Here is a 70,436-nt window from a genome sequence, read left to right as displayed (position 1 = left end):
ACACAGAAAAACAGTGAGATGGGAGTGGAGTGGAGAGACTGCAAGGACAGACAGAGAGAAAGGCTGAGGGCACCCTGAGCACCATGCTGGATCTGGAACTTACCAAGTGAGTGGCTCAGACAGCAACCACATAGTAATAGACATTTATATCCCAATTTTCACAAAGGAGGAGGAGATGGACACCTCACATTTTGCTCAGAGCCACTAGCCAGGGCCTGTTGTAGCCCAGTTGTGACACCAAGCCCACATTCTCTCTGCTGCACTGGCCTCTGTCCTGAAAGCTTCTTCAGGGTCAAGGCCATAGCCACAGTAGCAGGAAGAATCAGAGCTACAGCATGAACTAGAGGAACCAGATAAAGTTTATGCTCTCCTGAGCAGGTGCTGTGTTCCTTGGTCTCTGTCTCTCCTGTCCTACTTGTATGGGGTCCTTAGCTCAGCCAGGCACCCATATGGTACTGTTCACAGGAGTAGGAGAACACTCCCTCTCCCCTTCAGTTAACAAACACAGTCACTAAGTATTGTGGCTGGTACCTCTTCCAGAATTCTGCCAAAATTGAGAGAAAGAAATTCCTGAGTCAATTCTTGCTGTAGCCTTCAGTTCTCTAAGCCCAACTTAGGAGTAGTCATGTGAGCTGGGCTTATAAGATTGGAGTGGAAGTTCACATCCCTCTGAAACCCTTTTCCCCCATATGCTAGTGTTTTGTTCTAGGTCCAGCTCATCTCACCATCTCCCTCTGTCCTGGATAGCAGTTTCTTTCCAGAGTATCCCTTAGAATTCTGCTATGCCTGCCTTTGCATTTGGGCCCATCTCAGAGGCTCTAGACAGCTCCTCTACCATCACTTCAGGTGGTCTGTAGAGCAGGAGGTGGAGGAAGCAGAGGCCCAGTGTGGTAGACATGCTAGCACAGGCATGTACTGGGGAGTCCAGGGTAAGCCCACATCTGTGGGGCTCCCTCTGTCTGGACAGCTCCAGCAGACCCAGGACTTTGGCTTTGATGGCACTAAGTAACATGTGGAGAGCCAGCAGGGCTGGCTAGCCTCTTATGTGCTCTGAGGGCTCCGGAATGCACACAGCTATAGTTATGTGACCTAGATTACTGCTCAGGACTACTTGGTTTCATGTTCTACTATTGTCATCCTAAAATTTATAACAGTTTTCAATTAGCAATAATCGCGCCTCTGATAAACTTCATTGGCTACGATACTGCCACTGTTCAAAGCTTAAATTTATAACAGTTTTGAATAAGGGTCTTATATTTTTATTCTATACTTGTTCTCCCTCTCTGCTCCTAGAAGGGAGTGCCCATTGGGCCTTCCACAGAGTCTCCATAGCACTCTGCAGTATCTCCATAATCATCCTTGCAATAATTTCTTGATATTATTTGTCCTCCCATTTGTGGGTTTGATTTGCCTCTGGGTCTCCAGTACTGAGCCCAGGGAGGAAAACCATCATATAGCTAGATAAATGTCCATTATATTTGCCCTTTGCCTGTCTACACTGTGCATGTACCTACCCATGACTCTTCCTCACTTGTCAACACTATGAGACTGATTAGCCAGACAGGTGGGGAAGACAGACTTCAAAGTTGGGTTAAGCTTCCAATCTCTAGGTGTCTAGGCTCCCCTGCACACACTTTCTACTCTTCTCAGTGCCTAGGACAATTGGAGGCATCAGCACTTGGAAAACAAAGGCTACTGTAGCCCAGGCAAAACTGGACTTTGCATCCCTGACTCAGCAGTGAGCACAAAAGAGAAGTTGAGACCCAGCTCTAACAAGTATGAAACTTCAAACATAACTCATATCACTGACAACATCCAAGGTGCAACCTCCCTGTGGGAGCTGGATTGCATTCCTGGGTCTTCAGATCTAGACAATGAGTGTGTGACCTCTGCTTTCTCAGGACCCCAGTGTTACACTCACATTGTGGAGGCCACATTGGGCCCTACCCTCCAGAGCCATCAGGGTCATCCATGTTAGTGCCTGAACTATACTTCTTTTTCCTGGACAATGTTTCTGCGGGGCTGTGCTTAACAAGCCTCTTCCTCTGACTTAGTGACCATCATCTTGATTTTCCAGGGATGGTCCTGTTTTATGCCTGGTGTCCCTGTGTAATTAATATTAAGGTTCTTGTTTGGTCATGTTATGTTGTGTCCAGTGTCAGAGATATCTCAGGAACAAATAGCAGAGGTCAGTTGGGAATAGCAGACTGGTGGAAAGGGCATGGGGTGTGGGGTCATGTTCCTGGTTCATGTTCCTGTCAAGGAAACAGGCTCATTGAGTCTTGATGTCTCTGCTTATCACCTCCAAAATGACATGCAAATGCTTTCCAGCTACTTAGGAAAAGTTCATTTGGGCCCTCACTTTTTCTGAGTAGTGCTTAGGAAAATGTCAGAGCCACTTTACTGCCTTCTATTACACTCTTTTATACTGAAACCTTCATTTCTATATCCTCATTATCCTTTTTACCTCCCCTTCTTCATTTTTTCTCCCTGTACCTGGTGTGGGAGTAAGGGTGCAGCTTTCCAACATGTGCCCTCCCCATGAGGAGTACACCAGAGGTCATCCTCCATGTGTTTAGCACCCAAACTGGAAACTTGGCCAAACTCTTGGGGCCCACAGAGACACTCTCCACTAACCTGATTTGCCTGGGCCCAGGGACCTCACAGAGAAGATCCTGGTGCCTGTTAATTATTGGGGCTCAGACATATACAGATATGTCTGACGGATCTGGGGAAAATGGAAGAAAATGCAATAATAATGGTTAAGTCTTAGGGATAAATCATCATAAATGAAGGGCAGGCAGGCAGGCCCTTCTAAGCAGCAAAGTGTTGGTGACCCAACACACAGGGTGAGGTCACACCAGACAAGACAGTCTGGGAAAAAGATGACTATGGGTAAGCCAAGCTGAAGAGAACCATTGAGAACATTGAGAGGAGACATTGGTAGAGTTATAGGAGAAGGGGCACTAGTTCCTAATATTGCAGAATAGGGCCTAGAATATCTTTGCTTAGTGGGGTAGAGACAGAGATGGGGGGAGGAGAGAGAGAAGGGGAGAGAAAGGGAGAGGGGGAGAGAGAGAGGAAGAAGAAGAAGGAGGAGGAGGAGGAGGAGGAGAAGGGGGAGGAGGAGGAGGAGAAGAGAAAGAGGAATAAGAAGAAGGAGTAGGAGATGGAGAGGAGAGAGAGAGAGAGAGAGAGAGAGCAAAGCAGATGCTCAAGGGACATCAGGGTAAGTCCTAAGGACCTTAGATTTGGCAAAGGGTTCTTAGGTATAAAATCAAAGCAAGAACAACAAAATAGAAACTAGGTTAAGTTAACCTTGTGCTTCAAAGAACACCATTAAGAAAGTGAAAAGACAACCCACAGAATGGGAGGGAGACATTTGCAAATCATATATCTGATAAGGGACTTACATCTAGAATATATAAAGAACTATTACAGCTCAATAATAAAATAATAAATGACCCAAATTAAAAATGAGTAAAAGATTTGAATAGATGTGTGTCCAGGGAAGATATATAATGGTTAATAAGTACATGAAAGATGCTTGATATGTTTAGTCATTAGGAAACTGCAAATCAAAATCATTTTATATTCATTAGAATGACTAGAATCAAGCAGAGAAATGATAATGAGTGTTGGCAAGGATGTAGAAAAATTGAGACCCTCATACACGATGGTGAGAATGTAAAATGGTACAGCTGCTTTGGAAAACCATTTGGCAGTTCCTTAAAAAGTTAAACACAGGTTACCACATGATGCAACAATTCCACTCCTAGGCATATACCCAAGAGAAATGAAAATGTATGTCCACACAAAAACTGTATACCAATGTTTATAGCAGCATAATTTGTAATGGCCAAAAGATGGAAACAACTCAAATGTTCATCACCTGATAAAATGGTTAAACAGAATGTGGTATATACATACAATGGAATATTATTCAGACATAAAAAAGAATGATGTACTAGCACATGCTAAAACATGGATCAATCTTGAAAACATTATGCTAAGTGAAAGAAGTCAGTCGCAAAGACAACATATTATATGATTCCACACATATGAAAGTACAGAACAGGGAAATCTGTAGTGACAGAAAGTAGAGTGACTTCTTAGGGCTAGGAGGAAGAGGTGGGGGATGGCAGATAGGGGATAACAGCTAAAAGGTACAGGGTTTCTTTCTGAGGTGATGAAAATATTGTGGTAATGGTTGTACATTTATATGAATATATTAAAAACATTTAATTGTGCACCTTAAATGGGTGAATTGTATGCATGCAAATTATGTTTTAATGAAGCTGTTTTTAAAATAAGGGTTACATAAGACCATGTTCATAAAAGTGATATAACATGGTATAAATGAATGATTATTTTTCAAGTTCATTCTGCCTTCAAAAGCCATCTGCCTCTACTCCCTGCACCTTTTTCTTCTTGGGATGCTAAGCATTTCCTCCACCGCTCCTGATTAGGTTACCCTCAGAATCTCAACCCAGATTGTCCTTCTCAGAGCCAGGCCCAGTTTCCCCCAACAGGGACCAGATTTCCTCACAGAACAGTGAGGTGGTACCTCATTGTGGTTTTAATTTACATCTCTCTGATGGCTAGTGATGCTGAGCATCTTTTCATATGTCTCTGGGCCCTCTGTATGTCTTCCTTGGAGAAGTATCTGTTCAAGTCCTTTGCCCATTTTTTAATTGGGTTGTTTGTCTTCCTGGAGTGGAGTAGTGTGAGTTATTTATATATTTTGGAGATCAGGCCCTTGTCAGAGGTATCATTGGAAAATCTGTTTTCCCATACTGTTGGTTCTCTTTTCATTTTAATGCTGTTTTCTTTAGCCATGCAGAAACTTTTTATTTTGACGAGATCCCATTTGTTTATTCTTTCCTTTATGTCCCTTGCTGTAGGGGATGTGTCTGTCAGGATGTTGCTGTGTGGAATGTCTGAGATTTTCCTGCTAATGATTTCCTCTAGGACTTTTATGGTGTCACTACTTATATTTAAGTCTTTTATCCACCTTGAATTTATTTTTGTGTATCGTGTAAGATGGTGATAGACTTTCATATTTTTGCACATAGCTGTCCAGATCTCCCAACAGCATTTGTTGAAGAGGCTGTTTTTGCTCCATTTTATGCTTCTTCCCCTTTGTCAAATATTAACTGACCGCAAAGACTTGGGTTTATTTCTGGGCTCTCTGTTCTGTTCCATTGGTCTATGTGCCTGTGTTTATGCCAATACCAGGCTGTTTTGATTACAGTGGCCTTGTAATAGTTTGATATCAAGTCTTGTGATCCCTCCTGCTTTGTTCTTCTTTCTCAAAATTGCTGCTGATATTCGGGGTCTTTTTTGGTTCCATATAAATTTCTGAAATGTTTGTTCTATAGCTGTGAAATATGTCATTGGTACTTTAATAGGGATTGCATTGAATCTATAAATCGCTTTGGGTAGTATGGCCATTTTGATAATGTTAATTCTTCCAGTCCATAAGCATGGTACATGCTTCCATTTGTTTGTGTCTTCCTTAGTTTCTTTCTTCAGTGTTGTGTAGTTTTCTGAGTACAGGTCTTTTACCTCCTTGGTTAGGTTGATTCCTAGGTACTTTATTTTTCTTGTTGCTATATCAAATGGGATTTTTTTCCTGATTTCTGTTTCTGCAGTTTCGTTGTTGGTATACAGGAAGGCCTTTGATTTCTGAGTATTGACTTTGTATCCAGCTGTTTTGCCAAATTCATTTATTAGGTTGAGTAGTTTTTGGTGAAGTCTATAGGATTTTCCATGTACACTATCATGTCATCTGCAAACAGTGACAGTTTCATTTCCTCCTTTCCCATTTGGATGCCTTTTATTTCTTTTTCTTGTCTTACTGCTGTGGCTAGGACTTCCAATACTATCAATTTTGATTATTTTAAAAAGTGCATACTGATATGACAGCTGTCACAATACAATCTAACAAAATTGTTTCAAAATAAGTTAAAAATAACTGAGTACTATTAGAGCCATAGTATGGAAAAAACCATAATGTACTTTTGGGCCAACCCAATACTATAAACTATAGTAACGAAGGCTGTGTGGTATTATTGAAGAGACAACAGAGAGTATGGAAATAGACCCACACATTTGTGGTTGATTACTTTTTGACCAAATGCCAAAGCAATTCAACAGAGATCTTTTCAACAATTATGCTGAATCAACTGGATATTCACATGGGAAAAAATGGACCTTGATCCCCTACTTCACACTATACACAAAAATTAACTCAAAATGAATTATAGATGTGAAATCTAAAACTATAGAACTTCTAGAAAAAAACATTAAAGACAAATTTTGTGACCTTGAGATAGGCAAAGATTTCTTAGATATAGCACAAAAAAATAAATCATAAAAGAAAAATTGATAAATTGGAATTTATCAAAAATAAGAACATTTAAATTTATTGTTAAGAGCATGAAAAAACAAACCACAAATTGATATACATGCAACATATATATTAGGCAAAAGGCTCATATCCAGAATATAAAAGTAACTTACTTTATCAATAATAAAACAGAAACTTCCACTCTCCTCTCACTTTTTTTTAATTTTAATTTTTTATTGTTATTCAATTACAGTTGTGTGCCTTTTCTCCCCATCCCTTCACCCCACCACAGCTGAAACCCCCTCCCTCCCCCACCTCCACCCTCCCCCTTGATTTTTTCCATGTTTCCTTTATAGTAGTTCCTGTAATCTCCTCTCCTCACTGTCCCCTCCCCACTCCCCCCTGACCATTGTTAGATTGTTCTTAACTTCAATGTCTCTGGTTATATTTTGTTTCCTTCTTTCTTCTATTTATTATGTTCCAGTTAAAGGTGAGATCATATGGTATTTGTCCCTCACCAAATGAGCAAAAGATTTAAACATTTTACCACAAGCTATATACAAGTGGCTAATAAATATATGAAAAGATACTCAACATCATAAGTCATCAAGGAAATACAAATTAAAATCACAAGGTGAAGCCACTATATGACCATTTGAATGGCTAAAATTTAAAAATATGACTATACCAATTGTTAGTATTCATGTTAGAGAATTGAAAGCCTCACATATGGCTGGTAGAAATTTAAATTTTTAAAAAACAGTTAGGTAGTCTCTTTAGACATTAAACATGTATACCTTTTTTACCAAAAATATACTCTGGTTTCTCTTCAGATCGCATAAATCTTTTGCCTTTTACAAAAAAAAAAACATATGCCCACAAAAAGACTTATACTCAAATTTTCACAGCAGTTCATTTGTAAGTCATACATTGGAAGTAACCTGTAAGTCTATCTAAATGTGAGTGGATAACAAATTGTGGTATAACTACAGAATGGCTACTACTCAGCAATAAAATGAATGGATTGATGCTATACTCAACACTATGGGTGAATCTCAAAATCATTGAAGTAAAATAAGTGAGTAAAAGAAGACAGACAGAAATAGTACATATGGTATAATTCCACTTATTAAATTCTAGAAAATACAAACTATCTATAGTGTTTGGAGATGAAGAGGCATGAGGAAAATTTGAGGTTGAGGACAACATACATTTTCTTGATTGTGGCAATAGTTTCACAGGTGTATACTCATGTCAAAACTCACCACATTCTACACTTCAAATATGCACAGCTTATTGTACATCAATTATGTATCGAGTTGTAAAGAACAGAAAGAGTATACATTTGTTATATAATTTAGAAGTCACTGAAAAATATAATACAGAAAACAATCAAATAAATAAGTGCACGTTTCCTTCGACTCAGCAAGCCCAGGTTTGAAAATTTATTCTATAGAAACAGAAGCACCAAAGAATTAGAGGACAATTATCACAAGATTTTTTATGGAATCAAAAACAGAAACAACTTAAAATACTCCTCATTAGGGGAAAAGATCAGTAAGCTATCAAGGACTATTACACAGCCATTAAAAGAATAAACTTTATTCATATGCTTCAACTTGGAAGGATGTTTCCATTGTATGTTTAAGTGAAAAACAGAACACATATACATTACTGTTCATATTATTATGAGATGGTGTGGGATATATGGACAGGTGGATAGATATCCATAGATGGATAGACAGGTAGATTTTCTACATATGTGCTTCCATGTACAAACATATTACATTTTTTATGATTGTCTGGGCTAGACAGTCTTTGGAGAAAGATTTTTCACCTATTCATGAATTATTTAATTTGTAAAAATAAACATGTTTTACTTTTATTCTTTAAAAGTAAAAATATATATTTATATATATATATATATTTTTATATATATATATAAAGATTCAACCTGCTTTGAAATGCATCCAAAAATATATTGGTTTGAGGCTTTGAGAGGGGGCCAAGAGACAGAAGTAAGATAAAGAAAGGGTAGTAAAATGTCTGGCAGAACTGTGTACACAAATATTTGCTGTACCACTTGAAAATGTATTCAGCGACCTTTGAGGAAAAAAACTTGAAATGATGATGATAATGATAACGATAATGATAGATAGATAGATGATAGATAGATAGATAGATAGATAGATAGATAGATAGATGATAGAGATAGATGTGGATGAGTGGGTGGGTGGGTGGGTGGATAAAGAACCAGATAGACAAGGCCTCTGACCACAGCAAAAAGTGAATTCATAATGTGACAGGTGACTTGATTCTTCCTGTATTGCCCGAGCTCCAGGCATGCTTTTTGTGACCATCCCAACAGCACACCTTCTGAGTCATTTAATCTTATGCTGGGGCCACTGCAGGGTGTGCTCTAGAGTGAATTCTGAGTCTGGGCAATACATAGATCTATGGAAGGTTTGGGGTCTCAGAAGCACCTAGTACCCCAGGGTTGTAAGGGCAACCCCTGCCTCTTGGGGTATCTCTCCCCAATCCACAGAGGAGCTCTGATCACAGGCTGCCACTCACCAATTCCTACAAAGTTCTCAGATTTTTCATTACCTGCTACCACTGTCACAACAATACAGTGAGGGTTTTCTCCTTTTAAGACAGCCAAGGCACAGAGTGGTCATGTCACCTAATCTGAGTCTCCACCCTAGAAAGCAGTAGGGTTTCAGTTTCGGGTGTGCTCCTAAGCTCACAATCTTGACACTTCTGCCCACGTGGCTGTTTGTACAGGTGAGGGGGAGCCAGGGCTTCTTTCTCCATCCCAACTCCAAACTCAGCTTCACAGATCATGCTGGAACTCTCTGTAGCCCCTGGGCCAATGGTCAGCAGGGCCAATGGGAAGATGAACAGAGCCACTTGGATCCCACCCTGGGACTTGCACAGAACACGCTCTCCTCAGCTGCTGCCACCTAGGGGCCAGGACACCCTGACTCCTAGAAAGTATAGAGCATGGGACAGAATTTCCTCCCACTGAGCTCAGACCACACCCAAGGAGGACCAGTTGCTTCTCCTTGCAGGCACTATCTAACTTAGGCAACCCAGTGACTCACAACAAACTCTAGTTCAGGGTCTCCTCCATGAGGCTCTGGGCCATTCACACCAATCAAGGCACAGCAACAGCTCCAGGCATCTCATCCTGAGACTGCATTTTAATAAGAGTCTAGGGAAAACACTTTCCTCTGAAAGAGACTTATTCCAGTTCACCTTCACACCTACCTTTCCTGATCCATAAGCTCTGTCTGGTGTCAAGCAGTGATGGGAAAGTATCCTCAGAAGACCAGAATGCTCAGAGCTGTGATTCCTCACTTGAAGTGGAGTGGAAGGACCAGTCAGTTTTTTGCAGTGGGGACTAAGGAGGCTTATTATTATTATTATTATAAATCAGGCTAATTTCATTGGCTGCAAAAGGTGGAGTGATGTGACCATATGTTACTTGGGTATTAAACAAATCCTAATGAGCTAAAAATATGTTTCTTTTAGCTAATTGACCTCTTTGGCCTTCATAAACCACTTGGTAAACATCCTCAGATAATGATTTCCAGAGAGCAGATTGTGGCTCTAAAGTATGCTGGGAAAGCCTCCCACCTTCATCCCCTAGGCCCCCTCTTCTGGCTGCCTGCTGAGGCACACATGTTGCCTGCCTGCTGTCTGCACACCATATGAAGTGTGTGCTGGAGATGACAGGGAGAAGTGAGAGGAACAGAGCCAGGCCACCATCCCAGGGCACTTTCCTAAATGTGTGATCATGATTTGAGTGGTAGTTGTCTCTAAGCCATAGTTGTCTCATCTGCTAGTGAGGGAAATGCCCACCCCTGGAAGAATACAGAGAAAATGCAGAGGTTCTAAGCTGTAGGCAGGACCCATGTCACTTCTATGTGAAGGAGCAGGAACTGGGAACCTGAGAGTCCAGCAGTTGATTCAGCGGTTGATACATGTGTTTCATGCAGGTGGGGAGAGTGATCTAGATACGGCAAGGCCTGGGACCACAGGGACTCAAGTTCTACTACTCAGTTCTCCTTGTGAGTAGTGGGCAGTGGACCGAGCTCTCAACCAACATGAGTATGGATGCACCTCAGATCTAAGCTGACTTCATCTGACCTGGGATCACTGGTTCCATGATGTCCTCACTCACCAACCCCCCCCTCACTGAGGTCCACATGTCATTCCTATCATTTGAAAGCTGTTTGGAGGACCACTTTGGTCCGTGGAGGTATTACCAGAACATAGGAATAAACTTCAAGCCCTGAAGTTGGTGGGGCCCTAGGACTCATCCTCTGCACTGTCTGAGGAGATGACCTCACAGGCTTCTCTCTACCCCTATATCCCCCCACTTACTAAACTGTTTCTTCAGCTGTAAAACAGAGTTAATATCTAATAGGGAGAACATATCAGTAATTGAGTGCTTCTTTCTTGCTTGATACTGTGAAGAACTTTACACATGGTTTCTCACTTAATTACACGATAAGAGATTCCTAAGTCCACAGAGCAGAGAGTAGCAGAACCAGACCTTCAACAAATTCTACCTAATTCCAGAGGCATGGATCACACAGTGCAGTGGGGAAATGCTATTTACTTGCAAGTTAATAACTCCACTTTGCAAAGAATACTGTCAGCCTGTAAAGTGTGGAGCACAGTGCCTACCTGTGGCAGAAACCTAAAATAAATGGTAGTTTTCAAATTGTTATGCATAGAGGTGACACAATGAGATTCAACATAGCTTCTGGGTCAAACCTCCCCTTCTGCCCAGCCCTCAAGGCTGATGAGCTTGAATTAGACAGGATTAAAGGCTTACTGGAGATGGAAGCTGCACCTCAACTCCCACATTTAGCCTCAGACCTTCTATCTGCCAGCTGAGAAGGTCAAGGAAGGAAGCAGCCACACAGGGCAGCACTGTAGCCTTGCCCATGGTCAAGGGAGCTTTGTGCGGGAGCCAGCCCACCTGGTTTCCCATGAAGAGAGAATGGGTTCTGCTCTTGTCCACATTACTGTTTGGCCTGACTGGCCCTACACGTCTCTTCCAGCCAAGCCTGGTACTGGATATGGCCAAGGTCCTCTTAGATAACTACTGCTTCCCGGAGAACCTGATGGGGATGCAGGGAGCCATCGAGCAGGCCATCAAAAGTGGTGAGATCCTGGGCATCTCAGACCCTCAGACGCTGGCTCATGTCCTGACAGTTGGGGTGCAGAGCTCCTTGAACGACCCTCATCTAGTCATCTCCTATGAGCCCAGTGCCCTCACGGCTCCTCAGAAAATCACAGCACTCACCAACCTCACACAAGAGGAACTGCTTGCCCAGCTACAAAAAGACATCCACCACGATGTTCTGGAGAGCAACGTGGGCTACTTGCGGGTGGACAACATACCAAGCCAGGAGGTGGTGAGCAAACTTGGGGGCTTCCTGGTGGCCAATATCTGGAGGAAGCTTCTGAGCACTTCTGCCTTGGTGCTAGACCTCCGACACTGCACTGCAGGCCATGTTTCTGGCATCCCCTATGTCATCTCCTACCTGCACCCAGGAAACACTGTCCTGCATGTGGATACCATCTATGACCGCCCCTCCAATACGACCACTGAGATCTGGACACTGCCCCAGGTCCTGGGAGAAAGGTACAGTGCTGATAAGGATGTTGTGGTCCTCACCAGTGGCCACACCGGAGGAGTGGCCGAGGACATTGCTTACATCCTCAAACAGATACGCAGGGCCACTGTGGTGGGTGAGCAGACTATGGGAGGTGCCCTGGACCTCCAGAAGCTGAGGATAGGCCAATCTGATTTTTTTCTCACTGTACCTGTGTCCAGGTCCTTGGGTCCCCTGGGTGGGGGCCAGATGTGGGAGGGCAGTGGGGTGCTTCCCTGTGTGGGGACACCAGCTGAGCAGGCCCTAGAGAAGGCCCTAGCCATTCTCACACTGCGCAGGGCCCTGCCAGAAGTCTTGCAGCACCTGCAGGAGGCCCTGCAGGACTACTACACCCTGGTGGACCACGTGCCTGCCCTCCTGCACCACCTGGCCAGCATGGACTTCTCCATGGTGGTCTCCGAGGAGGATCTGATCACGAAGCTCAACGCTGGCCTGCAGGCTGTGTCTGAGGACCCTAGGCTCCTGGTACGGCACATCAGGCCCAAAGAAACCTCTTCTGGGCTTGAGGCTGGAGTCGATGACCTATCAGAGGTAGCCCCAGCAGTGCCGGAGGATGAGATTGCTCGGCAGGCCCTGGTGGACTCTGTGTTCCAGGTGTCGGTGCTGCCGGGTAATGTGGGCTACCTACGCTTCGACAGATTTGCTGATGCCTCTGTGCTGCGGGCACTGAGCCCATACATCCTACACCAGGTGTGGGAGCCACTGCAGAACACAGAACACCTCATCCTGGACCTGCGCCAGAACACTGGGGGGCCATCCTCTGCTGTGCCCCTGCTGTTGTCCTACTTCCAGGACCCTGATGCCAGCCCTGTACACCTCTTCACCACCTATGATCGCCGCACCAATGTCACCCAGGAGCACTTCAGCTGCACGGAGCTGCTGGGCCAGCACTATGGCTCCCAACGCGGGGTATACCTACTCACCAGCCACCGCACCGCCACAGCTGCTGAGGAGCTGGCCTTCCTCATGCAGTCACTGGGCTGGGCCACGTTAGTGGGTGAGATCACTGCAGGCAGCCTGCTTCACACCCACACGGTGCCCCTGCTGGAGACCCCAGAGGGTAGCCTGGCACTCACAGTGCCTGTGCTCACCTTCATCGACAACCATGGTGAGTGCTGGCTTGGGGGCGGCGTGGTGCCCGATGCCATTGTGCTGGCTGAGGAGGCCCTGGACAAAGCACAGGAGGTTCTGGAGTTCCACTGCAGCCTTGGAGCCTTGGTAGAGGGCACCGGGCATCTGCTGGAGGTCCATTACGCACGGCCAGAGGTTGTTGGGTGGACAGGAGACCTGCTACAAACCAAGCTCGCCCAGGGAGCCTACCGTACAGCTGTGGACCTGGAGTCACTGGCCTCCCAACTCACGGCTGACCTGCAGGAGATGTCTGGAGACCACCGTTTATTGATGTTCCACAGCCTAGGTGAGCTGGCCACAGAGGAGGTGCCCCCACCACCCCCTGATGTTTTCTCTCCAGAGGAGCTCTCCTACCTCACTGAGGCCCTGTTCAAGACAGAAGTGCTGCCTGGCCAGCTGGGCTACTTGCGTTTTGATGCCATGGCTGAGATGGAGACAGTAAAAGCCATTGGGCCACAGCTGGTACAGCTGGTGTGGCAGGCGCTGGTGGACACGGCTGCACTGGTTGTTGATCTGCGCTTCAACCCTGGCAGCTACTCCACAGCTGTGCCCCTGCTGTGCTCCTACTTTTTTGAGGCAGAGCCCCTCCAGCACCTCTACTCTGTCTTTGACAGGGCCACCTCGACAGTCACAGAGGTATGGACCCTGCCCCAGTTGGCTGGTCAGCGCTATAGCCCCCACAAGGACCTCTACATCCTGATGAGCCACACCAGTGGGTCAGCAGCTGAGGCTTTTGCTCACACCATGCAGGACCTGAAGCGGGCCACAGTCATTGGGGAGCCCACTGCTGGAGGGGCGCTCTCTGTGGGCATCTACCAGGTGGGCAGCAGCCACTTATATGCCTCCATGCCCATACAGATGGCCCTGAGTGCTAGCACAGGCAAGGCCTGGGACCTCGCAGGGGTAGAGCCTGACATCACAGTGCCCATGAGTGAAGCCCTCTCCACAGCCCAGGACATAGTGGCCTTGCGTTCGAAGGTGCCCACTGTGCTACAGACAGCTGGGAAGCTGGTTGCTGATAACTACGCCTCCCCTGATCTGGGGGCCAGGATGGCTGCCAAATTGAGCCATCTGCAGAGCCACTACTTGAGGGTGACCTCTGAAGGGGCCTTGGCTGAGATGCTGGGGGATGACCTACAGGTGCTTTCTGGGGACCCACACTTGAAAGCAGCCCATATCCCTGAGGGTGCCAAGGACCACATTCCTGGGATTGTGCCCATGCAGGTGAGATACAAGGGAGACTAGGCTCAACACAGTCCCAGGAGGGAGTTGACAAGTTGTCTGTACATTCAGGGTTCTGTGTGTAGTACAAGATGTTCATGTTTAAGTTTTTATCAGTCACAACTTTTTCTCTCTCTTTCTCTGTCATCCCAACCACACCCATGCTCATGGGGTACCATAGGAACTCAGTTTGAAAATCCCTGTTACAGAAGGAGGTACACTCTTATTGGGGTATTTGCAGGGCTTCTCATTGCCAGTGTTGGAGAAAGATGTCAGTAAGGTACATGAGAGCACAGTTTCCACCTCTGGAAATGTGGCCTTTGTGTTAATACCATCTGCTTGCCCCAGGGGTCTGCAGTTTGTGTGGATGAATCAAGGGGATGGAGACAGGGAAGCAGGGGGAGGCCCTGGCCTCACAGTGCTTTGGAACTAATGCATGGAGCCTGGACAGGCCCTGGCATGATCAGGGGTGGCAGGGCACAGCCCAGAGAACCATAGCGAGGAGTTTTGCTTGGTTAGGTACTAACTGCCTACTCCTCCCCTCCCACAATGCAAAGCACTTGAAGGAACTGTACACAGTGGCCATGCAACCAGATCCAAGGGCCAACTGGATGGGAAATTTTGAGTGAGGCTGTGTGGTCAGAATATTTCAAGTTTTGGGAAACACTGAAAAGGTGAATCAGTGCTGAAGAGTTTTGTGGCTGCTGCTGGGTGGATGAGGGCAAGTTCTCCAGACCAGTGGCTAAGGGAAGTCATTAAGTCTCACCAAGTAATCCTATCAGGTGAAAGCTCCATCCAAAGCAGCATTTACAACATCTCCCACATCTTTTATCACCTGTGATTTCACTGCATAGTCAGTGAAGCTGTTGTCTTGAGTTCCCTTGAGAGCAGGGCCTAAGACCAGGGTTTGGGTATAGGCAATTTACATGGGAGGTAGTCACTGCAGCAGGAGTGAGGGAGCAGGTGGAGTGGGAGCAAAAGAGGGTAGCTGACAAGCAGGTATTTATTGATTCCATAGGACTTAGACAAGTGTGAAGAATACCTCCCAGAACCACCCTCTGCAGCACTTGTCCTCCATTGGCTGAGGGTTCCCCCAGGGTACATGATTGCTCTGAAACTCTGAGGAAGCTTGGAGAAAGTTCTGAAGAGGAGAATAGAAAAATATAGAGGTGTGCTGGAGGCAGGGCTTTGTCAGCTGGCATCCAATTGCAGCTGAAATCAGAGGAGGGCTGAGGTCACCAAAAGCATCTACTATAGAATCATTCTTCTATTTTACAAAAATAGAAACTGGGGTCTAGAAAGGTGCAGAGGACAGTGGTCTGTGATCAAATAGCTTGTTACTGAGGCCGTGTGTCCCAGCCAACAATGGTATCCTGACAACTCCTTGCCCTCAGTCCAGCTCACAGAGGCTGCAGCCTCCTAGCAACCTTGGAGAGAAAGGAGGAGGCCCAGGCATGTTGGGGAAGCCAAGTAAGTGCCAGGACTGCACTAGGCTCACAGTGCCTCCAGATTCAAATTGGGGGCTAACTCCTTTCCAGTGTAGTCAGAGTTCACAGTTTGGTGTCACATGTGGATTCAGATTCTGTCTCTACCACTTTCTTAGTTGTGAGACCTTGGAAAAATTTATTGAATTGATGTGTGTTTCAGTTCCTCATTAAAAATATGTGCATTAATTGACTTCTCTACCTACAGGGTGGCCATGAGGCTGATGGTAAGTGCTGCAAAGTGCTCAGCACAGGGCCAGGCCCAATAGCTAATGTCGTCCCTCCCTGCCCTGAGGTGGGGGGTGTGGGGCCTCAGGGACATCAAGAAGTATCTGGGGAAGTCAGGGGAGACAGATTGGAGACACTGCCTGGACCTTTCAGCTCTAGACACCAGGGTATGGGGTTGGTACACATGAGCATTCTTGTAAGGAGCCTGCTGACCATGTGTGGGACTATCAGAAAAGGTTCTTTTACCTACCACCTCCCTCAGAATTCCCTTTGCATACCCTTATTATTTCTCTTGATATTAAGGAAATCTTTGGTGTCTGATGCAGATCCTGGTCAGCAGGATCCTGTGTTGTGGCAGCAATGGACAAATTCACACGGACTACAGAAATCCTGTGGAGAAAAAGGGATGGCATGGCCACTCTCTAAGTGAGAGAGGGCTAGAGAGAGCCCAAGAGAGGGCCAACCCCTGCCTGGACAGGCTTTTATTGCTTTTCTGGGCACATTACATCTAGGATGGTCCTCATTTACTATGTACAGGTTCACTGTAGGTGATTGCCTTTTTCAGGCAACCAAGGACAGAATACTGCTAATTACTTCAAAGAGAAGGATGTTATAGCTCAAAGGGGAAAGTGGTTGAACTGGTTACATACACTCCATACTTGGGAGGTTTGGCTCAGATTTTAGGAAGTTAAAGATAGTAAACATTTGCTGCCTCAATCCAGGGTGAGGGATTTTTAGCAAGAGCAAGTCTCATAGCAGCCTAGGTACAATGCAGGCCTGATTCCACACAGGAGAACCTATCCATGGACGTGGGTCCTGCCCGCCAACCTCGCTCCCCACTGGCTTTTCCGAGTGGGGGCTGGGGCACATTTCCCAAGCATGGGACAGTTCCCCATAGGTGTCCACTTTCCCAAGCTTTAAATTCTTCTCTTCTCCTGACTCTGAGCTGGATCTCTCAATCTTTCAGATCCCTTCCCCTGAAGTCTTTGAAGACCTGATCAAGTTTTCCTTCCACACTAACGTGCTTGAGGACAACATTGGCTACTTGAGGTTTGACATGTTTGGAGACTATGAACTACTCACCCAGGTGTCAGAGCTGCTGGTAGAGCATGTGTGGAAGAAGATTGTGTACACAGATGCCATGATTATTGACATGAGGTCAGTGGGCCAGGCATCAGTGGTTCTTGGCCTGGTGAGGGCTGCTGCTGGAAGACAGTCAAAGTTATGGTCCTGGTACAGAAGAAAAAGGACCCTAGGACACAGGATAGGAATTGAAAGGACTAGGTCATCTGGCTATCAGGGCTCTGACCAGGTAGCTCAGGGGTTCTGGTTTAATTGGCTGAGTGAGACCCCAGCACTGATAGATTTTTAAAGTTCCTCCAATGATCCCAATGTGCATTCCAGGATGAGAACTACTGAACTAGTTCAGTGGTCCCCAAATGTGTCTGGTTGTAGGACTCTTTGAAGAGGGAGAGGGAAGGCAGACATGAAGAACACTGACTCCAGTGCCCCACTCTAGCCCTACTCCAGTACAAAACTCCAAGGGTGAGGCCCAGTGGTCTATATATTTGAAACGAATCATCCAGGTCTTTCTGATGATCAGTCATGTTTGGGACAATTGTTTCCATCTGTGGTTGTGGCTCATGTTATACAAATCAATCCATGGCCACCCTGATCATAAGAATCATAAAGCCAGAGTCCCAGAGAGAACTTACAAATTAGCCTCTACTGTCGTGAAAAGAATTCTTTGCCTCACAAAATGATTTTTGGAGGGATGCTTCAGATAGCCACCTCCGTCCTGCTTCTGTAAAAGTGTGCCTGATAGAGGTGTGTTTCCCTCTCAGAACAGGATCATGTTTCCCATGCTTCCCAGGTCTACCAGCAGGCTTGCCCAGGCACCCTCCATGGCAAGGGGAAGGTCAGGCTACCAGACAGGTACTGTTGGGATTGGCTGAGATGGAGTGTCCAGCTCTGGTGGTTGGCCTGTAACATTCCCAATGTTCTTGGTCATCGCTAGGTGGCTCTGGATCCCAGCAGCTGGTTCTTCTCCCTGGGAAAGAAACTGTTTCCAAGGCTCCGGTGTATGTTCCCAGAATTTTAGCTTGGGGGCTCCTGTGTGACCTCTGATCTCTTCATTCTTCAAATGCTCTATTAAACATCTGAACAAACTTCTTGCTAAGTCCCTATCTGCTTAATTGTGCCGTGCACATTTTTTTTTTTAAATAAAAGGAGGCCCAGCCTATGGGTGTACTTTGTTTAAGGACCCTTCCAATCTGAGGTTTGGAGGTTCAGATGCTGAGATCATGGGCCCCGAACCCAGGCAAGTCATCCCAGACCATCAACCAGAAGAGGCTTCTAATACACTGCCAGCCCTGCACTCTTTGTTTCCCAATTGAAAAGACAGGGGCCCAAGAAGATCATGACATGGGGCAAGTCTAAACGGCCTAGGATAGGCACAGTCTTTCTCACTTCTAATGCAGTTTCACAACTCTGAGCACTCGGCCACATTAATTTCCTCATTAGGGCACCTCATCTAAGACACCTAGTGAGTTTTGTGAAAATATTGAGGATGCAACTGGAAGGATAGTGTCTCCAAGATGTGTTCCATTCACAGGAAGCATGGGTACAGGGGAGCAGTCCATGGTCAGTAAGTGAGGGAAATTTATCAAGAAGTTCCTGACTGTAAGACTTGTCAGAGCCTTTAAGGTAATGTATACAGTTTGTATCATACATTGTATTAGTATGTGATTAGAAGAGGCAGGTATGGTATGCAGTATAATCTAAATGAATTTGACGACAAAGTCTCTTGCTTTCAAGAGATTTGTACTCTGGAGAACTCCATCCAATGAATCCTGTAGGATGAGAATAGGGCATTAGACTGAGGCTGTCTGGAATTAGAAGCTTCCACAGGACAAAGATCTAGGCCTCCCAGGGGACACCAAAGGCCTCAGTGTGATCTTTACTCTCAGGGGCCTCCATTCTCTTCCTTCAGGTTCAACATTGGTGGCCCTACATCCTCCATCTCCACCCTGTGCTCTTACTTCTTTGACAAAGGCCCTCCCATTCTGTTGGACAAAATCTACAGCCGCCCCAATGACTCTGTCAGCGAGCTCTGGACACAGAGCCAGCTTGCAGGTGGGTGCAGAAGTCTTTTCCTTCCTGTTCTGATTCTAGAAGTTTCTGGAGAATTAAAGAAAGACAGCCTGGGTTCAGGTAAAATAGTAACTGGAATATGACGTCCCTATCCCATGCCATATACTTGACACATATGATCTTTTTTAAACTTGTGTTCTTTTCTTCTTTCTTTTCTTAAAGATTTTATGTATTTATTTTTAGAGAGAGGGGAAGGGAAAGAGAAAGAGAGGGAGAAAAACATCAGTGTGTGTTTGTTTCTCACGTACCCTGTACTGAGGACCTGGCCTGCAACCCAGGCATGTGCCCTGACTGGGAATCAAAACACTGACCCTTTGGTTTGCAGGCCAGAGCTCAATCCACTGAGCCACACCAGCCAAGGCTGCACATATGATCTTTAATCCCTGTAAAACTTGTACCATTATGCTCGTTATCTAGAAGAGAAAAATGAATGTCTACTGAGTAGAATATCCTGCCTAATATCACTCAACTAATAAGTGAAAGTGCCAAAACTTAAACACCGGTTTGTCTAAAACCAAATGCCTCCGTTCTGCCCACTACAACCATCTACCTGCAAGACAGATGCAGAACCAGAAGGATCCCCCTGCCCATCACCAGAACCCACAGAGTTTCTAGTATTCATCTAACCTGAACTCTCATCAGCAGCTCAGAACACCTACCTAAATGAAGTTCTGATGCCGACAGGGCTTCTGTTACCTGCCCTAGGCCAAGAACAGTGACCAGAGGAGCAGGGAAGGCCCCTGTGCTTTACAGAGCCATGACCCTTCCAGTCCTGTTGCTAGTGGGTAGCCTCATTCCATCCCATTGCCCAGCAGCCAAAACCAAGGAATCTGCTCTCCCATCAACAACAGGAAGCTCAGCAGGGGTGTGCATATAACCAGAAAAGCACCCTGAAATTTTCACTTGTACAGTTCCTTATCACATAAGCATATAGAACTTCCAGCACACATGTTCAACAATATTGCAAAATGTAAATAAAAATCAGAACCAGGTAAATTCTAAATTCAAATAGACATTGAAGACCAGGAGTTAAAATAGACTCAGATCTGCAGATCATAGGGTCCTTTGATGTCCCATATGGGAGCCTCTGAGCATGGAGATGTGGCTCATTTGATTTGTGATATGTAAAGTGTAAAGTGAATGCCAGATTTTGAAGACATTTTATGACAGGAAAGGATTTAAATTATGTCATCAATAATTTTACTAACTACATTTTTGAGATAAACATATATTGGATATATTTAGTAAAATAAAAATTTATTAAAATTCATTTCATCTGTTTCTTTTTACTTGTTTAATGTGGCCACTAGGAGACTTAAAATAAAAAGTGTGGCTTGCATTCTGGCTCATGTTTGATTTCTTTGGATATCATTGTCCTGCAGGATTGTTGTCAAGTCACAGGTTTGGCTCTTCTGAGGGTCCAAGGTGAAAAGATATTCTGGTCGGGTTAACTTTTCGTTATTAATTTCTTTTTATTTTTATAATTAATAAAAAATTGTTATTAATAAATGAAGGAAATGTACCTTTTTCTTTCCCAGAAAAAAATCAAGTCTTTTCCCATTACTTGGTGAAAAAAGAATCTGCATGGAGGTGGGCCGGCTGGGAAGTAACTTCGTGCTCAGGATTGGGCACATGCTCTTAGCCCCATTTTACAGATGCAGAAACTGAGGCTCAGGAAGGTGGAGTGACTCGCATGTGGGTGCAAGGATGCAGAACTAAATGCCAGGCCCTCTTCTCTGTGGGTCCAGGCAATATAGAGAAGACAGGTCTCCCAGGGAGTAACTTGACAACCTATCTTGAAGTGCCTTCTCGTTTGCAGGTGAACGCTATGGCTCCAAGAAGAGAGTGGTCATTCTGACCAGCGGTGTAACAGCCGGTGCGGCAGAGGAATTCACCTATATCATGAAGAGTCTGGGCCGCGCTTTGGTCATCGGGGAAGTGACCAGTGGGGGCTGCCAGCCTCCACAGACCTACCACGTGGATGACACACACCTCTATATCACCATCCCCACCGCCCGTTCAGTGGGGGCTACGGATGGCAGCTCCTGGGAAGGGGTGGGCGTGGTGCCGCATGTGGCTGTCCCTGCGGAGGCAGCCCTCACCAGAGCCAAGGAGATGCTCCAGCAAACTCTGATGAGAGCGAGTTGGGTACCTGGTCAGCAGGGCTCCCTGGAGCGCTTCCATGGGCAGATCACTGTGGTAGGCGGGACCTCAGGGCCACACAACAAGGGAGCTCCCGTAGTTGGTTTTGCCTGAGGAGCCAGGGTGCAGGAAAGGGGTCTGTTGGGCTACAGTTAGGCTTAGAATTGCAAGTACCCTTGGAGCTCATCCACCCAGTCTTATCACCACTGCCATCATCCTCTCTGTTTGGACACCTGGGGAGCTGACATTCTCAGTAATACTTGTTTTGCAGAGGTGCAATCCAGATCTACCCCATCCATGCTTCTTAATTGCCAGTCCCTGATCCTCATGCTGTCAGGAAGATAGCACAGCTCTCTCCAACCGAGTTATACGGTGAGTCACAGATACCAGGAACATGTGTCAATTTACATTTTTCTTAGCCACATTTAGAAAAGTAAAAAGATGCAACTGAATTAATTTCAATGATACATCTTATTTAACCCATTGTATTCACAGCAGTATCATTTCAACACATACTCAATATAAAAATTATTACAGATGAGATGTTTTTGTACAAACACTTTGAAATCTTACAGCACATTCCCATTTCACGTGACACATGTCTAGTGCTCAATGGCCATGCATAGCTGGTGGCTCCAGTGTGAGACAGCACAGGTCCAGAGATAAGGGCCCCCCACTCCCCTAGAACACTGTCCTCACTCTGCCCTCCCTGCACCTGCACCTCCCTTGTTAGAACAACTCTCCCACTCTGTCCTGGACCATGTCTGTCTCTACCATGCAGCACAGCCCTCAGGAAAGGAGCTGTCCTACTCAGCTTCTTCTCCTGCCTGCCACCTATTTCGGTGTCTGGTGTCAGCGGTGGATGCCTGTGAACGCAAGTGAATATCAGGCTGCAAGTCTTCATTTTGCTCAGGTGGCAGCCCTCAAACACTTGAAGAAAAGTCCAGGCTCACTTAGAATCCTCTCCTCCCTGCCCCAACCCCTTCCAATTCAATTCTACACAGCAAGTCTACCTTTCCTTCACATGTACCTCCCATGCCCTTATTCTCCAGCTCTGCCAAGGTCCCAAAAGCTCAGGTGCCATGCAGCATCCTGATGTGCTAGGTTGCTGCTGAGGGGAAAGCAGCCCTGGGCAATGGTCTGGGTACCTGCCCTCATCCAAGTGCAACCTGTTACTCTGCTGTCTCTGGTGGCCAGGCCCACTCCTAACAGGATAAGAAGCTTATGGCATGTAGTCCCCAATATCTCCTCCAAAGGGGCAGCCTGGGGGAATTAGGTCCTTGGCTGGTGTCCTGGGAACCATGTAATCCTGCTCTACTGGAGTCACTAGAGACCCAAAAGTGAGAGACCTTTAGGACCCTTCCCAAAGTCATTGTGGGAATGAGGCCAGAAGATCAGGGGAGACCCCAGCTCTAAGATGTCTGATTGAGGATGAGTACTGGTGCCTTCTGGCCTTGCTGCCTGTTGAATCCAGGCAGCATCTGACACAGACCACTTACCCCAGGGTACTGGGCTGACTTTACTACACAATCTTGACTTCCCTACAACCTAGAGAGCTGTGGAATCTGGGCATACTGCTGGGCCACCACCAATACCAAGGAATTTTGCCACTGGAAAACTTTGAAACATCTCTGTCCAAACAGGACAGTCCAAATGGAAGGCAAGGTTTTACCCCTTTTCCTTCTGCTAAATTGAAATAAGATTAAGTGCATGATTGAATTTTAGTACTAATGTATACTGTGATCTCACTTTTCTCTTCATTAACCCTATTAATCTTCAGGCAAATATGTGGCTCCTGATATGCTTACATTCTGGGGTTCTATCTTTTTCCTCCTCTCTTCTTCCTTCTCTGTCTCTCTCTCTCTTCACCGCCTTCCTCACACACACACACACAATACAGACACACAGGATAGAGATCTGGGAACCACTTCTGACTTTCTCCTCTCAGCCCCCTGCCTCTCTACCCTGTGTCCACACAATCATCAGGACCCAAGAAGAGTTATTTGAATTAATAGCACTCTGTTCTAGGCCCACCTGCAATCTGTCTCCCTTGTCTTGGGGTCCTGGATCTATGTGTAAATCCCCACTACAACCTCTTGCCTCATCTCTGTGCTTCAGCCTCCAGCCAGGGCTTCTGCCCTACCATGCAACCTTCTCATGTCTTCCCCTGCTTGAGGACTCCTCATGGGTCCCACTGCCCAGCAGTGAGAGGGGCTGGGTCAGGCTGTTGTCTGCCTCCTGTACCCCCAACCTGTTTTCTTTGGTCTGTGGATACCTGGACCCCAACCTAGCAAAGGGCTTGTGGTGTGTTAAGTTTTCCATCCTCTCTAGCACCCCCTTGTTCCCCAGAACCTGCTCTGATGTCACCTGGTCAGATGATGTCCTTGACTTCTCTGTGCACTTCCACAGTCCCTGGAACACCTCTTCCACAGTGTTTGTCTCTCTTGTATCATTAGTCTCCCCACCTGTTCTGTGGGGCACTCAGGGATAGAAACTTAGCCTGCTTGTCTCTGCTCCTCCAAGCCCAAACAAGCTTGGCACCTGGGAGGAAAGCTCAGCACACCATGAATGAATGAATGAATGAATGAATGAACGAACAGGGCCCCTCTCCACTGAAAAGGCATTATTATGTGATGCAGATATTCAAGGGGTCTTATTTCGCTGGCCCTCCTGGAAACATAGTAAGGAGGGAGGTCAACCAAGAGCAAGTAATGAGGGCTGAGGGTGGCCCTTTGTCCCTCCACCCATTGGTGCTGGAGTGGCTACAGGACTCCAGATGGACTGTGTTGCAACAACAGCAAACTCAGACCACATTCTGGGCAGCCAAACTATGGGGTCATTATATAGATAAAGAAGTCCACGGCATGCTGAGTCCATCTCTCCCTTCTGCACCATCCCACTCATATCCTGAGTGAGTCAGGCCAGCCATGGCAAGTGGTGGAGGCACAGAAGATATGGGACCAGACGTGAGCAGCAGAGGATGGGGATGGGGCACAGGGCTAGGGTGAGTGGGATGAAGGGAAGTAGCTCTGAGTTCCAGGGGCCCACATCCAAATGTTGCCCACAGGAACAAACCATGCCTGTGCCAGGATCTGCTTAATTAGAAGAGGAAAAGAAGGGTGGCTTTCACCATCAGGATCCTTGCTAGATATCTGACTAACCCTCACCCTAGGAAGCAGGGGCCAGGGACCTACCCAGGAAGGAGTGTGAAGGGGTAACCTGCCAGATCCTATATGTCCTCTCTTTTCAGGGAGGGCTGGAGCACCATAGGAGAAGACCAGCTTTTCTCCCATCTCACCCTCCTGCTTCCCATGTCCTTGCATCTACCGACATATTTGTGTGCCTTGGTTATCTACACAGCTTTAATGCAAGGAGAGGACACAGCTTCAAAAGAAAAATGATGCAGTCCAAATTACACTGGTGGACAAGGAAACCTTCCTCTAAAGTCCCCACTGTATGGTACCCATCTTGCATTTCCTGGCCCCTGGGGATTAATGCCACTTGGTCTAAGAACTTATTTATTGCCTTACTGACCAGGACAGCTGGTGCTAAAAATAGCCTCATAATCTAAGCAGCTTAGAATAGCAAGGGTATCAGATGCCACTGCTTCCTGTCTCCTGCCCTGGGAAAACACAGTATGGCCATGGAAGAAAAAGTTGAATTCAGTGAACCCCAACCCTCCTCCCAGTATGCACTGTCTCCTCATTCCACACTCAATATTGGTTTCCAAAAATTCTTTTCTCCTAAGAAGTGGTACAAATCAAAACACATAGGAAAAGTGGGTTTATTTTCTATAGGATTTATATCCTGCTATGTGATCTTAAACTTCCTACATGATTTCAACTACAAAAAATCAAAAACATCATGCAAATAGCCAGGATGTGTTAACCATTTTTCTGAAAAGAAGTGGCCTGCAGGGGCGGCCTGCTACCTCTAAGGGATGTAAGAACCTTCCAAAATAAGGAAGCATTCATGGTTCACCTTGAGACAACTGCTGCCTTTCACCCTAAGGAGAATTCTCTTCCTGTGCCCAGAGGAATAGGGCTGTATGGATGAGGTTAGCAGTGCCAGGCCCAGCACCTGGCCTGTTTGAAGACTGGGACCATAATAGAGTTAAGGATGTCCAGCTGGTGATTCCTGCCTCTCCTCATCACCACCATCACTAATATGCTTCCTTAAGTCTATGCATTTCATTTTGGCCACCAGTCCCTGGGTGACTAAAGACTCAAGACCGTAGGAGAGGTGAATGAGAGGACATAGCCTGTTGGAAAATAGTGGTAAAGACAGCAAGGTAGCATGGGGAAGTGGCATGACATTAAGAGGCTGCCTTCTTAGGTGTGAAGTGCTGGAGAGCTTTCTCTGAACTTGGAAGGCAGGAGGGAAATTTCCAAAAGACAAGTTGCATATCAAAGCCAAAGAATTTGGGTGAAGGGAAAATTAAATATGATGTAGAGAATTTAAGGAATGTGGCAATTTTTAGCCAAGAATTGTAGAGGAAAATTCATACCTGCTGATGTGATGTTTTGTGGCAACACCACAGCCAACCCTTAAATGGAATGGAACGTGACAGAGAGAGGGCAAAGTCATGATTAAAAGTGACTACTTTCCAGTAAAGAAAGGAGGACAGGAGATAAGAGTGAATTAAGAAAGGATTCAGCTGCCAAGAACACTTTGGGGACCCAGCCTGGTGACAAGTAGTAACTGTCACATTAATAAGCTGCAAATCATCACCTCTATAAGTCACCTTTCAGTTTGTCAATTTAAATGTCTGCAAAGCAACTTTCATTTACATCAATTTTTACAAAAATAAACTCCATTGTCAAAGTCAATTTTTATCAAACTAAATTCCATCTTAAAAATCAAGTTGTGTAAAGATGTTTTGTTATGCTTCCTCATACCTTGAATTAATTTAATTAGCTTAAATTTATTTATTTTTCATAACATCTCCCTTGTTTTTGAATGCTTTGGTTCCTTGAGGAGTGCAGCAGGCCAGGAAGATTCACAAACTGAGCTGTCATAGGTATTTCAGTAATCCTGGCCTTGACCTTACCACCACTTGCCCTGCAACACTCTTTAGGTCAACTTATCAGTGGACATAAATGCTTACTGCTGTAAAATGAGGGAATGGACTAGAATTCTACAGTCTCAATTCTAAATTTCTTTTTTGTCTTAGCATAATGCATTTATGCCTCTCAAGAAATTATGGACTAATCCAAAAAGCCAGAGGAGGATGGTTATGCATTCAGTTTGACAGATGTCAAAACTCTTGTGAGAAGTTGATTCAAGGTTTGTCAGCAGCAAGGCTGGAACCAGGCATTTCATTCATTCCTTCAACAAATGAGAAAAAAAAAAGATCAAAACTATGAGCAATAAAATGACAACAAACTCACAACTATCAACAACTGAACCTAAAAACAAAAACATAACAAACTAAGCAAACAACTAGAAGAGGAACAGAATCACAGACATGGAGACCACATGGAGGGTTATCAGTGGGGAGGTGGAGGGAGGAGAATGGAGGAAAGGTACAGGAAATAAGAAGCTTAATTGGTAGACACAAAATAGACAGGGGGGGTGGTTAAAAACAGTATAGGAAATGGAGAAGCCAAAGAACTTATATGTATGACCCATGGACATGAACTAAATTGGGGCTGTGAATGCTGGAGGAGGGGTGTAAGGCAGAGGGGTGTAATGGAGAGAAAAAATGGGACAAATGTAATAGTATAATCAATAAAATATACTAAAACAAATGAACAAACAAAGAAAAAATGCCTTTTAAACAACTGCTATGTGCCTACATTGTTCTAGCTGCTGGGGATACAGCAGTGCGCAAAGCAGCAAAAATCCCTTATGGAACTTATGTTCCATTCACGGAAGACACAGTAAACAAATCAGTAAAACACATAGACCTCAAGATAGTGAAAAACGCTAAAGAGAAAGGCAAAAGAAATTTTTATGTGTGGTGGGGGGCAGGGTGCAAGTTGAAATCAATGCCTGGGCCTAGTTTTCAAACCATTCATGATGACACATGAACACACTAAGGAGATGTGTAGTACACTAGGAAGGATGTGATCTCAAAATGAGGAGATCCTGGGGTCTTCTTCTTGCACTCATGGTCTTAGGAAAGTCAGTTAACCTCTGGGAGTTTAGTTTCCTCTGTAGTAAAATGGGAATTAAACATCTACCTCCTGGGTGTGACATGCAGATTAAATGGTATATGTCAATGCATACTGTGGAGCCTAAGGTTCAAACCTTTTCTGCCCCACATGGGACAGCAGAAGAGGGAGGCTCCTTGCAGCTTCAGACTGATTTGGGCACAGCATCTCTGTGGGCAAATTCTGTCCCCACATAGCTCCCAAAGGGGCTGGTCTGCAGATCATTCCTACTGTCTCTCAGGGAGAGCAGATCCTCCAAGCTTTCCTATAGGAATGGAGGTGCTCTGTCGGTACCTGCAGGGGGAACACTTCTGGCTCCTTCCAAATGCAAAAGAAAATGCCTCAGGGGGTCATCTCCTCTCTCCAGCCCATCCTTCCCTCCCTACTGAAACCAGAGTTCCCCTCCAAGTGCTTCTAGGAGAGAGCCCTTCCAAGCCCTGATCCAAACTATTCTCTTTGGAGGCCTTTGTGTGTCCCCATCTCCTCTTGAGGGCTGCCTCCCCAGCTCATCCTCCTCGTACTGGCCTTGCAGCACCCTAGAACTTCTGCAGCTCTAGACCACTCTCCTCCTCAGCTACTGCCTTCCCTGTCTGAATCACCAAAGCCTGCTGGACTTTGAAGCTCAGCTCATGTTCCCACTCCTCAGGAGGCCTCCCTCCCAACAGGTCTGACTTAGGCATGCCTCCCATGTTACCAACCACAAGCTTGAGCTCTGTGAGGGAGGCCCCACCAGAGGGCTGCAAACTGCAGGTCAGATGAACAAATCCTGAAAGTGAAGTAGAAATCCATCAAAAAAAATTTCATTGACTCAGAAGAACTACTAAGAAATGGGCTTCATACAAACTAGCCCACATGATGTCAGAGTTTATGACCTGAGGTTAGCAAGGACAAACTTGGAAAAGCAGAGGAGAAAATAATAGAAACCAGAACTCTTCCAATCATTAGTGTTTTCAGCTTTACACTTTTGCTCATATTCCCTTCCTGAGAGCTAAGGATTGTGTGATAGGTGGGGAGGTATGTTGTTCCATTTTTCCCTTTTCACATATTCAGAATGTGATAACTCATGGCTGAGTTGTTGATCTCAATTCTTCACGCTCCTATAGTAGGATGATACATTCACTTGCTCATCATGGCTTCACCATGGGCAGCATGCACATTTCACTCCCTAACATTGGGCTTGGCCATTGACTTGCTTTGGCCAAAGAAACATTAGCAGAAGTGACCCAAACATAGGACTGAGACATGTTTGTGTATTAGGACTTGCCCTCTCATGCTTTAGCATAACCATGAAAGAAGAATGAACTGAGTAGCCCATCAGTTCCAGAGAAAAAGAGCATGGGCCTAAATATGTGACCTGGAGCCAAGCCAGCAAAACCACATCAACCACAGCCAACCCACAGATCCCCTAGTGAGAAGTAGGTACTCTGGGTTGTTTGCCACCTAGATTTTGTTTTGTAACAAATCTGGATCATGATAATACATGTTATTTACACAATGATCACACTGCTCTAGGTGCTGTGCTGGCCATTTTCCTAACATCTTTCCATGGAACCCCCCAAAACATCTTCCAAAACACAGGTGTCATAAACTACATTTTACAGATGAGAAAACTGGGGCTCAGACAATTAAAGCAATTTGTTCAAGGTCAGGTCTAGTATATAAAAGGGCTAAGACTCAGATCCAGGTTTGTCTGTGTCCAAAGCCTATACTTGACTCCATAAAGAGCAAAAGGAATGAGGAGAGGAGCAGGTATAGAGAACCGTTCTACGTGTGGGAAATGTGGCCAGCTCCCACTCAGAAAAGCCAGTGGGGAGTGAGGTTTGATGGGCAGGACCCACTCCCACGGATAGGTTCTCCCATGGGGAATCAGGCCTGCATTGTACCTTAACTGGTACAAGACTTGCTCTTGCTAAAACTCCCTCACTCTGGATTGAGGCAGCAAATGTTTACCGAAGTGTCTTTAACTTCCTAAAGTCTGTGCTAAACCACCCAAGTATGGAGTATAATCAGTTCAACCACTTTCCCCCTTCAGCTATAACATCCTCTCTTTGAAGTAATTAGCAGTATTCTGTCCTTTGTTGTCTGTAAAAGGTAATCACCTACAGTGAACCTGTGCATCATAAATGAGGACCATCCTTGATGTAATGTGCCCAGAAAAGCAATAAAAGCCTGTCCAGGTACGGGTAGGCTCTCTCTCTTGAGCTCTCTCTAGCCCTCTCACCCCCTCTCTGACTTAGAGAGTGGCCATGCTGTCCCTTTTTCTCCACAGGATTTCTGTAATCCCTGTGAATTTGTCCATTGCCGCCATAACGCAGGATCCTGGTGGCCAGGATCCACATCAAGCAGGACCCCCATTCTTGAAGCTATTAGAGACACTTTGTGCCTAGTAGCCCTGATACCCTGGATTAGCAAAGCACATCATTTTATTTCATGACTTTATTTATTTCAAAGCATATCACAGCCAAGCACTTTTTCTAATTATGACTGAGCTGTTCATCTATGTGGTTGATTGCAGACAGCCTCACAGACAACTGCAAATTGTCTTTTCAAAGGAAGCCCTGGCAAACCATTTCTTTGCCTTTGCCAAATGGTGGACACTGAACTTAGAGGTTTGTTCCACAGCCACCTGTTAACTGTGAGAAGTCATGTGCCGGGAGAGATGATGGCGCTCCCGGAAGTACTCATGACAAATGGAGCATGTGAGTGCCTCTTCTGTCAGCTTCTTAGAATGTAGGTCAGGCCCTGCATGTTCCTTTTTGTGGTGGGACCGCATATGAAAAACCAGGTCCGAGGTCAGGCGAAAGAAGAGGTTGCACTTTGCACACCAGTTCTGGGTGGACAAGCCTCGGGAAGGGAACATGGGTGGCAGGAGGGCCCAAGAGGCAGGGGAAGAAGATGACAAGGGTGTGGGTATCTGGGCCATGGCATGCTTAAGCCATAGTGTAGGGGTACTCAGAAAAGCACTGCAGAGATGAGTGTTCTGTGGCAGCATTTGCAGGTTCCAGAAATCACCCACCAAAAGCTTAGAATTGGAAAGTTGACCCCAACACGGAAAATCTACCATCTTGATGAGTCCCAACAGCTCCCCCATGGCATCTGCAGGTCTGCTTGCCTGGAAAAGAGAGGCTGACCCAGGTCTCCTTGATAGATACCTGGCTGGTTTGCTGAAGGCACTTCTCTGCTCCTGTTGGGCTCTGCAGGGCCACGCGGAGAAGACTGTGCTGCCAGCTGGTTTCCTGAAGATGTCCTGGGTCAGCTGCTTAGGGTCAGGTTGGCCTGTGAGGGCACCATGCTCCCTATCTTTGGTTTGTCTGCCCTGTAGCCTTTTCTTGAGCTGAGGCACCTCCATGAAGGCACTCTGCTCCTGTTTCCAGCACACCTTCTGGGCCAATGGCTTTCCCAGTCTAACTCTGCCTGTGGGTGTTACCAGTGCCAGCTCCATAGTGGTCTCATCCTGGCCACCCCCGCAGATGGCACCCTCGGAGCCCAGGAAGTTTGCTTTCTTCAGCTGCATTGGCTCGCAGCCCTCACTTTGCTTGGGTTCACTAAGCCACTGACTGTTTTCAGATAAAGAGCTATGCAGAATCCCCTTCTGAGCAGCCATGCTGATTAGCAGGGCCTGGGGCAGCTGAGCAAGGTGGACACTCCAACAGTTGTTGTCTTCAGGGCTTTGGCACTCTAGAGGGCTTGGCCCTGGGTAAGAGCTGCGAGATTGAAGAGCTCCCCTGCTGGTTGGGCCAGCAACACTTGGACCACAGGACTCTGCAGAGAGAGGAAACAGCAGGCAGTGAGAGAGATGCTCTTCACTTGTTGTTGCATCCAAAGAACACCGACTACTATAGATGCCGCAGCTCACCCTGTCTCAGAGCTCTATGTCACATGCTTTCACCTCCAGGACTCCATCAGGGAGGAATGACCACACTGTACAACACTGCCACCCAGAGGTGAGGCTCAATACTGTCTCCATACTTGTCACCATCCAGGCAAGCAAGTGCTGTCTTAATGGAGCACACAAGACATCAACCAGCCAGTTCTCATTCTGTTGACAGCTCTAACATGTTTGCACACTGATTAGGGAAGTTTGCATTCCTTGCTAAACTGCATGCCAATTTCCTGCCCCCCCTTGAATCTTCAGAAGAACTTTGGGCACCTGGGGACAGGAGCCCCTGCAGGTACACGTGTGCAGAGACAGAAGCTGAAGCAATAAATATCCCGGGCACAACAGAGTGGGTCTGGGGCTGTGCCTGGCCTCCACCTGTATACCTGGGGCATGGGGTACAGCAGGCAGCCACCACTCTACTTGGCCCTACCCCAGGAATAAGTGAGGGTCTCTCCTGTCTCTGCTCACTGGAAGTGAAAACACTTGGCTCTCCTCACATATGAATCCACTTTCTTTCTGCTCACCTGGCAACTGTCAACTGTCTTCTGTGCCCACCTGCTGGACATACTAAAGTAGCCCAGCTTCCATTTTGCTCTTGAAGCTTCAAAGAGAGATATATAGTGGCCATATGTGAGGGTGGCACCGAGGAGGAGAGGGTGCAATCAGCCCTGCTGGGGAGGCATTTATTCCTGCCTTTCCATAATCAGCTCCATCAGCAAGTTCTAGAAATTGGGAAACCCATCTTCAAGCACCTACCTCAGCTGGTGAGTAGTACTGCTAGGCCACACTTGACCGGGTGCTACAAGTTTTCATCATTAGAAAATATTTATTCCCAGGCCCATAAAGACCCTGAAGAGTAGGTGATTGAGCTTCTTCACAGGTACCTCCATGGGCTTGTTATGCACAAATACCATGTGGGCTCATGTCAGCTCTTTCTTCCTGCCCTGCCTCCTGCCGCACATGGAGAAGGAAGCCCAGGCACCGTGGGCTTCCCTCTATCTCAGTGGCAGGAGTCTGTGATGGGCGTTTTGCATATGTTACCTCCTTTCATCTTCATTCTTTTTCACAGATGGAAGGACATGAGTTTTGGAAAGCTACGCATCTTGCCCAAAGTCCCCTGCAAGTAGGAGGTGCAGCTGGGGTTGAAACCCAAAAGTGTGTCCCCAAAGCCTGCTTTAATTGAACGACCCATGTCACCCTCACAGTGCCCTGGTGGTAAGCACCAAGTCCAAACTGTGCTTCCAGGGGACTTTCTTAACATACCTTCCAAACTAATTCTTCAAAAAGGGTGCCATTGACATCAGAGATTAGTGCTGGCCAATTTTCTTGAAGAGGCAGAGGCAGCCACATCAGTCCACTGAGTTCCCCTGAACTGACTATCCACCTCTCTCAGCCTCAATTTCTCATCTACAAATTAGGGTTGAGCTAAATTATCTCCACAATCCTTTGAGTGCATGACTCTATCAGTGCATGACTCTAATTGGGGTGAAGCCAATTCTCTCCATTTCTCAAAAAGTAACTGATTGGCTTAAAGCCCTATTGCTGTGCTTCCATGAGCTCTACAAAGAAACACACACCCAGGCCCTGGCAGAGTGTCTCAGTTTAGCTGGAGCATCGTTCCAAGCACCAAAACGGTTGCAGGTTCAATTGCTGGTCAGGGCACATACCTACGTTGTGGTTTCAATTCCCCATTGGGATACATATGGGAGGCAACTGATCGATGTTTCTCTCTCACCTCAATATTTCTCTCTCTCTGTCTCTCTCTCTCCCTCTTTCTCTCTCTGTCAGCCTTCTCTCTAAAATCAATAAAAAATATCCTTGGGTGAGAATTAAACAAAACAAACAACACATGCCCGTGTATACTCAAACCCTCACACATATACAAACATACACACATTTACATACACTCACACTCATACATTCACACATATACATACACTCATACTCAAATACACATATAATACACACACACATCTCTGCATCTCCTTCTCTCTCTTTCTCTCAGACAGTTCTCTAGATGACATTTTAAAACTGTCATCTAGATATATTTCCCAAGCCTGGGCAGGAGCCTCCCAGCTGTCCTCCTGGTCCTGCTGCACCCCAACATCCCTCTGTAGACCACCCCACTGGGTTGCCTTCACAACTCAGACAATCTTTGCCAACCACAGCTGTGTGGACACAGTTACCAGGACTGTACAGAGTGCCCTGAGCCACAGATGCAACCTTCTTTTCAGCACTGAACTTTTGGATATGTAGTGTTACTACAGGATGGAATATTTGTCACCAGGATCTTTTATGATCTAAGAATAGAAATCATTGTTTATTGACTACTTAAGCATCTACATGCTTTAGGCTTAATCACCTTACTTCGTGGCATTTTCACAAGACCCATATGAGGAAAGTTGCATGTCTCAACCCAAGTGCATTCACCTTCAATCCACCAAATATCATGTTGCTAAACTCAGCGCTGAGTTTCAGCTTTTTGAGACACTGTGGATCTGGATTCTGCTAACTGCTGTGTTAGATATCCATCCAACTTCATCCTCCGTCAATGCTGCAAAACAAATCTCAATACTGATGATGAGAAGAAAGAAGACAAGGAGATGATATAATATAAAATAATAATAGTGAAGAGGAGGAAGAGGAGCAGGAAAAAGGGAGAAGAAAAGGAGCAAATGAAGATACTGACTGGGGACTTTTGGCATGACTCCCAATCTCCCTGAGGGTCACTAACTCTCACGTGCATCAGCACTACTGGGGTAAGGTTACTCTGGCAAGTGCAAAGAATATCCTACAAAGCTCTGTCTGCAGTCCCATATAATCTCAGTCCACTCTGTCTGCAGCAATCACCAGATCCAAGCTTCTCAAAATGGAAAATGATGTAAGTCTGACACGTCTTTTCCCTAGTGAGCCCCTGCCAACTTCTGATGCTCAACTCTTCTTGCCAATAGACTCTGAGGCTCTTTTCCAAGGTCAGCATCGGACTTGGGATCTCATCCAGCTCCATGCTACCTGCACCTCTGTCATGTACCCAGAGGACCTTTGCAGATAGGTGATGTCATCTCTGGGGTCACTCCATGCCCTGGCCAGTGAGTTCAGGGACAGAAGACCAAATGCATAGGCCACATGGACTGTCTCACTTCTCCTTTCCTACCTATACCTAACAGTGTCCTTTGAAACTGGGGGATGGTTCTCTGTCCCTGGGCAAAGCGAAGCTGCTCCTTCCTCCTTCTCCTTCCACAGACACCAGCTGCCCTGGCAGCCAGTGGGTCTATGCAGCCCTGGTTCTCCTTGCCCTCTACAGATATTAATGAACACTTTGTTGTCCTCTGCTCTCTTCAATAAGCTCAATTTATTCTAGGATTCCACCCTGTGACACTATTTACTGGTCCTCGTCACTCTATCATGCATGTCCTAAGAAGGGGTTTTTCTTGTTCTCCTCAGTTCTTTCAGTCTGAACTCAGTAACACATTCTCTGAGCCACACAGACATCTTTCAGTACAACCTATGTCGTTCCAATAAAAAGAAACTGATTTCAATCTCAAACTCTTCAACAATTTCTGAGCCTTTAGATCATGGGATTACTAAGTGATGATCTCTGAAACTGAGCTCCCAAGTCCACAAGGTGTCTGACTATATCCAGCCTTCCCTACCATGGGAATGCTACTCCCTCAGGCTCCCAAAGTCACTGGGCCACCAACCAGGATTCTACCGACCAACAGGGGAAATGCTACGTTATGTTAAATGAAGTCTCACCCACCCCATAGTGTTAAAAGCACATGTTTCTTCGTTTATTACCCATTCTCAAGGTACTGACTGAAGGTTCAGATCATTCCTTCATCTGGGAAGCACTTGCCACATTCTCCCATATTACTTTCCTTTTCATGCCATAACCAGGCTGTCCCATGTAATCATCAAGCCTTACATCACGTAGAAGTGCACAGGCTCTAGGGTCAGATGCTTGCTCTGCTCTTACCAAACTGGTCACCCTGGGCAAGGTGCTGATCTTCTCTCTGCCTGTTTCCCATTTTCAAAAAAGGATCACCTTGGTGCCGCTTTATTAGATGGTTATAAAAATTAGATGGATTAACATAACCAAGTGCTAAATAGCCCAGCTCAATCAATAAATGTTAGGTAGTATCAATTTATCAATTTATTATCATGCTAGTGCAAAGGGTCAGAGTCAAAGTCATGGCCACCTTCCCTCTATTCCTGTGCACCCAGGGACTAGTGCACAGTGGTGTTTAATGAGTGACCAAATGACTGGCACTTTCCTCCTCCTATACTCCATTTACAGAAGAAAGATCTGGTAGGAAATAACTGGGTGACCTCAATTTTCCTGAGATATGTAAAGATACTCTCCACCCTGAGTCAGCTAACTAGCCTCTAGTAGTCCCAAGCTACAGCTCAGAAACTAGATCTTACTCAGTGACACAATCTACATGGCCCTCCAGTGCCTTCCTGTGTTTGCCTTCCTTTTCAGCTAAAACAAATGAGCACAGAAAATATCTGCTGTGCTCCTTTGGTTCTCTAAACTCTGGAGATGTTTCTCAAATCCTTTAGGAAAATTCCAAAGGATAATCATGTATCAACCTCTTCTAACTATGGATTGTGAGATCCTGGGTTTTCCTGAGAAGAGAAACACACATGTTTTCTAGGCATCTTCTTAACACTGGAACCCTGAGAAAATTAAAAACCAAAGAGTTATCCAGGCTCCCTGGAGGCTGGCTGGTGGTCCCATGGAGCTGGAGAAGAGGAAGGCTTCCAGGCCAGCTCCCATAGGCCCCATGCCCAGCTAGGCCTATACCCCTCCAGCATCAATGCCTGCTGTGTTCAAGTAAAACTAAATGCAAGATTCCCAGGATGCAGCCAGCTATCAGGCCCACAAGGAAGTCAGCCAGAGACCTAACTTGGCCATGCAGACCAATTCCAGTGGCTGCCTTCAGGGGAAAAATCCATGGTTGTACATCAGATTTCCCAGCCAGATTCTACCCGATGCCAACAATAATGTCATCTACTAGAAAGGATAATTACAGCCTACTTAAAGAAAAAAAAAATTAAAGCATTGCAGTTCAAGACTTAACCTTGAATTTTTTAAAAATAGTGTAGTTATCTGTTTTAAAAAAAAGTTGTCACCTCATGGGTTTCTGAAAAAGAAATCTAAGCAAAGCACACATGATAATCTAAATCATTTGAAAAGCATCCATTTCACCCACCCCACTCCAGAATTCTAATACATTGGAAGTCGGTGGTTAAAACAACTTAGAAGACAAATTGACTATCCAATCAATAAAATAGTCCCCCAAATCAAAGTTCCATACATATACCTATGAATTTGTTCAACATTCTTTGATCTAAAATGAAAGATTCTTTCAATAAACATACTTCAATCCTGTTCCATTATATTTAATTTCTGTTCACTTCCATGTGAGTTATCTACTAATAAATTCCCTTATCTATATCAACTGAACAGTTAAACAGCTGAATTATTATTAAAAATCATAATAAACTAAAAAGACAGGTTCTATTATTTATAAAAAGCCAAAGCTTCAAATGTTATATGGTAATTAATAGCTTTAAAACAAACAACTTTTCTGCTTACAGTTTAGTGTATATACACACACATGTAGTTTAAGTATACATGTGTTTGAATGTTATAAAAATATCATTAAATAATTGAATCATGTCTCTCCGATAAAATTAAATTTTTAACAAAAAGCAAAAAATGCTTTGATAGTCAATACTTCTATTTTATTCCTTAAAATGACTCAGATTTATTTATCCAGATTTCTTCACTTAGAAAGTGTCTAAGACAATATATGGTGTTAAGAAATATTTACACCATGGTCCTACCTAATGTACACAAAAACATTAATTTCAAATGGCATAATAATTGCTATAAAATATCTGCCTCATTCAACATTAATTATGTAACTTACTTTCTGCACATCAGCAGCATTGACAAGTATGTATTTTGAAAATATACAATGAATTCCTTATTTCAACTTTCACCCAAATATTTCACATGCAAAGCCCTGGCTTCACTGTTGTCTCTCTACAACTGAGCTCTGAATCCAACTCCTCCCTCCTCTCCTACCTGGCCTTGTACAACCTCCACACAAAGATGGTGTGAGTCTCAATGTCCCCTAAATGTTCGTGCCAGTTTTAGTTTAGTGAGGTGCTGTCTCTGTCTATTACTAAAGGAAATGTCAAGAAAAGGATCCAAAAACTATGGTGTATTTACACAATGGAATTCTACGCAGCATAGAGAAAGAAGGAGCTTATACCCTTTGCAACAGCATGGATGGAACTGGAGAGCATAAATTATGTTAAGTGAAATAAGCCAGGTGGTGAGGGACAAATACCATATGATCTCACCTTTAACTGGAACATAATAAATAGAAGAAAAAAGGAAACAAAATATAACCAGAGACACTGAAGTTAAGAACAATCTAACAATGGGCAGGGAGGAGTGGGGAGGGGACAGTGAGGAGAGGGGATTACAGGAACTACTATAAAGGACACATGGACAAAATCAAGGGGGAGGGTGCAGGTGGGGGAGGGAGGGGGGTGGGGTGGAGGGATGGGGGAAAAGGCACACAACTGTAATTGAATAACAATAAAAAATAAAAATTAAAAAAAGAGAGAGAAAATGCTTTGGAGAAAAAAAAAAAGAAAAGGATTAAATCAATGTCTTGTCTTTAAAGCCAAGTATTTTTTAAAGCTAACCCTGAAAATTCAGAGATTTATAACTAGATAATTTGTGTATTTTCCCCACAACAGGCACTGAGCAAGTTACATGCCCAGACCTTTGGAGGCAATCTGTTGGAGAAAGGATCTGGGGCCCAGCACAAGCCTTGGATGAGAAAAAGAGAGCAACACAGGGTGAGTGAATGGATGGATGGATGATTGGAAAGAATTGTAGCCCAAAAAGTCAACTTTGGAGAAAGAAATCTAAGGCGGACTTGTGGGAAAGGAGGAGATGGGTGGAGGCTAGAGGAAGAGAGAGACAGGCAGGGAGAAATAGGGGTAGGTCAGAGGAAATATGTAGGAAAAAAGAGACCAGAAAAAAGTGAGATCGATGAGAGAGAAAAACAGGAAGAGACAAGGAAACAAAAAACAGAATGTAGAGGTAGAGGGGCAGAATACGTTGGCACTTAGAGAAAAAAGGAGAGAAAACCAGTGACAGAGGGAAGGGAAGAACCCGACAGTCAAAGGCAGAGCTAAATCTCCCTGGGGAAAGGCCAGAGGAAGTTGAGAGGAATCTCGACCTCCATGCTCACTCGCGGCTCGCTCGGTGGGGGGTGGGGGGCTGGGCAGCAAGTCTTACCTCGGTTCTCCCGCGGTCCTAGGCTTTGGGGACACGCCTGTAGCCCGGCCACCTCTGGATCCAGCGTCTGGCTGGCGGGACCTTGTGGCCCGCCTTCCCGGTTGCTGCCGCCTCCAGGGTGGGGCCTTGGGCCACGCCCACTGGGAGCCCCCCCCCCCCCCCGCCCCCCGGCCCCTGGCTTTCCCTAAGGGACCTACAGAGTTGTTGAACCCGCCCAGAGCGATGCCAAGTAGACCGACTTCCCGGAAACTGCTGACCCCCGCTCTGGACTTCCAGTGCACCTCTGCTCCTCCTCTACCTGTGGAGCCCAGTCCTTCCAGGGGTTCAGCTCCACAAACCCTCCCCCAACGTCCCAGCTGCCTGGGCCTATGCCAGGTGCCTGGCCCCTGTAGGACTGGGGAGGCATCCTGGCTCCATTAGTGCCCACGGTACATTCACCGCCCGCCACCCCACCCCCTGCTGCCTCTAGATGTTGCCCCTGGCCACTGCCGATGCTTCCCCTGCCGCTGTTCACTCACCTGGTGCTTCATGACTTCTCTTCTGGGTCTGTGGGACCCAGGCGACAGCCGTGATGTTAGTCCAGGTGGCCCACGCCCTGCGGCCCCGGATCCTCTGTCCTACCCAAAGACCCGGTCAGTGCTCTGGACTTTCCTTCCCCCTCCCTGCTGCATTTTTGTGGTGTCCGGAGAATCTCCCAGATTTCACTGGAGCCTTCTCTGCCCTCTGCCTCTGAACAGGCTCCTCAGCGGTGAAATGATAGATTGTACCAGATAACCGTAAATTCTGGGACCTCACAGAATGCAAAGGTGTTGAGAAGTTAACTACCTAGGGAGGGTGGGACAGGCTAGGACTGAAAAGGAAGAGGAATAGCTTCTGAGTGTGTGACATTCCAGGGCTTAAACTACCTTGAGCTTTGCCCTGTAGTGACAGTGACCGGTTATAGGAGATGGGAGTAGTCTCAGGTAATCAGAATGGTTGCAATTGCAGCCAGGTGAGGGGGTCACATTATTTGAGCCCAGTGGGGGTGCATATTAGATTGGGGAAAAGTTGAGGGACTGAAAGGAAAACCTGCTCTGAGTCCCTGCTGCTTCTTTCATTCAGTAAATAAATGTTCTAGATGTCTGTGGGAGGAAGAGGTGCAGAAACATGAGGTTACAGGCTTTGTGCTTTCCATAAGGTTTTGGAGCATCTATTACAAAGATTAATCAGATTGTAAACGACAAAATTAATAAATCTGAGGTGGGAAAAGAAGGATTCAGAACACACATTAGAAATTTGGGGGATGACCTCCAAAGCAAAGCTTTTCTTTTTTGAAGAGAGATCATTGATGAAGATGGAAATGAGGCATCAAATACCAAATTTGAGTGCTGACACAGCTTTAGTGAAATTGCATAACATCCAGGAAAACCTTGAAAATAATCTCTGCACTTAGAATTCTGTCTCTAACTTAACTGCTATTCCAGAGTGAGCACATGCCAGGTGGGTCCTAGACATATCAGGGGATCACTTCATAAATTATATAAATGTCTAACCACTATGCTGTACACATGAAACTAATATAAAATAATATTGAATATCAAATGTAATTGAAAAATAAAAATTAAAAGAATTTAAAAGTTTTAGAAAAGAATGAACACAAAATGTATTTTCAGATGTACAAAGTCTAAGGTTATGACCCACACAGCCTTGGTGGAAGAACTACTGAAGAAGATGCTTCAGAATGAAGGAAACTGAACTCAGATGAAAGAAGAGGGTTTCGAGAAATAAGGAAGAGCAAAGCAGCTGAAAAAACCTGAGGTTTACTGGGAATACCTAGATGCTGCAAATCACAGGGACGATCACTAACTTAGAGAATTTTTTTTAAAGGGTGAAGAAGATGAAATAGAGTTAGATAGGCAGAGTCTCAGAGGGGAGAGAAGTTCCAAGAAGGTTTCACATGCATGTGAAACTTCACATGCAGAGTCCTAGAGCTATTAGAGGAGCCTGAGCTCTCCTAGGCATGGGCCTGCATTGTGTCCCTGCTGTGCTCAGTCATTGGCTGGTAGCAAGGGTGTTTCCTCTTCCATTTGGAGTGGATTGTGGTGGTGGCTGGTGGGCCCACAACAATCTCCCCTTCAATTACACTCCCTACTGTTAGAAATCTAAGTGGTACATTTTCATGGCCCCCACAATGTAAATCAACTTGACTTACAAGATAAAGACAGAATTTGTCAAGTTTGTTTGTTTTTAATTTTAGCTATATGCTTTTTAAAGGAGACACATCTAATACCTAAGAACATAAATAATTTGACTGTAAAAGAATGAAAATACATGTCAGAGATGCTGAGCAACCCAAAAGAAGGCTGAAGTGTACAACACATGAAAAATAGTATTAGGGTTAAAAAGAGTAAAATCTTAAATAATAGTTTCATTTTCCAAAAAGCTACAAAAAGTTTAAATTGGCATGCACTTAATAAACTCAAACTAATAAACAAAAATGAGACATAAATTAGGAGAAATTTGTCAAACCCATTATTACAGTGAAAATTTTCAACACTCACTTGTCAAAAGACAAAATATTACTTAAAACAGATTTGAACAACAAAATAAACTTGGTTTAATGGGTTTTTAAATAATCCTCCACCCAATTATATATTGAAACAATATATAATTGTTTCAATAAAATTCAGAGAAATAGTATGCTACAGACCATGTATTCAGATCACAATGTAATTAGGGTAGTAATGAATAAAAATAATTTATGAAAATATGTCAGTTGAAAATTTAAAATCTTACATGTAATATTTACCATATTTTTCAAACTATAAGATGCACTTTTTCCCCCAAATTCGGGAGGAAAATGGGGGTGCATCTTATAGTCCAAATGTAGCTTTCATTTACATTGGCAAAATATTATATTATTTATGTTATTAAATATTTTACCACATTTTTTGCTTCAAAATTTTTTTTCCTATTTTCCTCCTCTAAAACCTAGGTGCATCTTATGGTCTGAAAAATATGGTATGTATAGATCAAAGGAAAAATCAGAACTAAAATTAAAATATACTTAAAATCAAATGGCAATAAAATATGACATATGAAAACTTATGAGATACAATGAAAGAGAAACTTAGAGGAAAATTTATGACCTACCCAAAAGGCGTATGTTACCAAAAAAAGGTGAAAATAAATTATTAAATAATCTTCTAAAAATGTTAGAGGAAGAATAGTAAATAAACCAAAAGAAAATGAAAAGGATAAGAAGATTTTAAAGAAAGAATAAACAAAGTAAATATATTATAAAAATTAAAATAGAGTAAAAACAAGCCAAAAATTATTTGAAGAGTATACTAATATAGATAATACTGTAATGAAATTGATCATAAAATAAGACAGTGCTTCCAATGTTTTAAAAAATATATAACCTCCCCCAGAAGCTATTAAAAATACCCTTTTCCTTGTAGTTACCTCATGAAGTTACCACATACTTACTGTATATCTCTTTATGTACTCTGCTTTCTAATTAAAACAGCAAGTCTAACTTTCACCCCTTTGTGGCAATATCCTCCCTGTTGTGAATGCATAAAATAAGAAAATAAATAATAAACTAATATAATAGGAATTAAAAAGAAAATATAACTACAGATAGAACAGAAATATAAAAATCAAAAATATTCTGAGCAACTTTCTACAACATATGTGAATAAATATCTAAATTCCTAGAAAAATTTTACCTAAAATGACTGATAAAAGCAATAAAATCATTAAATAATAATCCAGTGTGTTAGTTAGTATTCTTGGGCATCCATAACAAAGACCATAGGCTGAGTGGCTTAAACCAACAGGAATTTATTACCTCACAGTTCTGGAGACTGGAAGTGCAAGATCAAAGTGTAAGCAGGGTTAATTTCTTCTGAGGCCTCTCCTCCTGGATTGCAGAAAGCTACTTTCTCAGTGTCCTCACCTGACCTTTTCTCTATGCCTGCACAAAAGAGGGTTGTGATATCTCTTTCTCTTCTTATGAGGACACAAGTTCTATAAGATTAAGGCCCAACTCTTATAACCTAATTTAACTTTAATCACCTCTTTAAAGGTCTCATCTTCAAATATAGTCATATTGTGTGTTATGGCTTCAAAATATGAATTGGGGGTGTGGGACACAACTTAGTCCATGATATGCACTGAATATTAAATAAATTCAGCAGTTTAAAGACTTCCAACAAAGAAAACACTAGCCACAGATGATATCATAACAAATATTGAATAAGAAGATTATTGGGATCATGTTCAAAGTCTTTCTAGGGAAAAGAAACTAAAGAAAAACCCTCAGCACATTTTATGAGGCTACTACCTATTACCAAAACCAGTTAAGGACATTACAAAAATAGGAAATTACAGGCCAGCCTCCCTCATAATCATAGGTTAAAAAAAAAAAGAAAGAAAACTAAAGCTAATAGAAAACTCAATCCATTGGCATTTAAAACATTATAATGGCCAAGTTGGGTTTAATATAACATGTTAAAATTGCTTTCATATGCATTAATGTAATTAGTCATATTAATATATCACTGGAGAAAAGTAGGTGTTCATCACAAATATACGTAAAATGATTTAGATAAATTCAATACTCATTCATAATTTGTATCAAACCAAGAATTATGGGGATTTCATTGCAGAAGATGGTAGAATAGGAAGACTCAGAACTTACCTCCTTCCACAGACATACTAGATGAATACATATAGAGAAATTCCTCCTGGAAAACAGCTGAGGACTGACTAAACAGCTTCTGTACAACAACAAGAGAGGGAATACATAGAGAAGGGTAGGAGAGTGAGAGATGTGGTAACCATGGGAACCCTACCCTGACAAGGCACCTACAGCAGGAAGGACATAACTGAGAGGCCCATACTCAGATTCACCTGCCGTGGGGCACTGCTATAAAAGAGCAATTTAAAGGGCACCTAGACTATACATAAAAAACCCATTTACTGACCCTAAGGGACCTGTCAAATGTGTGGAGAACTGCAGGGACTTGCTGGTGAGTGTCAGTTTTATGTTCCTTCACTACCTAGATAGCACATACAGGAAGTTGCTCCAAGTCTCTAGTCATCCTTATAAGGCCACCACAATGCACGTTGGCCCTCCTTGGCCAGTGCCTACCCCAGGCAATCAGCCTATCAGGGCATTCCTAGACACACATGACCCAGTGTCGGGTGGCTTTAACGCAGCACCCCCCCCCCCCCCCCGGTTCCGCCACGGACGAAGAAAAAGACTACCAAGACATGATCTGCTTGGAGAGGAAAGGTGGCCATTTCTCTCAAGGGGAGAAGGGCCCCAAGCCTCTCTCTCCAGGGGCTTTTATTAGGTTCATTCGCGTAGGAATACAGATAAAGCTCATTAATCACTGTCAGCCAGTAAGGGTTAAACAATACAAGATTTACAGAGAACTCTGAGGGCTTATTCTGAGTTACAGCCAATTAGTTACAGGGCCATAAAACTTTAGGCACCAGACTCATCTCAGGTCTGGACCCTTATCTCTTAAACTGAGGGTACAAATTAAGTAGGTTTCACAGGAATGTATGTATTTTTGTTAGGCCTGATTCCCCAGGGAATACGCCCCTCCCAGCACAGGACTGCACTGCCCTCTGTTATCACTTCAGGCTTAAGTCAGGCAAGGGAAGTAAGGCAGCCAAGAGATTAGGAGACTTCTTGCGGACAGAATGAGGACTCAGGCTATTTCAAAGCCGAGGGGCGAGGGTCCATCACCCCCTTTTTCCACAGCCCCCCGAGTCCTTCCCTGCAGGCCTCTTCCGTGACCAGAGCCTGTCTTAGGTTGTTCCTCCCTTGAGGATTCTTACCCGTTATTGGCTAACTGGCCAAGCTCAGGGCCAAGTAGTGTGAAGTGGGCAGAGGTGGTACACCTGCAAGGGAGATAAGTTTTGTCTCCTTAGTGGCTTATGGTCCCAACTCTGACTCAGCCTTAACCATGAGGGGTTACAGCCTCTGAAACCAGGCAGGGCGGTTCCCAACAACCCAGAGTACCCTGACCTGTGCCTGCCACTGACCAGGCCAGCCAGCCCACCAGAGCATCCAGGAGCTGCTCATGGCCAAAGCCACCATACATATACAGTCTACATGAAGATTAATCTTACTCAAGGCTACTACTTCAAGATTAAGAGAGTTAGATGTTTCAATTTATAGAAACCAACACATAAGTTAAACTGAGGAGACAAAGGAATGCATTCAAATGAAAGAACAAGAACCACCACCCCCCCAAAAAAAAATCCTAATGAAACAGAGGTAAGTAATTTGCCTGATAAACAGTTCAAAGTAATGGTCATAAGAATGTTTATCAGATTTGGGAGAAGAATAAAGGAGCACAGTGAAAACTGTAACAAAGATTTTTTTTTTAAAAAATCAGAACTGAAGAATATAACTGAAATGAAAAGTACAAAAGAAGGAATCAACAACAAATTACATATTACAGAAGAATGGATTGACAACTTGGAAGACCAAACAATAGAAATCACTCAATCAAAGAAAAAATAATTGTAAAAACACAGGATAGTTTAAGAGACATTTGGGACAACTTCTTGCATACTAATATTCACATTATAAGGAGTTCCAGAAGGAGAAGTGAGATAAAGGAGCAGAAAATATATTTAAAGAAATAATGGCTGACAACTTTTGTAACCTGGGGAAAGAAATAGACATCCAGGTCGAGGAAGCACAGAGAGTCCCAAATAAAATGAACCCACAGAGATACAAGGCATATAATAATGAACACAGTGAACATTGAAGATAAAGAGAAAATCTTGAAGGAAGCTAGAGGAAAATCACTACTCACAAAGAAAGAAAGCTTCGTAAGTCTATCAACTGATTTCTTGGTAGAAACTTTGAAGAACAGAGGGAGTGGCAGAATACACTTGTTTTTTTTAGTTTGGAATTGCTCTTTATTTTTATTTTTATTTATTGTTATTTTTTTTAATTTTTATTGTTATTCAATTACAGTTGTATGCCTTTTCTCCCCATCCCTCCACCCCTCCCCAGCTGAACCCACCTCCCTCCCCCACCTCCACCCTCCCCCTTGGTTTTGTCCATGTGTCCTTTATAGTAGTTCCTGTAATCCCCTCTTCCCCCTGTTCCCCCCCCCCCTGGCTATTGTTAGATTGTTCTTAACTTCAATGTTTCTGGTTATATTTTGTTTGCTTTTTTCTTCTATTTATTATGTTCCAGTTAAAGGTGAGATCATATGGTATTTGTCTTTTATTGCCTGGCTTATTTCACTTAGCATAATGCTCTCCAGTTCCATCCATGCTGTTGCAAAGGGTAGGAGCTCCTTCTTTCTTTCTGCTGTGTAGAATTCCATCGTGTATATGTACCATGGTTTTTTGATCCATTCATTTACTGATGGGCACTTAGGTTGCTTCCAGCACTTGGCTATTGCACATTGTGCTGCTATGAACATTGGGGTGCATAGGTTCTTTTGGTTTGGTGTTTCAGGGTTCTTAGGATATAATTCCAGCAGTGGAATTACTGGGTCAAAGGCAGTTCCATTTTTAGTTTTCTGAGGAAATTCCAAACTGTTTTCCACACTGGCTGCACCAGTCTCCATTCCACTAACAGTGCACTAGGGTTCCCTTTTCTCCACATCCTCTCCAACACTTGTTGTTTGTTGCTTTATTTATGATGGCCATTCTGGCTCGTGTGAAGTGATACTTCATTGTGGTTTTAATTTGTATCTCTCTGATGGCTAGTGATGCTGAGCATCTTTTCATATGTCTCTGGGCCCTCTGTATGTCTTCCATGGAGAAGTATCTGTTCAAGTCCTTTGCCCATTTTTTAATTGGGTTGTTTGTCTTCCTGGAGTGGAGTTGTGTGAGTTCTTTATATATTTTGGAGATCAGGCCCTTGTCTGAGGTATCATTGGCAAATATGTTTTCCCATACTGTTGGTTCTCTTTGTAATTTGGTGCTGTTTTCTTTAGCCATGCAGAAGCTTTTTATTTTGATGAGGTCCCATTTGTTTATTCTTTCCTTTATGTCCCTTGCTTTAGGGGATGTGTCTGTGAGGATGTTGCTGTGTGGAATGTCTGAGATTTTCCTGCCAATGTTTTCCTCAAGGACTTTTATGGTGTTACGGCTTATATTTAAGTCTTTTATCCATCTTGAGTTTATTTTCGTGTATGGCGTAAGTTGGAGATCGAGTTTCATTTTTTTGCACGTAGCTGTCCAGATCTCCCAACACCATTTGTTGAAGAGGCTGTTTCTGCTCCATTTTATACTCCTGCCCCCTTTGTCAAATATTAATTCACCGTAAAGACTTGAGTTTATTTCTGGGCTCTCTGTTCTGTTCCATTGGTCTATGTGCCTGTTTTTATGCCAGTACCAGGCTGTTTTGATTACAGTGGCCTTGTAATACAGTTTGATATCAGGTATTGTGATCCCTCCTGCTTTGTTCTTCTTTCTCAAAATTGCTGCAGCTATTTTGGGTAGTTTATTGTTCCATATGAATTTCTGCAATGTTTGTTCTATATCTGTGAAATATGTCATGGGTACTCTAATAGGGATTGCATTGAATCTATAAATTGCTTTGGCTAGTATGGCCATTGTGATGATGTTAATTCTTCCAATCCATGAACATGGTACATGCTTCCATTTGTTTGTATCTTCCTTAATTTCTTTCTTCAGTGTTGTGTAGTTTTCTGAGTACAGGTCTTTTACCTCCTTGGTTAGGTTGATTCCTAGGTACTTTATTTTTCTTGCTGCTATATCGAATGGGATTTTTTTCCTGATTTCTGTTTCTGCAATTTCGTTGTTGGTGTACAGGAATGCCTTTGATTTCTGGGTATTGACTCTGTATCCAGCTATTTTGCCAAATTCATTTATTAGGTCGAGTAGTTTTTGAGTGGAGTCTATAGCGTTTTCCATGTACACTATCATGTCGTCTGCAAACAGTGACAGTTTCATTTCCTCCTTTCCAATTTGGATGCCTTTTTTTGCTTTTTCTTCTCTGATTGCTGTGGCTAGGACTTCCAATACTATGTTGAATAGGAGTGGTGAGAGAGGGCATCCTTGTCTTGTTCCTGATCTTAGTGGGAAAGCTCTAAGTTTTTGTCCATTGAGTGTGATGTTGGCTGTAGGTCTCTCATATATGGCCTTTATTATGTTGAGGACTGCTCCCTTTATTCCCACTTTGCTGAGTGTTTTTATCAGAAATGGATGCTGTATCTTATCGAACGCTTTTTCCGCATCTATTGATATGATCATGTGATTTTTGTCTTTGCAGTTGTTGACGTGATGTATTATGTTTATTGATTTGCGAATATTGTACGATCCTTGCATCCCTGGGATGAATCCCACTTGGTCATGGTGGATGATCTTTTTAATATATTGCTGGATGCGGTTTGCTAATATTTTGTTGAGAATTTTAGCGTCTATGTTCATCAGCGATATTGGCCTGAAGTTTTCTTTCTTCGTTGTGTCTTTATCTGGTTTTGGGATTAGGATGATGTTGGCTTCATAAAAAGAGTTTGGGAGTCTTCCATCAGTTTGGATTTTTTCGAATAGTCTATGAAGGATAGGGGTTAGTTCTTCCTTAAATGCTTTGTAGAAATCTCCTGTGAAACCATCTGGTCCAGGGCTTTTGTGTGATGGGAGTTTCTTGATGACTGCTTCAATTTCCTTTGCTGATATTGGTCTGTTCAGGTTTTCTGCTTCTTCTTCATTCAGTTTTGGAAGATTATATTTTTCTAGAAATGTGTCCATTTCATCTAGGTTTTCAAATTTCTTAGCATACAGTTCTTCGTAGTAATTTCTTACAATCCTTTGTATTTCTGTGGTATCAGTTGTAATCTCTCCTCTTTCATTTCTAATTGTGTTTATTTGGATCCTCTCTCTTTTCTTCTTGATAAGCCTACTTAAAGGCTTGTCGATTTTGTTTATCTTTTCAAAGAACCAGCTTCTGGATTCATTGATCCTTACAATTGTGCTTTTAGTCTCTATGTCATTTAATTCTGCTCTGATCTTGGTTATTTCCTTCCTTCTGCTTGCTCTGGGCTGTCTTTGTTGTTGTTCCTCGAGTTCTTGTAGGCATAGGGTTAGGTTGTTTGTTTGAACTGTTTCTAACTTCTTAAGGTAGGCCTGTATTGCTATGAACTTCCCTCTCAGGTCTGCCTTTGCTGTGTCCCATAGGTTTTGGGTTGTTGTGAGTTCGTTTTCATTTGTTTCCAGGAAGTTTTTGATTTCTTCCCTAATCTCGTTCTTGACCCATTCATTGTTTAATAGCATGCTATTCAGTCTCCATGATTTTGAGTGTTTTGGGTTTTTACCCTTGGGGTTGGTTTCTAGTTTCATATCCTTGTGGTCAGAGAAGATGCTTGATATGATTTCAATTTTCTTGAATTTGTTGAGGCTTGCTTTGTGTCCTATCATGTGGTCTATCTTTGAAAAATTTCCATGGACACTTGAAAAGAATGTGTATTTTGCTTCTTTGGGGTGAAAAGCTCTATATATATATCAGTTAAGTCCATTTCCTCTAGGGTATTGTTAAGTGACACAATATCTTTGTTGATCTTTTGTTTGGAAAACCTGTCCATTTTTGATAGTGGGGTGTTAAAATCCCCTACTATAATTGTGTTGCTGTCAATATCTTTCTTGAAATCCTCCAAGATTTTCTTTATGTATTTGGGTGCTCCAATGTTGGGTGCATATATATTTATAATGTTTATGTCTTCTTGGTGGATTATTCCTTTGAGTATTATGAAGTGACCTTCTGGGTCTCTCTTTATGGCCCTTCTTTGGAAGTCTATTTTGTCTGATATGAGTATTGCTACCCCTGCTTTTTTTTTCCTGTCCGTTTGCTTGGAAAATTTGTTTCTAGCCCTTCACTTTCAGTCTGTGTAAGTCTTTTGTCCTGAGATGGGTTTCTTGTAGGCAGCATATGTGTGGGTTATGTTTTCTTATTCATTCAGCTGTTCTATGTCTTTTGGTTGGAGCATTTAATCCATTTACGTTTAAGGTTATTATCAATAGGTAATTTTTCATTGCCATTATTTCCTACCTGTGTTCCTCTGTCTTTCTCTTTTCCTTCCTTTCCTTAACGCAGTCCCTTTAGCATCTCTTGCAGAGCTGGTTTGGTGGAGCTGTATACTTTTAGACATTTTTTTGTCTGGGAAACTCTTTATTTGGTCTTCTATCTTGATTGAGAGCCTTGCTGGGTAAAGTAGTCTTGGTTGCAGGCCTCTGGTTCTCATTATTTGGAATATTTTTTGCCATTCTCTTCTGGCTTGGAGCGTTTCCTTTGAGAAGTCAGTTGCTAACCTTATTGGGGCTCCCTTGTATGTTACTTCCTTTTTCTCCCTTGCTGCCTTTAAGATCCTGTCTTTGTCTTGGAAATTTGCCATTTTAATTATGATGTGTCTTGCAATGGGTCTCTTTGGGTTCCTCTTGTTTGGGACTCTCTGTGATTCCTGGATTTGGGTGACTTTTTCTCTCCTCAGATTAGGGAAATTTTCCATCATTACTTTTTGAAACAGGTTTTCTATCCCTTGCTCTTCTTCTTCTCCTTCTGGTATTCCTCTTATACGGATATTCTTACATTTCATGTTGTCCTGCATTTCCCTTATTGCCTCTGCATTCTTTCTGAGCCTCTTTTCCTTTTCTTGCTCCTTCTGGGTGTTTTTTTCTACTTTATCCTCCAGCTCGCTGATCCCATCCTCTGCTTCCTCAAGTCTGCTTTTAATTCCTTCTACTGTGTTCTTCAATTCAGAAATTGTATTCTTCATTTCCTCTTGGCTCTAGTTGATATTTTCTATTTCCTTTTTCATGTTGGTATAGTTTGCAGTGAGTTCATTGTAGTTTCCTTGTAGTTTCTGGTAGTTCTCTTTGAGCTCAGAGAGCTCAGTGAGCTTCCTGATGACCATTGCTTTGAACTCAGTATCTGATAGTTCACTTGCCTCTTTTTCGGTTAGTATTCTTTCTGAGACTTCCTCCTTTCCTTTCATTTGGGAATTGTTTCTTTGTCTTCCCATTGTTTGTGAGGCTCTTCTTGTTGGCCTCTGCTTCTTAAATTGCTTTGTTCTGACTCCCTGGGTTTATGATATGAACTTCTATGGTAGAATGCCAATGGGATTCGGTTGTGCTGTCTCCTTACTCTCCTGTGCTCACTGGTCTTGTGCTGACGTTTATGGGTTTAACACGGTCTAACTCTAGTCTTTTCAGCACTCCAGGTTTTGTTGTCTCACCTGTGGGAAAAAGAGAAAGGGGGGGAGAAAGAAAAGAAAAAAAAAACAAAAAACAAAAAAACAAAACAAAGATGGGAAGGAGGGAAAAAGGAAATAGGAAAGGAGGAAAGGAATGAAGGAGGGAAGAAGGAATAAAGAAAGATCGGAGGCAAGATAAGAAGGAATTTTAACAAAAATTAAAACATAGAAATAGATAAAAGAAGGCAGGAAGAAGACATAAAAATGGTAAAGGATGGGAGGAAGAAGGAATGAAAGAAAAAAAAAGAGAGAGGAAGAAGGAATTCAGGGGGAAAGGAAAAAAAAGAAAAAGGAAAAAAAAAAATCTGTTGGCTTTAAACCGGTCAGGTTATTTCTGCTGGTGTCCTGTCTGTGCAATGGGAGGTGGTGGTTGGAAGGATTGGTTACACTTTTCTCCCTTTCTGGGTCACACTCTTCGCTGTTTTGTAGGTGTGATCCCTGGCAGGCAAGCAGGCCGTTGATCAGCCAATCCAGCAGCTTTGTTCTTGGGACAGGCAAGCGGCTCCAGCCGCTTTGGCTTGGGACGCGTACGCGCGCAGCAGGGGAATCCAGCCGCTTTGGGTTTGTGAGGCTATTTGTGCCTTGAGAGAGCAGCCGGCCGACCAGTGGAGCTGCCCGGGCTTGGGACGCTGGCGCGCAGGCGCGGGTTCAGCCGCCTTGGGGTTAGGACACTCGCCAGCAGCTTTGTGCTTGGAAAACGCGCATCCAGCCGGCCCTGCGCTTGGTGAGCGCGCAACCCGCCGAGCCAGAGGCTCTAAGCTTGGGGGCCGATCCAGCCGCCCTGGGCTTGAGTCTCTAGGGTGGGCGGGGCCGCCCTGGGACTGAATCACGCAGCACTCGGTTCCAAGGTTTTGGGCCTGTGGGTGGAGCAGCTAGCCTCAGCTCCAAATGATCTCGGAGGTTTCAGGTGTGGGCGCCCCTCTGGGGTTTCATGTATGGGCCCTGTTCGCTAATCTGCGGACCTCATGTGAGCGCCGTGACTCCGGTCCTGCTTATCCCCCGCTCGCAGTCCAGGGGCGGAGGGGGGAGGGGCGCCAGGGGCCTCGGCTACTATGGAGAGTTCTCTAACTAGCCCCTGAGTGTCTCTACTTTCTTTTTCTTTTTGAGAAATTCCTCCTTTTCAAGCTCCCCTGGTCCAATCAAGCACCTGGCTGCTCACAGCGCAGCCTGGCCCTCTCCTAAGACTCCTGCAGCAGCCCCTGCGCCAGGGCTGGCGCTTCTGCCACCCTTGTACCGCGCGTTCCCGGGTCCGGGGACCTTATTGTCCTTGAGCACTCTTCTTACCCTCAGAGCTTTCAATGTCCTCTATCTTTGGTCTCTGATCTTCGTATATGCTGGAATACTGTTGGCTGTTCACTCTGCTCCTCAGATCAGCTAGGTATTTCCCTGGCGTTGAGGGGAAGTGGATTCCGCTCCCACCTATGTTGCCGCCATCTTCCTCTCCCACAAATGCTTTTTATTATTTGTAATTTTAGTTATCATGTTCTAAAGATCTATTTTAGACTTATTAAAGAAGGGTTTTTAGCACATATCACTCTTCTGCTTATGAAAACAAGAAAGTAAATAAAAATAAACTGTTTAAGGTATTTCTCAAAATGTTTTACAGTCCTACTCTGAGTTTTTGGATCACTTCTGACTCAGAGTTTCTATGCCCATGTTTTCCATGGGGCAGAAACAAGCCTTTGGCACTCAGCTCTCTCTGAATTTCTGGTCTCCAGAACCTGTTTGGTTCTTGTTTATGTCACTGAGATTGGGGTGGTATGTTTCACAACAGTAGATAACTGGAAGTTCCCTCATGCACAAAGGCTTTGGCATCTTTGAAAGAACCTTCTTTCCCTTCTGGACCCTTCCATCCCCTGGGTGACTTCATTGTCCACACAAAGGAGCATTACAACACTCTAGTCTCCCACTTCCTTGGCCTCCTCACCCACAGTGATGTTCTTATCTAATTCACCTCAGGTGCCCCCTCTTAGTTTACAGAAAGGCAGGGTTTCTCTAGAACCTTAATACCACCTGTGAGGGTTTGGGATAAGAGACAAATGGTGGCCTCTTCTTACTGCCTCTCTGAAGATCCCAGAACTCAAACTGGGGTTATCAATAGGCAGGTCACCGAGCAGAGCTGCAGGTCACAAAGTCACCATGCCAACCTTCATGTCCATCATAATAACAGGTGGTTCTGCCTCCATGGGGCTGGGAAAGGGCTTACCAGGTAGTAGGGGCCCTTGCCCCAAAGTGAGATTCTGGCCTCTTCTGCCTAAAGAGAAGGTATTAGGTAGAAGGACACAGGCTGCCTTGGTGAAAGGGCTGAGGAGCCCAGGCCCCTGGGCACAGGCAGAAGCAGTGAAGGTGGTGGCCTAAAATAACCTGAAGTGACCTGGCATCCAGTGGGGTTGTGGGGAAGGCCAAGAAAATGGAAAGTGATGAGCCTGGGATATTGGGCCCCATGTTGTTCTTGCTATTTGTGATGCCTCCTCCCCTGCTGAGTGCAGGTAGCTTCCGGCCCAGCATCATTGGCTGGAGAAATTTAAACCATCACCTCAGCCAAGACTGGGAAGGCATCAACCAGAGTGCCAGTTATCACAGGAGCCAGACAGACCCAGAGTATTTCAGATTCTGCGATGGTGCCTTCGACCTCTACTTTCTGGTGGACACGTGAGTGGACTTCGTGCCTTGGTCACAGATGTCCCTCATGATGCCAATCACCCTGGGTTACTGCTGGCAGGAAGTTGTCCAATGGGCCAAGGGAATTCCAGCTTCTTAGAGGGAGACAGGGCCAGTCTTGGTCAGACCAAAGGAACAAGGTCTCTGTGGCCTCTTTGTTCCCAATACAAAAGGAATGCTCCAAGCTTTGTTCCTGGAACCTTTGCCTTTGGAAAGAAAATAAAGATGCCCTAAGGTTTCTGAATGTCTCCAGGCCCTCCATCAGATTGGCCAGGATATGTGACCCAGATGTCCTTTAACAGCTACAGGGACAGGTGACTGCTAGAAGCTTCCATTCAGCAATTGTTAGAAGCTCACTGAGGATTATAGGTTTTATTTTTTTTGTTTAGTTCTGTTGTTTTCTTTTTCATGCAAATGAGTCCTGTTTTTACTGGGTTCCAGCAAAATTATATGTGCTCAGCACAGTGTCCTGACTTGGAAAGTGCTCAGCTTTGCTGTTGCTAAGTGTTTTACTTGTCTCTCTGACTTCCTGGAGACCCATGTTGCAGTTTGTGTGCACTTTCAGAAAAGTTTTGTCTGTCCCGATGTGCCCTTGGGAAGCTAGGATGTGCACTGGGCACCTTCTGCCCTCAAAGAAGGAAAGGGAGGAGCAGGACTGCAGGCTTGGAGAGATTGCCTAGTTTCCATTTCCACCTCCTGTGCTGAGTAGAGGATACACCTTCTTACTCAATGGTAACATTGGTATACCAATGGTAACATTGGTATGACAGTCAATAGCATTGTTAAAGCCCTATGCAGTTCCCAAGGCCCTTCCACTGCACTTCCGTCACCCTCAAAACTATTCTGAAATGTACAGTGGGGAAGGTTTTCCATGTACAATTGTCTGAAGAGGGGGCAACTCCTAGAGTTTGGATGAAAGAACCCAGAGGTGGTCACAGGACTCAGACTACCTGTGCCACCCTCGTTCCAGCCTCCCAGGCTGTACTGCTTCTGATTCCTCTGATTCTCCAGGGAGACTGATGATTGGGGGAAATGGGTAGGGGGCATGTGCCCAGTCCCCCAGCTACTGAGAAAAGTTAGCAGAGCTTGGAGTCACCCTGACCACCAGAAAAGAAGTCCATCCTTACTCTCTGTGGAGGGATAATGAAGATGCCCTGGGCAGATCTTGTCTGGTTGATCCTTATTACTGCCAAAGGGCCACTGGGTATTGGGGTGGGGGATGCATGAGCACTGTGGGGGACTGACAGTCTCTTTGGATCAATCATTTTAGAGAATGGCAGTGGCTTCAAGGAGTCCTCTCAGGTGTTCTATTGTTAGAGTGCCTGGCCCACAAATATAGTCTCTCCTTTTAGGACCTGTGTAGGCATATCTCTGCCCTGAGTTAGATGAGGAAGGGCTCTAGGCACAGGAGGTGCATATGAAATAATTAATTAAACATGTAATATGTGCCAGGCAGTATGCTGACCACTGGCAGCTTCCCAAGAGCTTGAGGAAGTAGGTTCTATTTCTCTAGTGCAGGGTGATGAAACTGAAGGTGGGAGAAGCTGCTGGTTTGCTCATTGTCAATCAGAGCTAGTTTGCTGCAAAACATTAAATAATGGGAGAATGCTCCTTTATTCTCTCTCCCAAGGAGGTTGTGAATTGGGGGAATAGAAAGGTGCCATTGAAATGGATTCCTGAGCCAGGGTATCCTTACTTCTGGCCCCTCTCATTACCCATCCCCACATCTTGCTCCTTGGCTTCTTAAGGGTTAAAAGGCAGCCCTGTGCCCTCTGACCACAGCTGGCTTCAGCTGTAGCTCCATGTAAAGGGCATGGACCTTGCCCTGAAGACTGGAAGGGCAGGGGAGAGAGGGAGCAACTCAATCCCCCTGTGCTCTTGTCAGGCTCCAGGTTTGAGACTGTTCTTCATCACCCCAGGCACTGTCAGTCTTGACACTTGCCACTCATCGGGCAGGACAGAGTCCTGTTGGATACTGTAAATGCAAGGAGGTGCTGAAGGTAGCCCAGAAAGAGCCTTGACACACACATTTCCCAGTCCGAGGCCATCAGTGAGGCAATGTTGAGAGTATGGCTGCAGTGGACCAGGCAAAGCAGTCTGACAGCACAGCCAAGTCTTTGGCCCCAAGGAAACAGCACCATCTCCCTGAGCTGTGCTCACCACCCATGTGGTTGAAGAAGGCCTTGCTGCCTTCAAGAGCCAATTTGATGAGAAGCTCTTGGAGGGTGAGATTGGTCTCCCTTCTCTGGTTGCTCCCTGCAGCTCTGGGGAAAGGGGAGTGATGAGCATTGAGGAGGCAGCCCCAGCTTTGTACCAGGCAGACACCATTCACCACTCAGGAGACCTTGGGCAAGGGACTTCGTCTCATGTTTCTCAGTGTCCCAAACTCTGTATGCATGCTTCACACCACCTTGCTAGTTTGTGATGAGAGTGAAGGCCAGCTGGTAGGTAGTTTGCCCAGCACAGTGTCTTCCAGTGCTGTCATAGAGGGTGAGTGTGAAATGAGCCACCGGGGAGTCAGAGTCACACATTCTGGGTACTCCCTGCACTCCTGGGGCCACAGCTCCTGCCCTGACTCCCTGCCTCAGCCCTCTCTCATGGGCTCCTGGGGGAGAGGGGATTGCTAGTCAGACACCTGTGCTTTGAGCTCTCTTGTAGTTCTCTGGGACCTTTCACCCTGTGATGAGCAGTCCTGTTCCTTCCCTCACTTCATTATTAATCACAAACAATTACTGAGCAACTGCTACATGTCAGTCACTATTTTGGACAGTGGGGATAAGGCATAAAACAAAACTCTACAAAGTCCCTGCCTTCTGGCAGCTCCCTCTCTAGTGGAGAGACAGGAAACAAATAAAAGAGTAGAGGAAGTAGTGTGTTAGGTGGGATAAGTATTGGGAAATCAGGGCAAGAGGGTGAGAAGTCCTTTTGGTGGGGCTGTTCCAAAGAGGCGGTCAGGAAGGACCCTGGCATGGACTGGAAAGAAAGGGAGCAAGGGGCTTGGTGTCTTTGAGAACAGGAAGCTGGAGCAAGCATCCACAGAGGAGGAGATGGTGGTGTGGACTTGTAAGATAGAGCAGAGATGATGAGTGACCAGAACCTGGATCTGATTTGAAGATGGAGGCCATAGGATTCCATGAAGATTAGACAGAAAGGAAAAGTGTGGCCATAACCAGATGCAGAGGAGGGGTAGAAGCAGGTTTATCACTGAATCTTCCTCACAGTTGTGGGTAAATGTTGTCACCTCTATTTTATAGAGGAAGTAAAGAAGCCAATCAGGGCCAGAGAATGGCCTACCAAAGTCCTCAGAAAAGGAAAATCATTCCAAAGTTGAAACTCTGGAATGTCTAATACAAAAACAAATTTCAAAAACTCTAAGGCTGGTCAGGTCCCTGAGAATTCATGCAGTGGGTGGGGACAAAACCAATCTCACCTGCAGGAAGGTCTTAAGGTGTTAGCTCCCAGATCATTCTTTATTTACCTGAGGACATGCTTATTAATTTTATAGAGATGGTAGTGGAGAGAGAGAGAGGGAGAGAAACATTGATGTGAAAGAGACATCGATCTGTTGCCTCTCAAGCGTGTCCCCCCCAAATTGGGACTGAACCTGCAACCTAGGTATGTGCCCTGACTGGGACACATTGGCCTTTTGGTTTACTGTACCATGTTCCAACCAACCAAACTACACCAGCTAGGGCCCTGATCATTCTTTAGATGCCTTATGTATTTGTTTATTCATTGGGATAAATCTGATGATGATGAATAACTCTCCCATGTGCCCACAGTATGGCCCAGTGACCTGTGAGGGCCAGGATCCCCAGGCTGAGGCATTGGCCTATGCAAAGGGCAGAACGATAAGGTCCTCAGGTGATTCTAGGAGATCAGAGTGTGGGGAAGGAGGAGGAGAATGAAGAGGAAGAGCAAGGGAAAAGGCTAATGTTGGGGCCTTGGGCCCACAAAGGAGATGTTTATAACCTCTAACTCATTTGGGGATCACTGAAAGAAGGCTTTTATCAAATGAGAGATGGAACAGATCCCTGTTTTTCAAAATTCCCTGGCTAACTTGGGAGAATGGGTTAAAAGTGGGAAGAATGCAAGTGTGGCTGGAAGGAAAAGGGTAGGAGTCCCAGGTGTTGACAGGAAGCCTCAGAAAATGGGGCAAGGCAGGTAGGAGGCCAGGCCAGTTTGTCCAGTGAGGGAGAAGGGAGAGTCTGAACCAATGGGAGAACCCACATGAGGGGTACAGATAGAGGAAGAGGTACTGATATAGAGGATAGAAATAGATCTTCAAGATCCATTCATGCCAGGTACAGGCGACTGGCTTTGGAAAGTGTCTCTATGGATGTACTTGTGATAGGATAGGGGCCTATAGCTGCCATTCATAGTGTCAAATATAAACTGAGACACATTATAATTTTTAAGTATTGATTTCAGCATACATGGAGTAATATTGATCTACATATAACCAATGTTGTTAGGAGCACTCCATGACAAGTTCCAGGGACAAGATTTTTATAGAGGCAATGTGGAAGGAAAAGAATTATATAGATGATTATAGCTTAAACAATTGAAGTATTTGGGAAAGGCTATTTTGCTGTATGTTTTTGGTTTGCTTATGTGGGTTACCAAACTTTAGAGCCACCTCAACTCACAGCCTCCTTGTTTAAATACTTAAATAATTCCTCACCTTTGTTCATCTTCTCATACATGAGAGATTAACCAACAATTTGGTTTTACCACAACTCTGTTACCATTAAAGTTGTTCTTATCTTGTTGTGAAACTTGTACATTACGATGTCAGGTTGGTAGAAGAACTGCCTTGCTCTTTATCTTTTTTTCATCTTGTTGCTGTTTGTCCACGTGCAGTGAGACCAACTGGTGTACTGCTGATGGCTATGAACAAGTAGTTAAGACCCTTCAGAGAACATAGCACACTAAGGAGACTACAATGATACTATTGGGAGGATTATACAAAGAGACTGATGTATGTTTCTTAATTGGAGCCCCCTTGAACCAAACTACTTAGCATCAAATAAATCAAAGAATGTACCAGAAGTGGCATCAAACTGTTTTAGCCGAGTAGTTTGTTAATGTCTTATATTTTAGTTTTATAATATTCAGAGGTGTTGATCGAGGTACAACAGTGCTATGACACAGACTTCCTGGTCAGCCAACAATTAATCTAAACCAATTCTCTTACCTAAAACTATCCCATCAGCTTAAAGTAACCCTTATGCAAAAGAGGCATATATTGGGATGACATATTTTGCTACCTCTCATTTACAACCTTTGAAATTTCCCTAACAAGTTTCATTATCTAGAACAGAGATGTCAAACTCATTTTCACCAGGGGCCACATCAGCCTCAAGGTTGCCTTCAAAGGGCTGAATGTAATTTTAGGACTGTATAAATGTAACTACCCTTAACAGTTACCAGGTAGAAACAAGGTCCTGGGCCAGATAAAATAAGGTGGAGGGCCGGATTAGGCCTGCGGTCCTTCTAGATCACCTATGATCTAGAAGTTGCATTGGTAGATCTCTTTATCTCTTTGAACCCATCTGTTAGTCCCGAGAGGAGGTTAATTCAGTTAAGCAGGTGTATCTCATTTCGGGAGACAGTTTGCAGGTTGGCTCTCAAAGTTAGGGCTATATGGTATAAGCAATCAGGTATTTGATAAAGGTATTTCTATGGAAACAAGGGTTAATGGTTAAAAAAGACTATAAATCTATCTCTGAGTATAGAGGGCAGCCTGTTGATAAGATTTCCAGACATTGAATTCTTAGACATTGGACTCGAAACATCTTTTGTAGTTTGAATGTGTCTGGTGGTATCATTGGGTATTCTAGTGAACTTTCTGGGTGGGACATAGAAACAACAGGCACCAAGACTGTCTGTACATGAGACTTTGTGGTAACTTTCTTAGAAGTTTATATCAAGTCATCCAACTTCAGTATGCAGGGCTTTGAGAGGTAACGTTGTTTTTGTTCATACTGATGTCAAGTCAAAAGGGTGTCAACTAGAATTTAGGGCCCAGTCCACCTTAAAAGTAGATAAGAAACCTCAAAGACAATGGATAGGACTGGAATCTGATATCTCCTAGGCTGTTAGAATTTTTCTACTGAAACATAATTTTTCTCTACAATTACCCCAATTTCTGGCAAAAGTAATCACAATAAGAAAAACTTGTTTGCAAAATAAGTTTAGCCTCACTAAACTTGGCCTGATTATATACATAAGCGCAGCAACAATAGTGATTTCAAGTATATTCTCGAGTATGATATCTCTGTTAAAGCTTTGGTGATATCTACGGAAGTTTACCATGAAGTCCACCTCAGTAAAACAAAACTGGTAAAAAATAATCTCAGACTAGATTTTTAAAAGCTTCTTTAGGCTAAGAAGCCAAGCCAAGCATTTCCCAATTTCATTGTTACAAGAAGTACTGATGATGCTTATTGAACTTACACAAATACCTGTATTGTCATAAAAAAATAAAAATATTCAATTAGAATTTCTGAATACTAGAAGAATCAAAGAGAGAAATATATGAATATTTCATTTTTATTTACAAAAATTTGCATTGACAAATTGTGCAATTTATAGATATATTGGAAGAAAGGGAATATTCTTTTTTAAAATATAATTATTGATTATGCTATTACAGTTGTCCCATTTCCCCCCCGTCACTCCACTCCATCCTGCCCACCCCCTCCCTCCCACATTCCCCCCCTATAGTTCATGTCCATGGGTCATACTTATAAGTTCTTTAGCTTCTACATTTCCTATACTATTCTTACCCTCCACCTGTCTATCTTCTACCTACCATTTATGCTACTTATTCTCTTACTTTTCCCCCTACTCTCCCCCTCCCACTCCCCTGTTGATAACCCTCCATATGACCTCCATTTCTGTGGTTCTGTTCCTGTTCTAGTTGTTTGCTTAGTTTGCTTTTGTTTTTTGTTTTAGGTATGGTGGTTAATAACTGTGAGTTTGCTGTCATTTTTACTGTTCATATTTTTTATCTTCTTTTTCTTAGATAAATCCCTTTAACATTTCATATAATAAGGGCTTGATGATGATGAACTCCTTTAACTTGACCTTATCTGAGAAGCACTTCATCTTCCCTTCCATTCTAAATGATAGCTTTTCTGGATACAGTAATCTTGGATGTAGGTCCTTGCCTTTCATGACTTGGAATACTTCTTGCCAGCCCCTTCTTGCCTGTATGGTCTCTTTTGAGAAGTCAGCTGACAGTCTTATGGGAACTCCTTTGTAGGTAACTGTGTCCTTTTCTCCTGCTACTTCTAAGATTCTCTCCTTCTGTTTCATCTTGGCTAATGTAATAATGATGTGCCTTGGTGTGTTCCTCCTTGGGTCCAGCTTCTTTGGGACTCTCTGAGCTTCCTGGACTTCCTGGAAGTCTATTTCCTTTGCCAGATTGGGGAGGTTCTCCTTCATTGTTTTTTCAAATAAGTTTTCAATTTCTTGTTCTTCCTCTTCTCCTTCTGGCACCCCTATAATTCGAATGTTGGAATGTTTCAAGATGTCCTGGAGGTTCCTAAGCCTCTCCTCATTTTTTTGAATTCTTGTTTCTTCATTCTTTTCTGGTTGGATGTTTCTTTCTTCCTTCTGGTCCACACCATTGATTTGAGGCCCAGTTTCCTTCACATCACTATTGGTTTCCTGTACATTTTCCTTTATTTCACTTACATAGCCTTCATTTTTTCATCTAATTTGGGACCATATTCAACCAATTCTGTGAGCATCCTGATTACCAGTGTTTTGAACTGTGCATCTGATAGGTTGGCTATCTCTTCCTCACTTAGTTGTATTTTTTCTGAAGCTTTGATCTGTTCTTTTGGGGGGTCTTTCTTTTTCTTGTCTTGACGTGACTGTTACATAGTAGGGGCAGATCCTTAGCTATTCACTAGGGTGGCACAACCCAAGTTGCTGAGTTGTGACATCGTATGTGGGGGAGGGGTCCAAAAGGGAACAATGCTGCTTGCTCTTCTCTCTGCCAGATTTCAGTCACTTCCCCTGCTACCCACAAGCAAAGTGGGCCCTTCTGGTGCTGCTTCCCGAGAGGGTGATTTGTGTACATTCTAGGACCCTGTGGGTCTCTCCAGTGAACTCTCCTGTGAGGCTGGGAGTTTCTCCCACTGCCACCTCAACCCCCACAGGTGTTTTCACCCAGTGGTTTGAGGCTTTATTTCCCTGCTGGAACCCTGGGTTGCACAGTCTGTTTCACTCCCGAATTATTCCTCCCAGTTTATCTGCACCCAAATGTGGGACCGCCTGCTCCACCAGCCACCATCTTGCCAGCAAGCTGCAGCCTTGCCTGCCCGCTCCACAATCCACAGCCTCACTGGGTCTGCTAGCCACTGCCTTGCCCCAAGTCCTCTCTGCCAGGTTGGGCATCTCCGCCTGTCATACCAGTCTGGATGAATGTTTCTTCTTTAAATCCTTGATTGTCAGACTTTCATATAGTTCGATTTTCTGTCAGTTGTGCTTTTCTTTTCTTTTTAAATTGCTGTTGTCCTTCTTTTGGTTGTGCGAGGAGGCACAGTGTGTCTACCTATGCCTCCATCTTGGCGGAAAATCAGCTTCTTTTTTTAAAAATTACTTTATTGTTGTTCAATTACAGTAGTCTGCATTTTCTCCCCACCCCACTACCCCACCCCAGACAAATCAACCACCCTCTCTTGCTTCCACCCTCCCCCTTGATTTTGTCCATGTGTCCTTTGTAGTACTTCCTCAAAACCATTCTCCTCACTGTCCCCTCCCACATCCCTTTGGCTATCGTAAGATTGTTCTTAATTTCAATGTCTCTGTTTATATTTTGCTTGCATTTTTTTTGTTGATTATGTCCCTGTTAAAGTAGAGATCATATGGTATTTGTCCCTCACCACCTGGCTTATTTTACTTGGCATAATGCTCTCCAGTTCTATCCATGCTGTTACAAAGGGTAGGAGCTCCTTCTTCCTCTCTGCTGCTTAGAATTCCACTGTGTAAATGTACCATAGTTTTTTGATCCATTCATTTGCTGATGGGCACTTAGGTTGCTTCCAGCATTTGGCTATTGTACATTGTGCTTCTATGAACATTGGGGTGCATAGGTTCTTATGGATTGGTGTTTCAGGGTCTTAGGATACAATCCCAGCAGTGGAATTGCCAGGTCAAAAGGCAGCTCCATTTTTAGTTTTCTGAGGAAATTACAGACTGTTTTCCACAGTGGCTGCACTAGTCTAAATTCCCATAAACAATGCACTAGGGTTCCCTTTTTTCCACATCCCCTCCAACAATTGTTGTTTGTGGATTTGTTTAAGATGGTCATTCTGACCAGTGTGTAGCGGTATCTCATTGTGGTTTAAATTTGCATCTCTCTGATGGCAAGTGATGCTGAGCATCTTTTTTTTTAATAATTATAATTTTTATTGTTATTCAATTGCAGTTGTGTGCCTTTTCTTCCCATCCCTCCACCCCACCCCAGTTGAACCCCCGTCCCTCCCCCACCTCCACCCTCCCCTTTGATTTTCTCCATGTGTCCTTTATAGTAGTTCCTGTAATCCCCTTTCCTCACAGTCCCCTCCCCACTCCACCCTGCCCATTGTTAGATTGTTCTGAACTTCAGTGTCTCTGGTTATATTTTGTTTCCTTTTTTCTTCTATTGCTTATGTTCCAGTTAAAGGTGAGATCATATGGTATTTGTCCCTCACTGCCTGGCTTATGTCACTTAGCATAATGCTCTCCAGTTCCATCCATGCTTTTGCAAAGGGTATAAGCTCCTTCTTTCTCTCTACTGCATAGAATTCCATTGTGTAAATATACCATAGTTTTTGGATCCACTCGTTTGCTGATGGGCACTTAGGTTGCTTCCAGTACTTGGCTATTGTAAATTGTGCTGCTATGAACATTGGGGTGCACAGGTTCTTTTGGATTGGTGTTTCAGTGTTCTTAGGGTATAATCCCAGCAGCGGAATTGCTGGGTCAAAGGGCAGTTCCATTTTTAGTTTTCTGAGGAAATTCCATACTGTTTTCCATAGTGGCCTCACCAGTCTGCATTCCCACCAACAGTGCACTAGGGTTCCATTTTCTCCGCATCCTCTCCAACATTTGTTTGTGGATTTGTTTATGTTGGCCACTCTGACTGGTGTGAGATGGTACCTCATTGTGGTTTTAATTTGCATCTCTCTGATGGCTAGTGATGCTGAGCATCTTTTCATATGCCTGTGGGCCCTTTGTATGTCCTCCTTAGAGAAGTGTCTTTTCAAGTATTTTGCCCATTTTTTAATTGGGTTTTTTGTCTTCCTGGAGGGGACTCGTGTTAGTTCTTTATATGTTTTGGATATCAAACCCTTGTCAGAGGTATCACTGGCCATTATGTTTTCCCATATAGTAGGTTCTCTTTTCATATTAATGCTGTTTTCTTTAGCCATGCAGAAGCTTTTTATTTTGATGAGGTCCCATTTGTTTATTCTTTCCTTTATGTCCTTCTTTTATGGGAAATATCAGTGAAGATCTTGCTGCCTGAAATGTCTGAGATTATCCTGCCAATGTTTTCATCCAGGACTTTTATAGTGTCATGACTTTAAGTCTTTTATCCACCTTCAATTTATTTTGAAATGGTGTTGGGAGGTCCAGATCTCCCAGGCTATTTTTACTTCTGTTTATGTTGCTGCCCCCTTTGTCAAATTATAATTGACCATAAAGACTTGGGTTTATTTCGGGGCTCTCTATACTGTTCCATTTCCTCTATGTGCCTGTTTTTATGCCAGTACCAGGCTGCGTTGATTACAGTGGCCTTGTAATACAGTTTGATATCAGGTATCGTGATCCCTCCTGCTTTGTTTTTTTCCTCAAAATTGCTGCAGCTATTCGGCGTCATTTATGGTTCCATATACATTTCTGAAATGTTTGTTCTATACTTGTGAAATATGTCATGGGTACTTTAATAGGGATTGAAATGAATCTATAAGTTGTTTTGGGTAGTATGGCCATTTTGATGATGTTAATTCTTCCAATCCATGAACATGGCACTGGCTTCCATTTGTTTGTGTCTTCCTTAATTTCTTTCTTCAATGATGTATATTTTTCTGAGTACAAGTCTTTTACCTCCTTGGTTAGGTTTATTCCTAGGTAGTTTATTTTTCTTGTTGCTATATCAAATGGGATTTTTTCCCCTGATTTTTGTTTCTGCAATTTCATTGTTGGTATACAAAAATGCCTTTGATTTATGAATATTGACTTTGTATCCCTCTGTATTGCCAAATTAATTTATTAGGTCGAGTAGTTTTTTGGTGGAGTCTATAGGGTTTTCTATGTACACTATCTGGTCATCTGCAAACAATGACCATTTCATTTCCTCCTTTTCAATTTGGATGCCTTTTATTTCTTTTTGTTGTCTCATTGCTGTGTCTTGGACTTCCACTACTATGTTGAATAAGGGTGGTGAAAGTGGGCATCCTTCTCTTGTTTCTGATCTTAGTGGAAAGCTCTAAGTTTTTGTCCATTGAGTGTGATGTTGGCTGTAGGTCTCTTGTATATGGCCTTTATTATGTTGAGGAATGCTCCCTTTATTCCCACTTTGCGGAGTGTTTTTATCAGAAATGGGTGCTGTATCTTATCAAATGCTTTTTCTGCATCTATTGATATGATCATGTGATTTTTGTCTTTGCTTTTGTTTATGTGGTGTGTTATGTTTATTGATTTGCAAATATTATACCATCCTTGCATCCCTGGGGTGAATCCCACTTGATCATGGTGTATGATCTTTTTAAGGTATTGCTGGATGCAGAGTACCAATATTTTGTTGAGAATTTTAGAGTCTATGTTCATCAGAGTTATTGGCCTGAAGTTTTATTTCTTTGTTATGTCTTTATCTGGTTTTTGGATTAGGATGATGATGGCTTCATAAAAAGAGTTTGGGAGTTCCATATTCTTGAATTTTTTGAAATAATCTGTGGAGGATGGGGGTTAGCTCTCCCTTAAATGCTGTGTAGAATTCTCCTGTGAAACCATCTGGTCCAGGGCTTTTGTGTGTCGGAAGCTTTTTGATTACTGTTTCAATTTCATCAGGTATTATTGGTCTATTCAGCCTTTCTGCTGCTTCTTCACTGACTTTTGGAAGATTATATTTTTCTAGATATTTGTTGTTTTCACCTAGGTTTTCAAATTACTTGGCATATAATTCTTCATAGTAATTTCTTACAATCCTTTGTATTTCTGTGGTATTAGTTGTAATCTCTCTTCTTTCATTTCTGATTGTGTGTATTTGGGTACTCTCTCTTTTTTTTCTTGATGAACCTGCTTAAAGCCTTGTTGATTTTGTTTATGTTTCAAAGAACCAGCTTCTGGACTTATTGATCCTTAGAAATGTCCTTTTACTCTCTATTTCATTTAATTCTGCTTTGATCTTGGTTATTTCCTTCCTTCTACTTGCTCTGGGTTGTCTTTGTTGTTGTTCCTTAAGTCTTTGTAGGTGTAGGGTTAGGTTGCTTATTTGAAATGTTTCTATTGTTTTTAGGTAAGTTTGTATTCCTGTGAAATTCCCTCTCAGGACTGCCTTCACTGTGTCCCATATGTTTTGTGTTGTTGTGAGTTCATTTTCGTTTGTTTCCAGAACTTTTTGATTTCTTCCCTAATCTCATTCTTGACCCATTCATTGTTTAATAGCACGCTATTCTATCTCCGTGATTTTAAGAGTTTTGGGGTTTTTTTCCTTGAGGTTGGTTTCTAGTTTCATACCCATGTAGTTGGAGAAAATGCTTGATATGATTTCAATTTTCTTGAATTTGTTGAGGCTTGTTTTGTGTTCTATCATGTGGTCTATCTTTGAAAATGTGCCATGTGCATTTCAAAAGAATGCATATTTTGCTTCTTTGGGATGAAAGGCTCTTTATATATCAGTTAAGTCCATTTCATCTAGGGCATGGTTCAATGCCACAATATCTTTGTTGATATTTTGTTTGGAAGATCTGTGCATTTTTGACAGTGGGGTGTTAAAATCTACTAGTATTGTGTTTCTGTCAATATCTTTCTTGAAGTCCTCGAAGATTTTCTTTATGTATTTGGGTGCTCCTATCTTGGGTGCATATATATTTTTGTGTTTATGTCTTCTTGATGGATTTTTTCCCTTGAGTATTATGAAGTGACCTTCTAGGTTTCTTTTTATAGCCCTTTTTTTGAAGTCTATTTTGTCTCATATGAGTATTGCTACCCTGGCTTTTTTTTTTTGCTCCTGTCCATTTGCTTGGAAGATTTGTTTCCAGCCCTTCACTTTCAGTCTGTGTAGGTCTTTTGTTCTGAGGTGGGTCTCTTGTAGGCAGCATATGTGTGGGTCATGTTTTCTTATCCATTCCACTCTTATGTGTCTTTTGATTGAGCATTGAATCCATTTACATTTAAGGTCATTATTGATAGGTACATATTCATTGACATTTTTTTGTACCTGTGTTCCTATCTCTTTTACTGTTTTTCTTCCTTTTCTTAAAGCAAAGCCTTTAGCATCTCCTGCAGAGCTGGTTTGGAGGAGGTATATTCTTTGAGGCTTCTTCTGCCTGGGAAGCTCCTTATTTGGCTTCCATTTTAACTGAGAGCCTTTCTGGATAAAGTAGTCTTGGTACAGGCCTCTGGTTCTCATTACTTGGAATATTTCTTGCCATTCCCTTCTGGCTTGGAGTGTTTCCATTGAGAAGTCAGCTGCTAGTCTCATTGGGGCTCCCTTGCATGTTACTTCCTGTTTCTCTCTTGCTGCCTTTAAGATTTTCTCTTTGTCTCGGAATTTTGCCATTTTAATTAGGATGTGTCTTGCTGTGGGCCTCTTTGGGTTCCTCTTGTTTGGGACTGTGTTTCCTGGATTTGTGTGACTTTTCCCCCCATCAAATAGGGAAGGTTTCCATCATTTCTTTTCCTACAAGTTTTCTATCCTTTGCTCTTCTTTTTCTCCTTCTGGTATTCCTATTATACAGATATTATTACATTTCATGTTGTCCTGCATTTCCCTTAATCCCTCTTCACTTTTTCTGAGCTTCTTTTCTTTTTTCTTGCTCATTGTGGGTATTTTTTTCTACCTTGTCTTTCAGCTCGCTGATCTGATCCAGTGCTTCATCTAGCCTGCTTTTGATTCCTTCTACTGTGTTCTTCAGTTCCGAAATTGCATTCTGCATTTCCTCTTGGCCCTTGTTGATAGTTTCTATTTTCTTTTTCATGTTGATGTTGTTTGCAGTGAGTTCATTGTAGTTTCCCTGTCGTTTTTGGTAATTCTCTGTGAGCTCATTAAGTTTCCTTGTAACAATTGATTTGAACTCAGTATGTGATAGTTGACTTGCCTCTATTTCATTTAGCACTCTTTCTGAGGCTTCCCCCTTTCCTTTCATTTGGGGATTGTTTATTTGTCTTTCCATTGTTTGTGAGACTCTTCTTGTTAGCCTCTGCTTCTTAAGTTGCTCTGATGTGACCCCCTGGATGTATGGTGTAAACTTCTGTGGTAGAATGCCTGTGAGATTCAGTGATACCGTCTCCTTGATCTCCTGATCTCACTGATCTTGGGCTGTGGTTTATGTTGGCTCTCTGTATGTCTTTGGTTTTTGGTTTTTGTTGGGTGTTTCTTTGGTGGGTCCTTCCCACCAGTTGGTTATCTGAGGGTCAGTCTGTCCTCTACGTCTTGTTTTCTGTTGTGCAGGTGTGGGCAGTTTGTGTTAGAGCTGGTTCTTCCATGTGTAGAAGGTTTTGAGGCTTTTCTCTTGCTCTTGTGCAGTTGTTTGTTCTGAGTAATTTCTCCACTATTTAATTGTCTTTCTGGATAGGTCCTGGGTTGAGTTCGTTGACTTCCACTTCCTCCTTCACCTTCTTCTGTTGTTATGTGTTGGTGGTTCTTTTGTTCGTGGGTTTCCTCCTCCAGCTGGTGTACTGGTGTTCACAGCTCCCTCCTTGCAACCTCTTGTCTGATTTTTCAATGTCCTCTACAATTTTTGGTCTCTAATCTTCATAAATGCTGCGATACTGTGGGCTGTTCAGTCTGTTCCTCAGAAGATAGACTATGTGTTTCACCTGTGTGCAGGGGGAAGTGGACTCTGCTCCCACCTATCTCGCCACTGCCTTGTGCATCCTATGATAGTATTTCAAATCTTTGTCTAGTTAGTCTGATGCCTTGGCTTCCTCAGAGGTAGTTTCTATAGATTTTCTTAGTTCCTTTCAATGGACAATGTTATCTTATACTTTTATATTTTTTATTTATTTTGTTAAAGATAGGGTATTTTAATTATATATTATGGTAAATAGAAATCAAAATATGACACTGGTTATTGGGGTACTTTTGCTTGTTATTTAATTCTTTTTCTTTCTTCCTTCCTCCCATTCTTGTCTCTGAAAATTTTTTTTCCTTTACCATTTAGTACCCTTATGCCTCCCCTCGCGCCAGCAATCACCACACTGTTGTCTATGTCCACAAGTCGTTTTTCCTTTCTGCTTAATCCCTCTTCACCCTGCTCTCCCCCCAACCTTATCTATCATCCTGCTCTTTACTTGTGAGTCTGCCTCTGTTTTTCTTGTTAGTTCAATTTGTTCATCATATTCCACATATGAGTGAAATCATATGGTATTTGTCTTTCTCTTGCTGGCTTATTTCACTTAGCATAATGTTCTCCAGATTCATCCATACTGTCACAAAGAGTAAAACTTTCTTCTTTTTTACAACTGAGTAGTCCACTGTGTCAATGTCCCATAGCTGTTTTATCCATGCATGTATCGATGGACAGTTGGGCTGCTTCTATATCTGGGTGATGTAATAACATTGCAATGAACATAGAGCTGATTATATTCTTTTAAATTAGTGTTTTGGGTTCCTTCAGATATATTCCTGGAAGTGGGATCACTGGGTAAAAAAGCAGATACATTTTTAATTTGTTGAGGTATCTGCACACTGCTTTCCACAGTGGCTATACTAATCTGCATTCCCATCAACAGTGCAAAAGGGTTCCCTTTTCTCTACATCCTTGCCAGTACTTGTTGTTTGTTGATTATAGACATTCTGACAAGTGTGAGATGACATCTCACTGTGGTTTTAATTTGCATTTCTCTGATGATTAGTGAAGCTGAGCATCTTTTCATATTTCTATTGGCCATCTGAATGTCCTCTTTAGAGAAGTGTCTATTCATGTCATTTGACCATTTTTCAATTGGGTTTGGTTTTTGGTGTTGAGTTTGGTAAGCTTTTTACAGATTTTGGATTTTAACCCCTTATCTGATATATTGGCAAATATGGTCTCCCATTCTGTTGGTTGTCTTTTTATTTTGTTGTTTTCCTTTGCTGTGCAGAGACTTTTTAGTTTGATGTAGTCTTTTTTTTTTCTTTTGTTTCCTTTGCCTCAAGAGATATATTTGATAAAATATTGCTATGAGCAATGTCCAAGATTTTGTTGCCTATGTTTTCTTCTAGGATTTTTATGGTTTGGGGTCTAACATGCAAGTCTTTGATCCATTTTGAAAGCAATATGGAGATACCTCAAAGTTTTAATAGTAGAGATGTCCTCAAATGACTGGTGATTCTCATCTCTCCATTCTAAGAGTGGGGTGATGAGGTTTTGGAGCTCTCCTTGCCAGAACGCCATGTGATTGCTCTATCCCATATTATCTCTTTTCTAGAAATCTTAGGTCCCTGTGATATTTTCCACTGCCCATGAGAACTTTTGCTCTTCTTTGTTATGGAATCTAGGCCTTCCTTCAAAATCATGGCAAACTAGAAACTTTCTCAGAAGATAGGGTTTTGCAGCT

The 70,436-nt window shown here is 43.6% G+C and overlaps 2 protein-coding genes and 1 pseudogene across 11 annotated transcripts; 1 reads left to right on the top strand and 2 right to left on the bottom strand.

The window, feature by feature from the left end:
- Window positions 1-1,140: 1,140 nt before the first annotated feature.
- LOC128780781 (U4 spliceosomal RNA) lies at window positions 1,141-1,222 on the bottom strand (annotated as a pseudogene).
- A 10,029-nt stretch (window positions 1,223-11,251) lies between these two features.
- Window positions 11,252-46,886, top strand: RBP3 (retinol binding protein 3). Of its 7 annotated transcripts, none has more exons than XR_006655548.2 (5): window positions 11,252-14,400; window positions 17,077-17,267; window positions 19,102-19,244; window positions 21,082-21,776; window positions 26,578-27,104. XR_006655548.2 is itself a non-coding variant. In XM_045196170.3 (4 exons), the coding sequence occupies exons 1-4, from the start codon at window positions 11,311-11,313 to the stop codon at window positions 21,516-21,518; spliced, it is 3,456 nt and encodes a 1,151-aa protein (XP_045052105.2). In that variant the 5' UTR covers window positions 11,252-11,310; the 3' UTR covers window positions 21,519-24,643. The 7 variants fall into 7 exon arrangements, 5 of the variants coding, with proteins under 5 accessions (XP_045052105.2, XP_053778681.1, XP_024416824.3 ...); XR_006655547.3 differs by lacking the exon at window positions 26,578-27,104 and adding an exon at window positions 24,655-26,231; XM_045196170.3 differs by lacking the exon at window positions 26,578-27,104 and having other exon boundaries at window positions 11,252-13,995; window positions 21,082-24,643.
- ZNF488 (zinc finger protein 488) lies at window positions 30,012-39,376 on the bottom strand. Of its 4 annotated transcripts, none has more exons than XM_024561170.3 (4): window positions 39,288-39,376; window positions 33,802-33,993; window positions 33,175-33,235; window positions 30,012-31,321 (listed from the first exon to the last, which is right to left on the bottom strand). In XM_024561170.3, the coding sequence occupies exon 4, from the start codon at window positions 31,161-31,163 to the stop codon at window positions 30,189-30,191; it is 975 nt and encodes a 324-aa protein (XP_024416938.1). In that variant the 5' UTR covers window positions 31,164-31,321; window positions 33,175-33,235; window positions 33,802-33,993; window positions 39,288-39,376; the 3' UTR covers window positions 30,012-30,188. The 4 variants fall into 4 exon arrangements, with proteins under 4 accessions (XP_024416938.1, XP_053778684.1, XP_045052033.1 ...); XM_053922709.1 differs by having other exon boundaries at window positions 33,870-33,993; XM_045196098.1 differs by lacking the exons at window positions 33,175-33,235; window positions 33,802-33,993; window positions 39,288-39,376 and adding an exon at window positions 38,770-38,823.
- Window positions 46,887-70,436: the final 23,550 nt, after the last annotated feature.

The sequence above is a fragment of the Desmodus rotundus genome, chromosome 4 (assembly GCF_022682495.2).
Source record: "Desmodus rotundus isolate HL8 chromosome 4, HLdesRot8A.1, whole genome shotgun sequence".
Taxonomy (NCBI): Eukaryota; Metazoa; Chordata; class Mammalia; order Chiroptera; family Phyllostomidae; genus Desmodus; species Desmodus rotundus.
Note: the sequence above shows the minus strand (reverse complement) of the source record. Positions and strands in the feature narration are given on the sequence as shown.

What these genes read in the sequence shown, in the direction of transcription:
- RBP3 (XM_024561056.4), top strand. Translation starts at nt 11,311, where the DNA reads ATGGTCAAGGGAGCTTTGTGCGGGAGCCAGCCCACCTGGTTTCCCATG. An exon ending in GCCATGATTATTGACATGAG is followed by an intron (nt 17,268 to 19,101) that starts GTCAGTGGGCCA and finishes CTCTTCCTTCAG; the next exon opens with GTTCAACATTGGTGGCCCTA. An exon ending in GACACAGAGCCAGCTTGCAG is followed by an intron (nt 19,245 to 21,081) that starts GTGGGTGCAGAA and finishes TCTCGTTTGCAG; the next exon opens with GTGAACGCTATGGCTCCAAG.
- ZNF488 (XM_024561170.3), bottom strand. Translation starts at nt 31,163, where the DNA reads ATGGCTGCTCAGAAGGGGATTCTGCATAGCTCTTTATCTGAAAACAGT.